The 72,089-nt window shown below is 34.4% G+C and overlaps 2 protein-coding genes and 1 pseudogene across 2 annotated transcripts; 2 read left to right on the top strand and 1 right to left on the bottom strand.

The window, feature by feature from the left end:
- Window positions 1-23,227: 23,227 nt before the first annotated feature.
- On the bottom strand, window positions 23,228-40,508 carry LOC139874570 (ent-kaurene synthase 1, chloroplastic-like; annotated as a pseudogene).
- A 2,244-nt stretch (window positions 40,509-42,752) lies between these two features.
- On the top strand, window positions 42,753-45,883 carry LOC139874569 (uncharacterized). Its single transcript, XM_071861982.1, has 5 exons — window positions 42,753-42,783; window positions 42,827-42,982; window positions 43,042-43,105; window positions 44,465-45,805; window positions 45,865-45,883. The coding sequence occupies exons 1-5, from the start codon at window positions 42,753-42,755 to the stop codon at window positions 45,881-45,883; spliced, it is 1,611 nt and encodes a 536-aa protein (XP_071718083.1).
- Window positions 45,884-46,951: 1,068 nt separating this feature from the next.
- On the top strand, window positions 46,952-47,794 carry LOC139874567 (uncharacterized). Its single transcript, XM_071861981.1, has one exon. The coding sequence runs from the start codon at window positions 46,952-46,954 to the stop codon at window positions 47,792-47,794; it is 843 nt and encodes a 280-aa protein (XP_071718082.1).
- The last annotated feature ends 24,295 nt before the right edge of the window (window positions 47,795-72,089 follow it).

The following is a 72,089-nucleotide window of genomic DNA, read 5'->3' as shown; positions in this document are numbered from 1 at the left end:
ATAATTTAATTAATGTTATATCAATATAAATACTAATATATTAGTTAGTATATTAAAATCATATTAGTATGTATTATTAGTTTACTTGTAAAATATTTTTATATAGGTATCATTCGTTTGTCAAAAATAATACTTATAATACTTATGTAGATGATAATAATGTAAACTATGTTAATAAAATCATAATCATAATAATAACATTTATTCTAATAATAATGTTAATGATAATTAGGATAGTTAATAATACTAGTAATAATGATAATAATAATAATAATAATAATAATAATAATAATAATAATAATAATAATAATAATAATAATAATAATAATAATAATAATAATAATAATAATAATAATAAAGAGTTTCAACCTTGAGGAAAAGCTCAAAAATAATACAACCGCCGGCACTCGAACCCGCAACCTCTTAGAATACTGATATGTGCAGCGGTGTGTACGAAATACTATTAAATTTTACAAGAAAATACTATTAAATACGATACAATTTTACACAAGATATTTATTTATTTAGAGAATGGATATACTTAAACATTGCTACAACACTTATAGGCAGTGTACCTAATCGTACAGTAGTGTAGTTTTTAGTAAGTCCGGTTCGTTCCACAGAGAAAATCTTTAAACAAAGCTTAACGCTATATTAGTTTACTTTTATAAAAATACAAATATATATATATAAGTAATATTATTATTATAAAGGGGGGTTTTTACCGTTTAATGACCGGTTTGTCGATTTTAAAACTTTAGTCGCAGTTAAAACCAAATGTAAAATATTAAAAATAAATACAAGACTTAAATTAAAGCGTAAAGTAAATAACGATAATGAAATTGCGAATAATAAAAGTGCGATAAAATAAACTTGCGATAATTAAAAAGTACGATAATTAAAAGTGCAATTAAATACAATAACAATAAAAATGCGATAATTAGAGGTGCAATTAAATATAAAATAAAGGAAATTAAATATGAAATAAAAGAATTATGCTTATTTAAACTTCCGTAATCATGATGTTTGACGTGTTGATTTTAGTTTTATGCCCATGGGTTAATTGTCCTTTGTCCTGGATTATTTAATATGTCCGTCTAGTTTTTGTCCATAACAGTCCATCAGTCATAAATATAAAGTGCGAGTGTCCTCGTCAAATTATCCTTATACCCGAAGTTAAATATTCCAACTAATTGGGGACTTAAACTGTAACAAGATTTTAATACTTTGTTTAATAATTACACCAGGATGTCGACTGAGTGTAACCTAAGGTTTTAATATTCTGTTATTAATTATACCAAGTGTCCTTGTACATAATTTCACCCCTGTTTTAATTATTCTAGTGGCTATTAATCCATTCCCGTGTCCGGTTAAATGAACGATTATTCGTACATATAAATACCCCGCCCATCGTGTCCGATTGAGTGTATATGGTAATTTATAGGGACGCCCAATTGTAAATCTTTATATTAACATTAACAAACTATCATTTAGTTAAACAAATATAAAGTCCATTAATAGCCCATAGTCTAATTTCCACAAGTGTCGTTCTTTTGTCCAAACTCCAATTATGGTACAAAGCCCAATTACCCAATTTTAGTAATTAGCCCAACATCATGATTACTTCGGATTAAATAAGCATAATAATAACTTAGCTACGAGACATTAAATTAAAAAGGTTGAACATAACTTACAATGATTAAAAATAGCGTAGCGTTACACGGACAGAATTTCGACTTACACCCTTACAACATTCGCTAACATACCCTTATTATTAGAATTATAATTAAAATTAAAATTAAAATATAAATTATAAATATTACGTATATAGATAGAGAGATGGATATATGAGTGTGAAAAATGATCAGAATTCGGTTGGCTTTATAGGGAATTGAGTTCAGGGATACTCCGCGACTCGCGGCATTTTTTGCCTTCAAACTCCGCGAGTCGCGGAGTTTGAAAATACAGCTCACTCCAAATTGGATCTTAGTCTGCCGACGGTTTTAAATATTAATATAATATATATATAATTTTTAAGAATTATTTATATATTATATTATATTCATGTGCATAGTTGACTTGTAATTTTTAGTCCGTTGCGTCGAGCGTTGAGAGTTGACTCTGGTCCCGGTTCCGGATTTTCGAATGTCCTTGCGTACAATTTAATATCTTGTACTTTGCGTTTTGAATCTTGTACTCTTGTAATTTCGAGACGTTTCTTATCAATAATTGGAACCTCTTTGATTGTATTTTGTACTTTTGAGCTTTTTGGTTGTTTGCGTCTTCAATTCGTCGAATCTGTCTTTTGTCTTCACCTTTTATTATTTAAACGAATATCACTTTTAAATAGAACAATTGCAACTAAAAGCTTGTCTTTCTTGAGGAATAATGCTATGAAATATATGTTCGTTTTTAGCATTATCAAATACCCATTAACACTCCTAACCCTTCCTCCACCCTACTCATTTCTGGATCAATTCACAAACCAGATTCATTTATCCCATAATTTCGTCTGGCTTCTCCTTTCCCTAAACTAATCTTACACGAAGTGATTCATCATCAGCCCACTTACATAACCGGGTCCTTGGCCAAATTAACATAAACAAGAAACATGGCCCCACCGTTATAAATTCTTCAGCCCAAAAGAAACAAAAACTAGAATAAGTCCAAGTATTAAATAATGGCCCAACCAAATCACAAGCCTAATTCTCAATTCAGTATCATGTTTTAATTAATTTGCTCGATGGGTTTTGTGAGTGTGGGGTCGTCTGGAAATAGGTACAACAAACAAATTATCATCTCAATCATGATAATCGTCATCATTTATCTTCTTTAACTCGCCACAGTATTACATCATTATCGTCATACTTCGGTATCATCTTCCACTGTTCATCTCCATCACCATTTCTTCGTGATTTTTATAAAAACAGGACCATTCTGCAGTAGTAGCAGCAACATTTATAATATTGTTTCGCTCGTTTTTATGGCAGTAAAGTAGCTGTAACAAGAATATATTGTATCGGTACAAAAAATAGATTATAGCAGCTAGTCTTCACGAGTTGGAGAAGAGAGAGGTGGTGGTGATAATCGACGGGTTCAAAGTGGTTGTTTGGGTTAAAGTGGGTTTCGATAGGGTATTGAGGAAAAGAATTAAAGGTGGGTCTTGTGGCTGTAGAGTTTGCGATGGTGAACAGAACATAATAGCAGTAGCATGGTAGCAGCAAGTGACATCGACTGTTTAGGTGACGGTTTGGTGATAGTGGTGTTGCCTGATAAAAACAGAAAAATAGAAATTGTTTGATATTGGATGGTGGTTTACGGTGACCTCAAGGTGGTTGCAGGTTATTGGTTCGATGATATTTGGTGATGGTTATTCAGCAAAACAGACGGTCGGATGCAGCTGCAACGAAATCATACATTAACAATAACAACTTCGATTAATAAGGAAATCTATGTGATCGAAAGAAAATAATAAACAGAAGCGGTAACCAACGAGCTACAGTAGTTTATAAGGATGGTGATGAAGATTGTAGGTGGTGGTTGAACACCACACATAAAATAACGAGTAGCAGGTATGGGTGGCTTGTGGTGGTGTTTTGGTTCGATCTGTAAACAGAAACATAGCAGGAATTGCAGCAGCCTTTCGAACGTTCTATGAAATGTCCCGTTCTTATTGATTAAAAACGTTCCATATTAATTGATTTCGTTGCGAGGTTTTGACCTCTATATGAGACGTTTTTCAAAGACTGCATTCATTTTTAAAACAAACCATAACCTTTATTTCATAAATAAAGGTTTAAAAAGCTTTACGTAGATTATCAAATAATGATAATCTAAAATATCCTGTTTACACACGACCATTACATAATGGTTTACAATACAAATATGTTACATCGAAATCAGTTTCTTGAATGCAGTTTTTACACAATATCATACAAACATGGACTCCAAATCTTGTCCTTATTTTAGTATGCAACAGCGGAAGCTCTTAATATTCACCTGAGAATAAACATGCTTTAAACGTCAACAAAAATGTTGGTGAGTTATAGGTTTAACCTATATATATCAAATCGTAATAATAGACCACAAGATTTCATATTTCAATACACATCCCATACATAGAGATAAAAATTCATTCATATGGTGAACACCTGGTAACCGACATTAACAAGATGCATATATAAGAATATCCCCATCATTCCGGGACATCCTTCGGATATGATATAAATTTCGAAGTACTAAAGCATCCGGTACTTTAGATGGGGTTTGTTAGGCCCAATAGATCTATCTTTAGGATTCGCGTCAATTAGGGTGTCTGTTCCCTAATTCTTAGATTACCATACTTAATAAAAAGGGGCATATTCGATTTCGATAATTTAACCATAGAATGTAGTTTCACGTACTTGTGTCTATTTTGTAAATCATTTATAAAACCTGCATGTATTCTCATCCCAAAAATATTAGATTTTAAAAGTGGGACTATAACTCACTTTCACAGATTTTTACTTCGTCGGGAAGTAAGACTTGGCCACTGGTTGATTCACGAACCTATAACAATATATACATATATATCAAAGTATGTTCAAAATATATTTACAACACTTTTAATATATTTTGATGTTTTAAGTTTATTAAGTTAGCTGTCCTCGTTAGTAACCTACAACTAGTTGTCCACAGTTAGATGTACAGAAATAAATCGATAAATATTATCTTGAATCAATCCACGACCCAGTGTATACGTATCTCAGTATTGATCACAACTCAAACTATATATAGTTTGGAATCAACCTCAACCCTGTATAGCTAACTCCAACATTCACATATAGAGTGTCTATGGTTGTTCCGAAATATATATAGATGTGTCGACATGATAGGTCGAAACATTGTATACGTGTCTATGGTATCTCAAGATTACATAATATACAATACAAGTTGATTAAGTTATGGTTGGAATAGATTTGTTACCAATTTTCACGTAGCTAAAATGAGAAAAATGACCCAATCTTGTTTTACCCATAACTTCTTCATTTTAAATCCGTTTTGAGTGAATCAAATTGCTATGGTTTCATATTGAACTCTATTTTATGAATCTAAATAGAAAAAGTATAGGTTTATAGTCGGAAAAATAAGTTACAAGTCGTTTTTGTAAAGGTAGTCATTTCAGTCGAAAGAACGACGTCTAAATGACCATTTTAGAAAACATACTTCCACTTTGAGTTTAACCATAATTTTTGGATATAGTTTCATGTTCATAATAAAAATCATTTTCTCAGAATAACAAATTTTAAATCAAAGTTTATCATAGTTTTTAATTAACTAACCCAAAACAGCCCGCGGTGTTACTACGACGGCGTAAATCCGGTTTTACGGTGTTTTTCGTGTTTCCAGGTTTTAAATCATTAAGTTAGCATATCATATAGATATAGAACATGTGTTTAGTTGATTTTAAAAGTCAAGTTAGAAGGATTAACTTTTGTTTGCGAACAAGTTTAGAATTAACTAAACTATGTTATAGTGATTACGAGTTTAAACCTTCGAATAAGATAGTTTTATATATATGAATCGAATGATGTTATGAACATCATTACTACCTCAAGTTTAGCAGGTAAACCTACTGGAAGTGACAAGAAATGATCTAGCTTCAAAGGATCTTGGATGGCTTGAAAGTTCTTGAAGTAGGATCATGACACAAAAACAAGTTCAAGTAAGATTTTTACTCGAATTAAGATAGTTTATAGTTATAGAAATTGAATCAAAGTTTGAATATGAATATTACCTTGAATAAGAAAGATAACCTACTGTATATAACAAAGGTTTCTTGATCTTAGATGATTACTTGGAATGGATTAGAAAGCTTGGAAGTAAATTAGTAAACTTGAAGGGATTTTTGAAGTGTTCTTGAAGTGTTCTTCCTATGATGATTATAGCTTGATTCTTGAAGTGATTTTTGATGAAGATGATGATTAACTACTGGAAAAATACGTTCATAATAGTGTGTGTGTGTGTGTGTTGAGAGAGAATTAGAAAGAGAATTGGAAGTGAAATGGAGTGAATGATGAGTGGTAATTGGTGAGTGGTGAGTGGGGTTAAAAGGAGTTCTAGTTAGTTGACTAGCTCATGGTAGAAGTTAAAATTGATTAGTCATACATGACATAATCAAGAGTGGAATCCCATGCTAGTTCCTATTGGTATATACCCATAGTAAGTACGTTTTGAAGCTGTGTATAATACGGGTAAGAATACGACTAGAATTCTTGATGAAAGAAAAGAATGGGAAAGTAACTGTAACCATTTTCGTTAAGTATGAGTGTTTTTGATATATGTCTTGAAGTCTTCCAAAAGTATTTTAATACATCTAAATACACTACATGTATATACATTTTAACTGAGTCGTTAAGTCATCGTTAGTCGTTACATGTAAGTGTTGTTTTGAAACCTTTAAGTTAACGATCTCAATTAATGTTGTTAACCCATTGTTTATTATATCTAATGAGATGTTAAATTATTATATTATCATGATATTATGATATATTAATATATCTTAATATGATATATATACATTTAAATGTCGTTACAACGATAATCGTTACATATATGTCTCGTTTCGAAATCCTTAAGTTGGTAGTCTTGTTTATATGTATATAACTCATTGTTAATATACTTATGGAGATACTTACTTATCATAATCTCATGTTAACCATATGTATATCCATATATATATATATATCATCATGTCATTTTTACAAGTTTTAACGTTCGTGAATCGCCGGTCAACTTGGGTGGTCAATTGTCTATATGAAACATATTTCAATTAATCAAGTCTTAACAAGTTTGATTTCTTAACATGTTGGAAACATTTAATCATGTAAATATCAATCTCAATTAATATATATAAACATGGAAAAGTTCGGGTCACTACAGTACCTACCCGTTAAATAAATTTCGTCCCGAAATTTTAAGCTGTTGAAGGTGTTGACGAATCTTCTGGAAATAGATGCGGGTATTTCTTCTTCATCTGATCTTCACGCTCCCAGGTGAACTCGGGTCCTCTACGAGCATTCCATCGAACCTTAACAATTGGTATCTTGTTTTGCTTAAGTCTTTTAACCTCACGATCCATTATTTCGACGGGTTCTTCGATGAATTAGAGTTTTTCGTTGATTTGGATTTCATCTAACGGAATAGTGAGATCTTATTTAGCAAAACATTTCTTCAAATTCGAGACGTGGAAAGTGTTATGTACAGCCGCGAGTTGTTGAGGTAACTCAAGTCGGTAAGCTACTGGTCCGACACGATCAATAATCTTGAATGGTCCAATATACCTTGGATTTAATTTCCCTCGTTTACCAAATCGAACAACGCCTTTCCAAGGTGCAACTTTAAGCATGACCATCTCTCCAATTTCAAATTCTATATCTTTTCTTTTAATGTCAGCGTAGCTCTTTTATCGACTTTGGGCGGTTTTCAACCGTTGTTGAATTTGGATGATCTTCTCGGTAGTTTCTTGTATAATCTCCGGACCCGTAATCTGTCTATCCCCCACTTCACTCCAACAAATCGGAGACCTGCACTTTCTACCATAAAGTGCTTCAAACGGCGCCATCTCAATGCTTGAATGGTAGCTGTTATTGTAGGAAAATTCTGCTAACGATAGATGTCGATCCCAACTGTTTCCGAAATCAATAACACATGCTCGTAGCATGTCTTCAAGCATTTGTATCGTCCTTTTGCTCTGCCCATCAGTTTGTGGATGATAGGCAGTACTCATGTCTAGACGAGTTCCTAATGCTTGCTGTAATGTCTGCCAGAATCTTGAAATAAATCTGCCATCCCTATCAGAGATAATAGAGATTGGTATTCCATGTCTGGAGACGACTTCCTTCAAATACAGTCGTGCTAACTTCTCCATCTTGTCATCTTCCCTTATTGGCAGGAAGTGTGCTGATTTGGTGAGACGATCAACTATTACCCAAATAGTATCAAAACCACTTGCAGTCCTTGGCAATTTAGTGATGAAATCCATGATAATGTTTTCCCATTTCCATTCCAGGATTACGGGTTGTTGAAGTAGACCTGATGGTTTCTGATGCTCAGCTTTGACCTTAGAACGCGTCAAACATTCTCCTACGTATTTAGCAATATCGGCTTTCATACCCGGCCACCAAAAATGTTTCTTGAGATCCTTGTACATCTTCCCCGTTCCAGGATGTATTGAGTATCTGGTTTTATGAGCTTCTCTAAGTACCATTTCTCTCATATCTCCAAATTTTGGTACCCAAATCCTTTCAGCCCTATACCGGGTTCCGTCTTCCCGAATATTAAGATGCTTCTCCGATCCTTTGGGTATTTCATCCTTTAAATTTCCCTTTTTTAAAACTCTTTGTTGCGCCTCCTTTATTTGAGTAGTAAGGTTATTATGAATCATTATATTCATAGATTTTACTCGAATGGGTTCTCTGTCCTTCCTGCTCAAGGCATCGGCTACCACATTTGCCTTCCCCGGGTGGTAACGAATCTCAAAGTCGTAATCATTCAATAATTCAATCCACCTACGCTGCCTCATATTCAGTTGTTTCTGATTAAATATGTGTTGAAGACTTTTGTGGTCGGTATATATAATACTTTTGACCCCATATAAGTAGTGCCTCCAAGTCTTTAATGCAAAAACAACCGCGCCTAATTCAAAATCATGCGTTGTATAATTTTGTTCGTGAATCTTCAATTGTCTAGGCGCATAAGCAATCACCTTCGTTCATTGCATTAATACACAACCGAGACCTTGCTTTGATGCGTCACAATAAATCACAAAATCATCATTCCCTTCAGGCAATGACAATATAGGTGCCGTAGTTAGCTTTTTCTTCAATAACTGAAACGCTTTCTCTTGTTCATCATTCCATTCAAATTTCTTCCCTTTATGCGTTAATGCAGTCAAGGGTTTTTCTATTCTGGAAAAGTCTTGGATGAACTTCTGTAGTAACCAGCTAGTCCTAAAAACTGGCATATGTGTTTCGGAGTTTTCGGAGTTTCCCACTTTTTAACAGTTTCTATCTTTGCCGGATCCACCTTAATACCTTTTTTGTTCACTATGTGACCGAGTAATTGAACTTCTTCCAACCAAAATGTACACTTTGAAAATTTAGCGTACAATTCTTCCTTCCTCAATACTTCTAACACCTTTCTCAAATGTTCACCGTGTTCTTGGTCATTCCTTGAGTAAATAAGTATGTCATCAATGAAAACAATGACAAACTTGTCAAGGTATGGTCCACACACTCGGTTCATAAGGTTCATGAACACAGCTGGTGCATTAGTTAAACCAAATGGCGTGACCATAAACTCGTAATGACCGTAACGTGTTCTGAAAGCAGTCTTTGGAATATCATCTTCTTTCACCCGCATTTGATGATACCCGGAACGTAAGTCAATCTTTGAATAAATAGACGAGCCTTGTAGTTGATCAAATAAGTCGTCGATTCTCGGTAGTGGGTAGCGGTTCTTGATGGTAAGTTTGTTCAACTCTCGGTAGTCGATACACAACTTGAATGTACCATCTTTCTTCTTGACAAACAAAACAGGAGCTCCCCACGGTGATGTGCTTGGTCGAATGAAACCATGCTCTAAAAGTTCTTGTAATTGGCTTTGCAGTTCTTTCATCTCGCTGGGTGCGAGTCTGTAAGGAGCACGAGCTATTGGTGCAGCTCCTGGTACAAGATCTATTTGAAATTCAACGGATCGATGTGGGGGTAATCCCGGTAATTCTTTTGGAAATACATCGGGAAATTCTTTTGCAATGGGAACATCATTGATGCTCTTTTCTTCAGTTTGTACTTTCTCGAGGTGTGCTAGAACAGCATAGCAACCTTTTCTTATTAGTTTTTGTGCCTTCAAATTACTAATAAGATGTAGCTTCGTGTTGCCCTTTTCTCCGTACACCATTAAGGGTTTTCCTTTTTCTCGTATAATGCGAATTGCATTTTTGTAACAAACGATCTCTGCTTTCACTTCTTTCAACCAGTCCATACCGATTATCACATCAAAACTCCCTAACTCTACTGGTATCAAGTCAATCTTAAATGTTTCGCTAACCAGTTTAATTTCTCGATTCCGACATATATTATCTGCTGAAATTAATTTACTATTTGCTAAATCGAGTAAAAATTTACTATCAAAGGCGTCAATGGACAACTTAATTTAGCACAAAAATCTCTACTCATATAGCTTCTATCCGCACCCGAATCAAATAAAACGTAAGCAGATTTATTGTCAATAAGAAACGTACCCGTAACAAGCTCCGGATCTTCCTGTGCCTCTGCCGCATTAATATTGAAAACTATTCCGCGGCCTTGTCCATTCGTGTTCTCCTGGTTCAGGCAATTTCTAATAATGTGGCCCGGTTTTCCACATTTATAACAAACTACATTGGCATAACTTGCTCCGACACTACTTGCTCCGCCATTACTCGTTCCGACACCATTTGTTCCTTTCGTTCTATTAACCCCTGGTCCGTAGACCTCACACTTCGCCGCGCTATGACCATTTCTTTTACACTTGTTGCAAAATTTGGTGCAGAACCCCGAGTGATACTTTTCACACATTTGGCATAGCTGCTTCTGATTGTTGTTGTTGTTGCGGTTATTATTGTTGTTGGGATGATTGTTGTAGTTGTTGTTGTTGTTGTTGTTGTTGTTGTTGGGCCGTTTGTTGTAGTTGCGATTGATGTTGCGATTGTTGGGATAATTGTTGCGATTATTGTTGTAATTGCTGTTGTTGTTGTATTGGTGATTCTTATCACCGTTTTCCTCCCACTTTCTTTTGACTTGCTTCCCATTGGCCTCTTCAGTAGTCTGTTCTTTAATTCTTTCTTCAATTTGGTTCACTAGTTTGTGAGCCATTCTACATGCCTATTGTATGGAGGCGGGCTCGTGTGAACTTATATCTTCTTGGATTCTTTCCCTTAATCCTTTCACAAACGTGTCGATCTTCACTTCCTCATCTTCGAATGCTCCCGGACACAATAGGCACAATTCTGTGAATCGTCTTTCGTACGTGGTAATATCAAATCCTTGGGTTCGTAACCCTCTAAGTTCTTTCTTGAGCTTATTGACCTCGGTTCTGGGACGTTACTTCTCGTTCATCAAGTGCTTGAATGCTGACCACGGTAGTGCGTACGCATCGTCTTGTCCCACTTGCTCTAGATAGGTATTCCACCATGTTAACGCAGAACCTGTGAAGGTATGCGTAGCGTACTTTACTTTGTCCTCTTCAGTACACTTACTTATGGCAAACACCGATTCGACCTTCTCGGTCCACCATTTCAATCCGATCGGTCCTTCGGTTCCATCAAATTCCAAAGGTTTGCAGGCAGTGAATTCTTTGTAGGTGCATCCTACACGATTTCCTGTACTGCTAGATCCAAGGTTATTGTTGGTATGTAGCGCAGCCTGTACTGCGGCTATGTTTGAAGCTAGAAAAGTACGGAATTCCTCTTCATTCATATTCACGGTGTGTCGAGTAGTCGGTGCCATTTCCTTCAAAATAGTCAAATGGAACAAGTTAATCATACAGAATATCAAGAGTAGTTAATAGTATTTTGTAGCATAATATGAACTCATTTATAAAAGCTTTTTCTTCATATTAGCGTTTTATAAGTTTAAATTCGGGTAGTACCTACCCGTTAAGTTCATACTTAGTAGCTAATATACAATTCAACTACTACAATTCTATATGAAAAACTGATTATAATAATATTTCGCGTTCAAACTTTTATACAATATTTTACAAACTTACAATACCGCTTATTTTACATAAAGCATGAAATATAGCACACAATAACTTTGATACAAGATAGTTGTGAAGATAATTCTAGCTAGTACACAAGTCGTTCAGCAAAGGCAATAAAGACACGTAATTCATACGTCCAGAAACAAGTCATGCATTCTGGTTTTACTAGGACTACTTCCCATCCTTGGTCTTGTGGAACATAACCGTTATGGCCATTGATAAGACAGCGTGTTGTAACGTCGTCAAAGGGACGAGGGTTACGTAATGTCCAACAGTCCCGTAACAATCTAACAGCCTCATTTCTTACCCCAATTACCGACTCCGTCACTTGTGGGAACGTTTTGTTTAATAGTTGTAGGCCGATGTTCTTGTTCTCACTTTGGTGAGAAGCGAACATTACTAATCCGTAAGCATAACATGCTTCTTTATGTTGCATGTTAGCCGCTTTTTCTAAATCACGAAGTCCAATATTCAGATATATTGAGTCAAAATAATTTCTTAACCCATTGCGTAAAATAGCATTTGGGTTCCCCGCAATATATGCGTCAAAGTAAACACATCGTAACTTATGGATTTCCCAATGTGATATCCCCCATCTTTCGAACGAAAGCCTTTTATAAACCAAGGCATTCTTGGAACATTCTTCGAATGTCTTGCAAACTGATCTCGCCTTAAATAGTTGTGCCGAAGAATTCTGACCGACTCTAGACAAGATTTCATCAATCATGTCTCCGGGTAGGTCTCTTAAAATATTGGGTTGTCTATCCATTTTGTGTTTTTATACTCTAAAATAGACAAGAGTTAGATTCATAAAAAAAATACTTATTAATACAAGCAATTTTTACATATATCATAAAGCATAAGCACACTATATTACATATATTACACCACACGAATACAACTATCTTATTCCGACTCGCTTGTTTCTTCTTCTTTGGTTTTGGTTCGTTTTGCCAAGTTTCTAGGGATATATGATGTTCCCCTAATACGAGCCGTCGTTTTCCACATTGGTTTAGAAAAACCTGGTGGTTTAGAGGTTCCCGGGTCATTGTTACAACTTAAGGACTTCGGGGGTTGACGATACATATAAAGTTCATCGGGGTTGGAATTAGATTTCTCTATTTTTATGCCCTTTCCCTTATTATTTTCTTTTGCCTTTTTAAATTCAGTTGGGGTAATTTCTATAACATCATCGGAATTCTCGTCAGAATCCGATTCATCGGAGAATTGGTAATCCTCCCAATATTTTGCTTCCTTAGCGGAAACACCATTGACCATAATTAACCTTGGTCGGTTGGTTGAGGATTTTCTTTTACTTAACCGTTTTATTATTTCCCCCACCGGTTCTAGTTCTTCATCCGGTTCCGATTCTTCTTCCGGTTCCGACTCTTCTTCCGGTTCCTCTTCGGGAACTTGTGAATCAGTCCACGAATCATTCCAATTTACATTTGACTCTTCATTATTATTAGGTGAGTCAATGGGACTTGTTCTAGAGGTAGACATCTATCACATAATATCAAACGTGTTAAGAGATTAATATATCACATAATATTCACATGTTAAAAATATATAGTTTCCAACAAAATTTGTTAAGCAATCATTTTTCAAGTAAACACGGTCGAAGTCCAGACTCACTAATGCATCCTAACAAACTCGATAAGACACACTAATGCAAAATTCTGGTTCTCTAAGACCAATGCTCGGATACCAACTGAAATGTCCCGTTCTTATTGATTAAAAACGTTCCATATTAATTGATTTCGTTGCGAGGTTTTGACCTCTATATGAGACGTTTTTCAAAGACTGCATTCATTTTTAAAACAAACCATAACCTTTATTTCATAAATAAAGGTTTAAAAAGCTTTACGTAGATTATCAAATAATGATAATCTAAAATATCCTGTTTACACACGACCATTACATAATGGTTTACAATACAAATATGTTACATCGAAATCAGTTTCTTGAATGCAGTTTTTACACAATATCATACAAACATGGACTCCAAATCTTGTCCTTATTTTAGTATGCAACAGCGAAAGCTCTTAATATTCACCTAAGAATAAACATGCTTTAAACGTCAACAAAAATGTTGGTGAGTTATAGGTTTAACCTATATATATCAAATCGTAACAATAGACCACAAGATTTCATATTTCAATACACATCCCATACATAGAGATAAAAATTCATTCATATGGTGAACACCTGGTAACCGACATTAACAAGATGCATATATAAGAATATCCCCATCATTCCGGGACATCCTTTGGATATGATATAAATTTCGAAGTACTAAAGCATCCGGTACTTTGGATGGGGTTTGTTAGGCCCAATAGATCTATCTTTAGGATTCGCGTCAATTAGGGTGTCTGTTCCCTAATTCTTAGATTATCAGACTTAATAAAAAGGGGCATATTCGATTTCGATAATTCAACCATAGAATGTAGTTTCACGTACTTGTGTCTATTTTGTAAATCATTTATAAAACCTGCATGTATTCTCATCCCAAAAATATTAGATTTTAAAAGTGGGACTATAACTCACTTTCACAGATTTTTACTTCGTCGGGAAGTAAGACTTGGCCACTGGTTGATTCACGAACCTATAACAATATATACATATATATCAAAGTATGTTCAAAATATATTTACAACACTTTTAATATATTTTGATGTTTTAAGTTTATTAAGTCAGCTGTCCTCGTTAGTAACCTACAACTAGTTGTCCATAGTTAGATGTACAAAAATAAATCGATAACTATTATCTTGAATCAATCCACGACCCAGTGTATACGTATCTCAGTATTGATCACAACTCAAACTATATATAGTTTGGAATCAACCTCAACCCTGTATAGCTAACTCCAACATTCACATATAGAGTGTCTATGGTTGTTCCGAAATATATATAGATGTGTCGACATGATAGGTCGAAACATTGTATACGTGTCTATGGTATCTCAAGATTACATAATATACAATACAAGTTGATTAAGTTATGGTTGGAATAGATTTGTTACCAATTTTCACGTAGCTAAAATGAGAAAAATTATCCAATCTTGTTTTACCCATAACTTCTTCATTTTAAATCCGTTTTGAGTGAATCAAATTGCTATGGTTTCATATTGAACTCTATTTTATGAATCTAAACAGAAAAAGTATAGGTTTATAGTCGGAAAAATAAGTTACAAGTCGTTTTTGTAAAGGTAGTCATTTCAGTCGAAAGAACGACGTCTAGATGACCATTTTAGAAAACATACTTCCACTTTGAGTTTAACCATAATTTTTGGATATAGTTTCATGTTCATAATAAAAATCATTTTCTCAGAATAACAACTTTTAAATCAAATTTTATCATAGTTTTTAATTAACTAACCCAAAACAGCCCGCGGTGTTACTACGACGGCGTAAATCCGGTTTTACGGTGTTTTTCGTGTTTCCAGGTTTTAAATCATTAAGTTAGCATATCTTATAGATATAGAACATGTGTTTAGTTGATTTTAAAAGTCAAGTTATAAGTATTAACTTTTGTTTGCGAACAAGTTTAGAATTAACTAAACTATGTTCTAGTGATTACGAGTTTAAACCTTCGAATAAGATAGTTTTATATATATGAATCGAATGATGTTATGAACATCATTACTACCTCAAGTTTAGTAGTTAAACCTACTGGAAGTGACAAAAAATGATCTAGCTTCAAAGGATCTTGGATGGCTTGAAAGTTCTTGAAGTAGGATCATGACACAAAAACAAGTTCAAGTAAGATTTTTACTCGAATTAAGATAGTTTATAGTTATAGAAATTGAATCAAAGTTTGAATATGAATATTACCTTGAATAAGAAAGATAACCTACTGTATATAACAAAGGTTTCTTGATCTTAGATGATTACTTGGAATGGATTAGAAAGCTTGGAAGTAAATTAGTAAACTTGAAGGGATTTTTGAAGTGTTCTTGAAGTGTTCTTCCTATGATGATTATAGCTTGATTCTTGAAGTGATTTTTGATGAAGATGATGATTAACTACTGGAAAAATACATTCATAATAGTGTGTGTGTGTGTTGAGATAGAATTAGAAAGAGAATTGGAAGTGAAATGGAGTGAATGATGAGTGGTAATTGGTGAGTGGTGAGTGGGGTTAAAAGGAGTTCTAGTTAGTTGACTAGCTCATGGTAGAAGTTAAAATTGATTAGTCATACATGACATAATCAAGAGTGGAATCTCATGCTAGTTCCTATTGGTATATACCCATAGTAAGTACGTTTTGAAGCTGTGTATAATACGGGTAAGAATACGACTAGAATTCTTGATGAAAGAAAAGAATGGGAAAGTAACTGTAACCATTTTCGTTAAGTATGAGTGTTTTTGATATATGTCTTGAAGTCTTCCAAAAGTATTTTAATACATCTAAATACACTACATGTATATACATTTTAACTGAGTCGTTAAGTCATCGTTAGTCGTTACATGTAAGTGTTGTTTTGAAACCTTTAAGTTAACGATCTCAATTAATGTTGTTAACTCATTGTTTATTATATCTAATGAGATGTTAAATTATTATATTATCATGATATTATGATATATTAATATATCTTAATATGATATATATACATTTAAATGTCGTTACAACGATAATCGTTACATATATGTCTCGTTTCGAAATCCTTAAGTTAGTAGTCTTGTTTATATGTATATAACTCATTGTTAATATACTTATGGAGATACTCACTTATCATAATCTCATGTTAACCATATGTATATCCATATATATATCATCATATCGTTTTTACAAGTTTAAACGTTCGTGAATCGCCGGTCAACTTGGGTGGTCAATTGTCTATATGAAACATATTTCAATTAATCAAGTCTTAACAAGTTTGATTGCTTAACATGTTGAAAACATTTAATCATGTAAATATCAATCTCAATTAATATATATAAACATGGAAAAGTTCGGGTCACTACATTCTAGTGGTTGTTTTGCGGTGATGAAAGGTGGTGATTATTCGGTTGTCAAGGGTGACTGTGGTGGTCGACGGGTGGTAGTCATATGGTGGGAATGTGTACGCTCACGATGATAGGAGAAGGAAACAAGTTTGTGTCATATCTTATGCATCATGTAATGTTATATATATATATATATATATATATATATATATATATATATATATATATATATATATATATATATATATATATATATATATATATATAACTATAAATATAGAATATAAATTATGAGTAAAACAACAACAGTAATAGTCACTTTAATAATCCAGACGGATTGAAATGAAACAAGTGGGATGATGTGTTTGATCAGCAACTCCCATATGTAATTATATATCAATAAAATATTAATATATTATAATAATAATTCATATAAGAATCTGAGAATGAAACTTGTGAAAACAGTTAGCAGCCATTCATTTGGCTTATACTGTCGACAGTTTATCCCGGATAGCTGTATCGTATTCATTGCTAAACAGTTGTCGTATAAAAGTGTTCCTAAAATTCCCAAACTTTTAGAATAAATATATTTAATTATTTCACTCATTAACTGTTTGAAACCTAATAAAAAAGATTCGATAATTATTTATTTTCTGTTCCAATTTATATGTACGGGGTACTAGTATTTAATCTTAAAAAGAAAAAAAAAATTTCATGAAGCCTAAAATCTTCGTAATCGATTTACAGTTCAACTTTCATTTTAAATCTTCATACATATGTACTATATCATTATGAACACTAAAGAAATGTCAACCGAGTGTTACAGACGTTTACAGAATAGGTCAAAAATCATATTTATTCAATATGCTCTTTATATATATAAGAACAGTTTTAAATAATAAATTTTTACTAAGTAAATATATTTATTAATTATATATTTTAAACAATTAAATTTAATATAACAAAATATATATACACAAGTAATATTTATATACCTACACATAATTATATATATACATATTTACAAACACTGGTTCGTGAATCATCGGGATTTGTCAAAGGGTAAATGAATACATGAACATAGTTCAAAATTTTTGAGACTTTAATGTTACAGACTTTGCTTATCGTGTTGAAATCATTTAAAGATTAAGTTTAAATTTGGTCGAAAATTTTCGGGTCATCACAATCTAGCAGGTACTTTTCACTTGTGTCTAAGTTTTAGTATAAGGGTTAATAACGAAATGTGGAAGCGAATTCTCTATGAGTGTTTCAAGTGTGTCTAGATTGATTGTTGCGTTTATGGTATAAGAGCGATCTATGATGATTTTCGTTCAAAGATAATTAAATTCGCTCCGCCATGATCCTTTCGTATTAGTTTTTCAATACGCACTTCAAGTTAGGTCAAATTTGTGAAATGTAACTACAAAACGCTGAAAACATGCGGAATACACAATTCTTTTGTTGGTGTGTGGTAAAAATATGAGAACCATATATACCATATGATGTCATTTTCACACTAGATGAAAACTGTTAGAATTGTAGTTGTTTTAGATTAGTTTAATGTGATAAAATAATGTATTTGTTTTAATTGATTAGTTGACTTGTTGTAAGCGAGGGGATGTTTTGAAGTATTGCAAGTTGAAGACTTAGATTTAGAAATGAAAGCCTTTTATTACTTGAGTCGTTGGTTTTTTTGTGTTACATCAAATGCAAGATCATATGCCTATTTATAGGCCTCAAATGTGGGTAAAAATATCTAGATTTTTTGATAGAATTTTCTAGATATTTTGTTAATGATATCTAGATATTTTTGTTAGAACTATCTAGATAATTTTGTTAATAATATCTAGATATTTTTGATATAAATATCTAGATAATTTTGTAGATAATTCTAGAATACTCTAGAAATACATTAACATTTTAACACCCCTCCTTAATGTATTTCGATGTTACTCCGAGCATGTTACGTAGGAACTCGAACTTGGGTCTTGGCAGTGCTTTAGTGAATATGTCTGCAATCTGCTCTTCGGTCTTGCAGTATTTTAATTCAATATCTTTCTTGGCGGAGACTTCTCGCAAAAAGTGATATTTGATATCAATGTGTTTTGTTCTACCATGGAACACTGGATTCTTTGCCATCGCGATTGCAGACTTGTTGTCGCAATATATCTTTGTAGCTTCGTCTTGTTTCTCACCCATATCTTCTAGTATTCTTCTTAGCCATATAGCTTGATTAGCTGAGTTTGCGGCTGCTACGTACTCGGCTTCGGCTGACGATTGTGCAACGGTTTCTTGTTTCTTTGATGTCCATGAGAAGACACCAGATCCAAGTGTGAATGCGTATCCTGAAGTACTTCTCATGTCATCCACTGATCCGGCCCAGTCACTGTCTGTGTATCCATGAAACTTCGAGTCTGTAGTCGGCTTGTACCATATTCCATAGTCCATCGTACCTTGCAAGTATCTTAATATTCTTTTAGAAGCTCCGTAATGTATTTGAGTAGGGTTTTTCATGTACCTGGATAGTAGACTCGTTGCGTACATGATATCTGGTCTTGTAGCTGTTAGATATAGTAGACTTCCAATGAGACTTCTGAATCTTGAAGCGTCTGCTTTCTCCGATCCATCTTCTTTTCTCATCTTCTCATTTGCAACTAGTGGCGTGGCTACGGTTTTACAACCGTATAGTTTAAACTTTTTCAGGAGATTTTCCGTGTATTTCTTTTGGCATATGAAGATGCCTTCATTTTCTTGACTGATTTCGATGCCAAGAAAATAACGCATTAATCCAAGGTCGCTCATCTCGAACGTTTTCATCATGTCTTCTTTAAACTCTTGTATCATTCTCTCATTGTTTCCCGTATATATAAGATCATCAACATACAAGGAAATAATGAGAGTGTCAGAGTTACCTTGGGTTTTGATGTAGAGTGTAGGCTCACTTTGACTCCTCCTGAATCCCGAACTTGTGAAGTAGCTATCAATGCGGCTATACCAAGCACGTGGTGCTTGTTTAAGTCCATATAGAGCTTTCTTTAGCTTCAGGACTTGGTCTTCTTTTCCTTTCTGAATGAACCCTTGTGGTTGCTCGACGTATATTTCTTCTTCGAGATATCCATTTAGAAGGCTGATTTTACATCTAGTTGGTAAATCTTCCACCTTCTTTGAGCTGCTAGCGCCACAAGTGCTCTTATAGTGTCTAGTCGAGCTACTGGTGCAAAAGTTTCGTTGTAGTCGACTCCTTGTTGTTGTGAGTAGCCTTTAGCTACTAGCCTTGCTTTGTGTTTTTGTATAGAACCGTCAGGGTTGAGCTTTGTTTTGTAAACCCATTTAACTCCAATGATTTCTTTATCTTCGGGATGGTCAACTAACTCCCATGTGTTGTTTTTCTCGATCATTCTGATTTCTTCGTTCATAGCAGCCACCCACTTTTCATCTTTAGCTGCAACTTCATAGCTTTCAGGTTCTATAGTTGTGAAGTTACATGCCTCGTATACCTCTGCTAACGCTTTGACTCTTCCAGGTGTGGACTCTGGGCTTGACTCGTCTTGCGCCAAAGGTAATCTTGTCGACGGAGAAGTTGGTGTAGTAGGACTTGTTTCTCCGGTACTTTCTTGTTGTTGAGAATGCTCCATTTGTAGTGGTTGTTGGGCTGGAGTTTCCATAGATATCCTTGGCAGATATGTTTGTTTTTGAACTTTGTCTTTCTCCCAATTCCAAGAAGCGTCTTCATCAAACTCCACGTCTCGGCTGATCACGATGTTATTAGTCTTCAGGTTATAGACTCGGTAGCCTTTAGACTGTGTGCTGTAGCCCAAGAATATTCCCTTCTCTGATTTTTCTTGGAGCTTGTGACGTTTCTCCTTTGGAATGTGGATGTAGCAAATACACCCAAATACTCGCAGATGTTTTGCTGATGGTTTCCTTCCACTCCATGCCTCAATTGGAGTCTTGTTTTGTATGGCTTTCGTTGGACATCGATTTAATATATATACAGCCGTGTATACAGCTTCAGCCCAGAAACTGTTTGGAAGGCCTTTTTCATGTATCATTGTTTTGGCCATTTCCATTACAGTTCTGTTTTTGCGTTCAGAGACGCCATTTTGTTCAGGGGCATAACCAACAGTAAGTTGGCGTTTAACTCCTTCGTCTTCACAGAATTTGTTAAACTGTGTAGAGGTGTATTCTTTTCCTCTATCACTCCTTAGCGTTTTTATATAATGGCCACTACTTTTTTCTACGAAGTTCTTGAACTTCTTGAATATCGTAAATACTTCTGATTTTTCACGCATGAAATAAACCCACGTCATTCTAGAATAATCATCGATGAAGAGAATAAAGTACCTGTTTTGATTAAGAGACGGGGTCCTCATTGGTCCACATACGTCAGTGTGTACCAACTCTAGTATACCTTTCGCTCTCCAAGCTTTGTCACGAGGGAAAGGTTTTCGATGTTGCTTGCCCATCATACAGCTTTCACACGTGTCAGTGATCTCTTCTATGTTAGGCAAGTCTCTCATCATATTCTTCTGTTGGAGGATTTTTAGTGCGTGAAAGTTAAAGTGGCCAAATCTTCGATGCCATAGCCATGATTCTTCAACTTGAACTTTCATGGCTGTGTCTTGGATATACTGCCAACGAAGCGGAAAGTTGCGGTTCTCCATTGGCACTTCGGCTATTAATTTATAGTTATTTTTCTTGTCACGAATAACACATGATTTGTCTTCGAAGAGTAAAGAGTATCCGTGCTCCATCATTTGTCCAACACTTAGCAAGTTACTTGCAAGGCTTGGTACTAAAAGAACGTCATTAACAGATCGAGTGGCATTATTAGTTTGAACAGTTATCGTACCTTTGCCTCTAGTGTCAACAAGCGCTCCATTCCCTAGTTTGACGCGGGACTTTACGGAGGTGTTGATACTATCAAATAACTTTTCATCTCCTGTCATGTGGTTGCTGCACCCACTGTCGATCAACCAAGTATCGTCCTTCTGTTTATTTGCGACATGGCAGGCATAGAATAGCTGATTTTTGTTCTCCGGTATATCTTCACTTTCTTCCGTGAAGTTAGCTCGATGATTTTGTTTTAAACGGCAATCTTTTTCAAGATGCCCAAATCTTTTGCAGTTACTGCATTGTGGCTTCCCTTTGTGAAAACAATCCTTCTCCAAGTGGTTTGTCCTTTTGCAAATACCACATGGAGGATAGGTTTTTCTTCTCGAATCGAACCCGGTTCTGGGTTTTTCTCCTCCTCTCGAATTTTCTTCAAGATTTCTTTTCCCCCCATTGTTTGATTTTTGAGACCGTAATTTGAGTTTAGACTGAAAGGCACTTTCAAGTGAGTTTTCACTACGCCGACTCAGTCTAGCCTCATATGCTTCAAGAGAGCCAATTAATTCTGGTACCGACAGAGTCTCGATGTCTTTTGACTCTTCGATAGCAGTAATGACATGATCATATTTTTCTGTCATACTGATAAGTATTTTTTCTACGATCCTCTTATCAGTTATGTTATCTCCATAGGCTCTCATTTGATTTACTATTTCTTTAATTCTAGAATAGTAATCTTTTACGGTCTCGGTTTCTTTCATATTTAAATTTTCAAAATCTCGTCTTAAAGTAAGTAGTTTGACGGATCTCACCTTGACATTTCCTTGAAATTCTTCCTGAAGGATCTTCCACGCCTCCTTAGCTGTCGTAGCTCCTATGATTCGTGGAAAGATAGACGGTGTCAAGGCTTGTTGAATGTAGCCTAGAGCGGCAGCATTTCTTACAACATTTTTATTGTATTTTTCTTGTTCTTCCGCGGATAGAGTTTCGTCGTCTTTTGGATTTGTAAACCCGACTTCGACAATATCCCACAAGCTTTGTGCTTGGAAATATGTCTTCATTCGGATACTCCAAAAATCGTAGTTATCACCATCAAAGATGGGGACGGGAATATTGTACGCACCAACGGTAGTCATGATGTATGCGAACGAACGCCCAATATGGCTCTGATACCACTTGTTAGAATTGTAGTTGTTTTAGATTAGTTTAATGTGATAAAATAATGTATTTGTTTTAATTGATTAGTTGACTTGTTGTAAGTGAGGGGATGTTTTGAAGTATTGCAAGTTGAAGACTTAGATTTAGAAATGAAAGCCTTTTATTACTTGAGTCGTTGGTTTTTTTGTGTTACATCAAATGCAAGATCATATGCCTATTTATAGGCCTCAAATGTGGGTAAAAATATCTAGATTTTTTGATAGAATTTTCTAGATATTTTGTTAATGATATCTAGATATTTTTGTTAGAACTATCTAGATAATTTTGTTAATAATATCTAGATATTTTTGATATAAATATCTAGATAATTTTGTAGATAATTCTAGAATACTCTAGAAATACATTAACATTTTAACAAAAACATACAAATCATACACAAACCACACTAGGTTTTTACTCATCATATAAATCATTGTTTTCCAAATATATACTCTTGCGAAGAGATGATTATAAGTCTTCTTCAGTTTCATTCATATGCACCAACCGGTGAGAAATTGGTTTATAAATGACTTCATTCAAGATATCATCAAGACCATTTCCAGAGAACTTGTCTTCTTCCCAGTACAAAAGGATTGCCACATTCCACATCTTCCATGTTGTGTCTTTGCAAGCTCTAGGAACAATGCTGCCTTTTTCTTTTAAAATTAATTTCATCAAATTTCTCTCGTGATCGTTGATCAACATCTTAATCTCCTCTACAGCCTCTTATTTATCAATCCCACTTGGAGCATAATTCTTGTACAATGACACAATATTCAATCGTCGTGCCACCATGTCTCTCTGCATTAACACAACAAATTGTTACTTAGTAACATGTCTTTAATTGGGTTAAGTAACTAAGCTCTTATAATAATGTGTACCCAACTACTCGGGCGTATATTGTCAGTAAGAAACTTGTTATTTGTTGTTATTGTATGTGGTTTGTGGCACCTTTAGTGGTATGTCATATGTATAGAATTTCATGTGACTTTCTTACAAGTTTTGAAGTCATGAGAATACACATACATATGTACATATGATTAATGATAATACAGAATATAATAAGTTTTTGATTTTTTACACAATATATACGTCTGAATATAAAGACCCTAATGTCCGACTTTAGTTAATTGCATTTTCATGCACATAACCCTTAAAATATAGATTTTGAGAACGACAACCCTTAGGGCTGTCGTTAGTGTGCTTAATTGAGTTATAAATAGCGATTTGTTTTGACTTTTGTAATGTGCTTATTCAAGTTTACAAGTTTTTTCTTTTGCACTTTAACGATAGTCCTTAATATTGTTGTTATAAAATCATTTAAAAAAATATTTAGAATCTCATTAAGTCGAAAATATTTACCTTGGTACTACTAATATCATTTATAAGGCGAGAGAGAGTGCTTAATAGCTCAACTAATTTGTGATATTCATCACTTTGAACAATCTCCTCTGATAATTTTGGTCCGAGAAAGTAAAAAGACGAGAGCATCGGTGGGACATTTGCAATTGATAGATAACCATTTTCAATGTATTCGTTCATCGTAGGCACCCAACCATCTCGTGCCCATATAGTTTCTTTTAACATACTATTCACCGTATCATACCACTGTATTATTATATAAACAAAAACATAATAAGTACCATTATATTGTAATGTTAACCGTCATAGGATAGTGACATGAGGAGGACTATACAACGTTTTAAAAAACAAATGTGAAATTTCATCTATTATGGATTTCACATGAGTTTGGGCTGTAAAAGGTCTTTTTTTTAAAACAGTACGGGAACACCCAGGAAGACTTAATCACCCACACGTTCATCCCCTGCAGTTGCATAACCCGCCCCCAACTGCTGCCAAGAGAGGAAACTCGACCTAATCCGAGGGCATGGGCGGTAAAACACCCATTCCCCACTGCCCTCGCAATGCGATGTACGGAAGGCACCCTTGGTTGGAATTCAAGGGTAAATGAGCAACCTTGTGTGCAATGCTGCATTTCACTGAATTCGAACTCCTAACCTCTCGCTAAGAGAAGCGGGTCACTACCACATGAGCTACAACACAAAAAAGGTTGGGTTGTAAAAGGTCTTGACATATGGTATTAGAAGTCTTACAGCTTTAATAACATGACTTGTTACATCTCGTTCTTGACATTTATAAGCCTGGTCTCTAGTTTCATTGATAATGTCTTTCATGGCTACAAGAATAATTCGGACATCCTCTGAACATGAATCGATGTCAACATTTAAATTCCATCTGCGCGCAGTTGACAATAAAAATCCTCAGCACCTTTTTAGAATAAACAGGTAAAAGTTAGCCAAAAGATAATTAATTAATATACTTTTCAACAGCACTCGTTAGGTACACCAATTCATCCATTGACCCTTTAACATCAAAAAGGTCATCAATCACTGTAAGAAGGATGCTACTTTTGGCCCATGAAATACGAGCATCCGATAGTTCAGGAGAGGAAAACATTAAAAGAGAAGGAAGTAACAAATGGCTGTCTTCTGCCTAGCAAAATTGAGCTTGTTCAAACTATTTTTTTCTTCCCATCTGTCGAGAAATCGTGATATATTTTGAATCAAAACATATACTACGTATCTATCAAGAAGAAGAGATTCAAAATTTGGTTTTTCAAAAAAAAAAAAAAAAAAGATTCAAAAGCAATGACAATAAAATCATACCTCTCAAGACCTTTTAGTTCTTCGCGATAGATTAATTGACACTCATTATAATCTTTCACTGCGAACCTTATGTAATCCTCATTGCTAATGTTTGATGAACTAGCATTAACAGAGTACTTTAATTAATCATAATTATAATTATAATGTAGTTGTCAAATTTAAAAATTCTAACTTTTTGTTATTACAGTTAGAACCTAACCGATAGGTAGTTTTCAAAGTTCTTGCATCGTCTACAATATACTGTTCTATATTTTGCCTTGTGGAAATGTGTTCAACATCAAAATTGAAGTAGAACCTTTGAGCCTTTTCAATCTGCTTTATGAACAATTCAATTTTATTTACATCAAGGACGATTAAATGGATAACATTAATAATATACTAAAATTGAATACCTCTTTGAGAATATATTCATACAGGTTGTTAGAAGCATCGATTAATTTCTTTGTAAAAAAATCAGCTAAAGCCAATGGGGCTTTGCCTCATTGGTCACCATGTTAACATGGTGTTCGAGGAGACCAGGGTTCGAGTCTCGGGGGGGGGGATTTTCGTGAATTAACTTCGTGAGCTAACCACTAACATTGCCTTTAAAAAATCAGCTAACGTCAAGTTTGCATTTCCTAATAAACATTCTTGTTCATATTTGATCTGCGATGCCTTGTACGCTACATGAGATTCATCCCCTTCTAATGCGAATCCAGTCAAGTTATCTACACCATAAACCTTAAATTCAACATTTTTATAAATGATAGACTCAATTATCGAAAATGTCATAACCTTAAATTTCAAAAAATACCTGGGGATACTTTATAACCGTTTTTCCTTAATACCCTAAAGGCTAGAGCACAAGTGCCGACATCCATGAATATCTTTTCGTCACGTTGTAGCCAACATCTAATTTTGTGGCAATGTTATTATTCAGAGTATAAAGTTCAATCAATAGTTTTTAACAATGCAACAAGATATTGAGTTGGTAAAGCAGATGAGTTGCATTATATCATAGTTGTTTTATAACAACTAATAATGCATGTGATAAAACCATAATGAACAATCTACCTGTATGTTTCATCTAAAACACTTTGGATTTCCACGTTGAAATGTCGTGCGACGCCCAATCTTTCAAGTGTGTCAACCATGGAAAGCCGGATATATAAATCTAGAGGATAAGCTGTCGGAACTGAAAAATCGACACACAAATTAATTCGCTAATTAGCAACATATAAGGACTTTAAGGGAATCTGTCCCACATACATTCATTACAACAAAAATGTTCATTTGTGACAATCTTTTAGTGACGAATTATTATTTGGTCACTAGTAACGCTATTTAGTTACTATTTAAAAAGTTGTCATTAAATTTTGGTCACTACACGATATTAGTGACTAAACAAATGGTCCCTATATTGACCAGTTTTATTGTTAATATATTGTGACAGATCTACAGTGACTAGAAGTGACAAACCTATTTTGGTCACTAACTTGACTTAGTGACCAATTTAGTGTTATTAGTGACGAATAGATCTTGTCACAAAAGCGCTAAAACTTCCATAGTTAACACAATTTAGTGTTATTAGTGATTTGAGAAAAGAAGTGAGGATCCTTCTAAGCTTAAAGCCGTGACTAACTAATAACTTCCATAGTTAACACGAAGATATCCAGCTAGTCCATTATTTTAGCTTTACAAACGTTTGAAGGACGTATGTACTCACCCGCTTATAAATAGTTAAATGTAGGTATGAGAAAAGATCATGTACCTGAATTTCCAAACTTGTCCAAGACTGAAGCTAAATAATCAAGACAATCTGCATCTTTATGACGAATAATAGCGGCCGCTGTTGCTGAGGGTGAGTTTAAGATAGAACCATTTTTCATCTTATATTTCATAATTGTGTTCCAGTCATACGAGTTATTGAGTCCTTCTGAAATATAAGCCAAGTACACTTCTCTATGTCCCAAAGCACATCTAAGTGTTGAACATAGAAAGATTTTACAATAAATCAGATAGCTTACGGTTAAGTGTCATGAAATATAAGTTTGGGATATTCATTTTATCTACTAATTACTAAATGAAATAGCTAGTGTAGATAGGACTTAGGAGATTAAGAACGTGTACACAGTTAACAGGAGAGAGATTTAAAAATGAGATAATGTAAATAACATGTACTAATTAATTACAACAACAACAACAAAATTCAATATCACATAAGTAGGATATAGGGAGGTAGCCTTTCAAAAAAAAGGATATAGGGAGGTAAGATGTAGACAATTATTCCGCTATCCTAGAATATAGAGATCTCATTTCTCCATCTAGAGTGAAGCACCCTATTAGTAGAGAAAGTCTCCCTCTCAATGTTCTATGGATAGGGAGATTGTTTTCAAATGGACCTCTGGCCAAAAAGTAGGTTAGAAAATAAAAAAGAAGTGTGAGACGCCATGAAAATTGTAGAATCAAATTTTCATGAATTTTAAACCCGCCAAAAGTTCAATTTAGGCTCAAAACGACAATTAAGTCGTCAATAATTCAATGCTTGTTGTTGACTCGATTAATAGAGCCATATCATGCACTAATTAATTATCCTATAATATTGAGTTTTAAATTTGTGTACTAGCTAAGGCGTCTTCGGGTATGGGCAAGATAGGCAACCGCCCAGAGCCCACAAATTTTGAAGTGCCCAAAAATTTGAATATATATATATATATATATATATATATATATATATATATATATATATATATATATATATATATATATATATATGGGCAGGATCAATGGGAAGTAACCAATCGGGGGGAAGCAAAAAAAAAAAATTTCGTTTTTTTTGGATTTTTTTCCCGGCATCAAGATCACACGAAAATATGAACATTTAGAAAAGACACTTCGTGATGAATGTTATTATTTAGGCGGAAAAACGATCGACAAAAATAACATTCAAGATAATATTGTTCGTGAAGAATGTGAACGTTTTTTTCATGTTTTGTGAAGTAAAATTTAGCCCGATTTAGAGTTTAGGGTTTAGGGATTAGGGTTTGGTGTTTTGGGTTTATTCCATAAACCCAAAACACCAAACCCTAAACCCTAAATTCTAAACCGTTCGTGTTAAAAACTCAATCTAAATCCTAAATCTAAACCCTAAACCTTAAATTTCTAAACCCTATAAACCCTAATATCTAAAACCTCAACATACGCTCGAAAAACACGATAATTGTTATATATATATATATATATATATATATATATATATATATATATATATATATATATATATATATATATATATATATATATATATATATATATATATATATATATATGTAACGACCCGGAAATTTCCGACCAAATTTAAACCCTAATCTCTATATGATTCCGACACGATAAGCAAAAACCCCATTGTTGAGTCTAGAAAGTCTGAAATCTTTATTTGGATAATCAGTACCCTTTGACTATGTCCGACGATTCACGAACCTTATGGCTATTCATTATTATTAGATGTACATAATTAATAATTTATAATATTAATACATGAGATTACAAGTTGAAAGTTAATTATTGTATCAACACCAAGAATTGTTGTTACTACATTCATTATTATTACTGGTAATATTAATATCAGGATTATTAACATTATTATTATTATCAATGATACAGTTATAAATACTATCATAAGAATGATTTAAATTATAAATTGGTTGTAATTTAAAAGTTATTATTAGTATTGTTATAGTTATTATTATCATTATAAAGATAATACAATTATTATTGTTATAACTAATATTATTATTATTTTTTTTCTCATTAAAAATTATTATTGATATTATAAATATTAATATAAAAATAACAAAATTTATTACTATTATCATTAGTAATATCAATTATAACATTGTTATTATTAATAATAATTATTATTATTATTGTTAAGATTAATATTATTATTATATAATTATTATTATTAATATATTATTAATATTAATTATATACAACTATATATAGAATTTAATTATAAAAACATAAATTTATAAAAAGAAATACAGATATATATATATATATATAAGGAAATCAGTATTATTATTTTTGTTATTATTAATATTGTTTGATATTTTTATAAATAATAATATTACTATATTTATTATATATATATATATATATATATATATATATATATATATATATATATATATATATATATATATATATATATATATATATATATATATATATATATATATATATATATATATATATATAAATCACTTTCAACCTTCTAAATTTTGTCTCAAAGTTGAATAACAAATCGAATAATATCTTTGAATCCCAACAAAACCCGTTAGCTGTATTTTTCTGTTTAATAATTTTATGAATTCCTTTTATTCCTTGTGATAATACTGTCGATCCCTACCTGTCTATAAAACCAGTGAATTAACTTAACATTGTGGAAGAAGTCTTTCAGTTACTTAAATCCTTTATCAATTAAAATTACAACAGATTTTATTTGAGTGAATTAAACAAGAAAAACTAAAAACCAAAACCATCGGTCCCTGTTTTGAACTCCTTTTGCTCAAACCACAATTTTTAATGAATTTGCAGAATGTAACAATGCAAACATGTTAGGATTTAGTCGTTTTAACTATCTGCAAGGTATGAAAATCCAGATTTCCATATTGAATTTGAATTTCAAAAGTCGAAGATAAGTTTAAAAAGTCAAGGAATCCGTTCATCGTTAAATTCGAAATCAGTGGTATGTTTTAAGTTTAATTATAGTTACAGAAAGTTTATAAGATGGATTCCTAACCTATTTCAAGTTATAGCCATGTTCTAAAACACACTAAAAATCGAGTTTAGATTTGGAGTTCAAAACCGTAAGTAATTATGGCTGTACATCGTTTTTTTTTGTTTTTTTGATTTAAGTGATTCAAACTGTAAATGGGGATCATTACTGTTTTAATTGAAAGTTTTAATTCAAACAAACAAATAGTGGTTAGTGAGGATTTGATCTCTGATTGATTTTGAGTTTGTGAAGAAGATGAATATGAACACAAACAATACGGGTTATAATTAAACGCTGGGCATAATAAATCAGATATGGGGCAACGGCCCAATGGTTAGGACCCTTAACTATGAGCGGGAGGTCTCGGGTTCGAGTCCCGTCGCGGGCGGCTTATTTTTTTTACAAAGGTATTAATGGATGTTTTAATTATTATTATCATTAATATTAATATTTCTTTTATTTATTAATACAAAATGTTATCACTAGGTATTATTAAGTTTGAAATTAGAATCAAAACTAATATTTTTATTGTAAAAATAATACAACTTATATATTAGAATCATTAGTATGATTCTTAAAATGTTTAATAAAATTTTTCATAAAAATCATATTTAAATTATTATCCTTAATAAAAATTTTCATTTTTATTATTTACGTTACTATTATTGCTATCATTATTATTAATATTCTTAATCTGTGTTATTATAAGTGTTAATTTTACAAACGAAAGATAGTTATATGAAAAATATATTTAATACAAAACCTAGCTATAATAATATTGTTATTTATTTGAAATATATAAATTGCCATATATAAGATATTAATACAAAAATTATATCGCTAATAATAATATATAAATTGTTCGATTACGATTTTATATATTAATAAATATACAAATAATATAGGTTCGTGAATCGAAGGCCAAACTTATACGTATTCAAAGATGTTATATGTATTTTTACTACAAAATACATTAGGTGAGTGTATAGTTCCCTTTTAAACTCTAAATATTTTGGACTGAGAATACATGCGTTGTTTTTATAAATGATTTACGTTATGGACACAAGTGATCAAAAATAAATTCTACGTTGAGTTGTACCATGGCATATCTCTTTATACTTGGTAGCTAATATTTACGTGAGGAGCGTAAACGCGAATCCTGTTGATAGATCTATCGGGCCTGACAACCCCAACCGGGCTGGACGACCAGTTTTAAACGGTTGCACAGTACTTCGTTTCGTTACTACACTTGGTACGGTGTAGGGTTTATTTAAGAATATGCTGCTGTGATTTAAATGTTAAGTATGGTTACCAAGTGCTCAACGACTTTTCCATACACTTGCGAGTGTATTATGTATGTATATGAAATCTTGTGGTCCATAGTTATTACGCTGCTAGCATCAAACCTATATATCTCACCAACTTTATGTTGACGTTTTAAAGCATGTTATTCTCAGGTACAAATTAAGTCTTCCGCTGTGCATTAACCCATATTAAAGATATTATTTGGAGTCGATCATCGCAATGGGACCAACTGTCGAAGACTTCATCCGGGTGGATTAGGACCGGTCCTTTCAGTTGGTATCAGAGCGTTGGTCTTAGCGAACCAGGTCTGCATTAGTGTGTCTAACTAGTAAGTTGTTAGGATATCTGCCTGTCAAAAGTTTTGCTTATCATTTCTAGTCGGAAAACATCTGCTTATCATCCTTAGGAAATTGCCTGCCTATTATCCTCAAGTCTAGACACGTCCTACTGCATTTAGTGCATCGATAGTGTATAGACAAGATTCATATCTTAGCGTATCTGATAATTCATATCTTAGCATATCTGTAGACTTGCCTGACATATGCCGTAAATTCCTCTGTAGTCTACGAAATCTTTAGGATTACATATAGATATTCTATATAGTTAGAATATCATCCGATATCCGAAAATCATTTCACATCGAAGATCTCTTCCATCCACCAAATTGCCCTTTTCAACCTGAAGCGCTTACCGGCGAACCTGTTCGAGAAACCATTTTCTCTCCCCTTTTTCCGAGTATCTCATCACGATTACATACTATCCCATATTTCGAATTTTATTCATTCGCTCGCTCCAACCGTCAATCATTCCGTAGTACTAGAAGAAGTTAACGAACTACGCGCTCGTGTGACGACTTTGGAGAACCTGGTGCGAAGGTTACGAACACCAGCAGCAGCACCAGCAGCATAATCAGTACCACCATCATCGACGTCGACAGTACCCTTATCATCCCTAAACCATAACCGCGCCGTAACTCTCAACATCACAATCTGTACCTCGAATATCAACATTACACGCCTCAATATCACCATCTGTACTTCGAGTATGAACTTCGTTCTACACATCGATCTACATCGATTATCTTCGCTTTACGTATTATTCTACCTCATTTTTCCTCGTTCGACATGGTGATTATGTAATTTCTAAAGTTTTAGAGATTATGTAATCTAGTACTAACGATAAATCAAATGAGTTTTTGACTCATTAAATCCATAATTACATCTGACGAAATTATATATGCAAGTATATTTTCATAAAGATTGTAAAAAAAAAAAAATTCTTTCGTACAAACTATTAATGATGAAAAATATTTTAACGGGTAGGTAGTACTCGAGGAATATTTAGATTTCACATTAACCAGTTACACTGTACATTCTTCGAATCTGATTCAACGGTCATTTACTATCCTATTTACAGCTACCGATATACGTATCCGTTCACCACAGAACAATCATTTTCATTCAAATTACATATTTGAATTTTGACCTATCAGAATCCAACAAGTGGCATAATGAAGAAAACATTGGACAAATAAAAATTGTTAGAAACAAACGAACTAATTAATTGAAATATTGTTAAGATTCCACGCTAACTGTTCCTAGCTAACTGTTCCCAGCTAACTGTTAATTCCGTATTACATTTTATTTATTGTCATTTAATTTCTGTTATTTACTTTTACGCACTTTAAATAACGGGACACGTATACAAGGTTTCGACCTATCATATCGACCCATCTATATATATATTTCGGAACAACCATAGACACTCTATATGTGAATGTTGGAGTTGGCTATACAGGGTCGGAGTTGATTCCAAAATATATATATACTTTGAGTTGTGATCGACACTGAGACCGGTACACGGGTCACGATATGTATTAATTATGTATATTAAATTATATATGAATATGTTGAACTGTTGAACTACTGGACCATTGGACAATCAGACTAATAGACTGCTAACTATGGACAAGTAAATGAGTTAAAATGATGATTATAACATATGAAACTAAACAATTCTTCAAGCTTGCCACTTGATTTCATTCTAAACCTCATTTGTACCTCGACAATTACAATTCGCGTTCAAACCTTTCATAATTCTTGAAAACATTTCGATCGAGAGAATGAACCAACCGCACCTCATCTCTGGAAGAAAAGATTCTTGCATATAGTTATGCACTCAAAAACTCTCGGAGACTGAGTCAACGTTTAACACGCAGCAGTGTTAATTTCTTTAGTATTATTATTACCCAAAATAACTTTGCAATCCTTTTCCAAATTAGCCAATTTTGTCACAGCTCCAGCAAGTTAACCTCGACTTCTCAGAAAGGTTAGTCTTGATATATATATATACGTTATTCTTTCGTCGTCGTTACCGGAGAACCTTTTATATTCCACCACATCACCATCAGCGTTTAATCATCTAAAAATACAATTCTCCTGAAACCACCTCAGTTTGATAACCGATGACCCAGATCCGTTAACTTTGAAAAGGATGACAAAGCAGCATGTAGTAAATGGTCTTAATGGCCAAAAGTAAAGAATAGAGTGTTGGGAACGCTCGATAGAAAATTTGGTACTGAAAAACGGATTGAGCAAACCGTGAAGGAAACAAAGAACAAATACAAGGACTGAACCTGCCTTCAAAGAATCCAAATGATTCAGTACCTGCTAAAACCGTTAGTAAGAACTCTACTCCTTATTCTAAACCTTTCCAGATGATATTCTTCATCATCATCTTATCTTAGATATTATAAGATATCTTCGCATCTTCCGTTATACATATCCTCCATATTTCCAGAGATATTTTCACAACCATTCTTATCTGAGATCATTTATCTCTCCGTGATATCTGCGTTACAACATAAAAGAAACTGTGTCAGTTTCTAAATTCTGAAACCTCCAAGTATAAAATAGGAATGTTCTGAAGCAGTGTTGGGAACTGATGCCTGAATTAGTATAATATAATGAAACTTGATCAACTTCATTACATTACAGTAAGTCATGTTGAGTTTCTAATGGAATGTGATGATTCACAGTACCATCATCATGTGCCATGTTACACGGCTCTTACATTCTATCCAATTTCCAAACATATTAGGAACATATCATCTTGATAGTTCTATCTTTTCCAGGATATTCTGGAAATTTAACAAATCAAAATCGTGCCATTACCATTTTTATCTTAGAGCATTAGCTATGTTCATTCTGAATCTCATACTTACGAATCTCGGACCATTGTTCGCTTGACTCGAGGACGGGAAAATTAATAACACTATAATCCCAAGAAAATAGTGGAAGTAAATAAGATCTTCCGGTGGTAGATGAAAAAGAAAAAATGACAGAAGTGAAGATTAAAAGTATATCAAGAATCAGAATGGGATGGAGCATATTGACGAATGTCTTAAAGTAGGAATTAAGGGGAAAAAGTAGAAGATGTGAGTTGTGAAAAATAAGGAAACGAAGGGGGTAGATTTATAGTGAAATATCCGGCAGAGAAATCAAACAGATTGCTGCATTAAATCAAAGAAGATCCTGATTTTCTAAATCGCCGAAACACCAAATCTTATTACGTAAGATTTTCTTTAAATCCCTTAAATTCCGGAAATTTATCCTAACCACGTCATCGATTGAAATGAATATATTTATCTACTCATTTCACTCGTGCGAATCATTTTATCTATATCTCTAAATAATAATAAAACTCCATTATTACCTCATATTCATCACGAAAACATTCCTATTGTTAGCCATGACGACCTCTATCAAATTTCGGGGACGAAATTTCTTTAACGGGTGGGTACTGTAACGACCCGGAAATTTCCGACCAAATTTAAACCCTAATCTCTATATGATTCTGACACGATAAGCAAAAACCCCATTGTTGAGTCTAGAAAGTCTGAAATCTTTATTTGGATAATCAGTACCCTTTGACTATGCCCGACGATTCACGAACCTTATGGCTATTCATTATTATTAGATGTACATAATTAATAATTTATAATATTAATACATGAGATTACAAGTTGAAAGTTAATTATTGTATCAACACCAAGAATTGTTGTTACTACATTCATTATTATTACTGGTAATATTAATATCAGGATTATTAACATTATTATTATTATCAATGATACAGTTATAAATACTATCATAAGAATGATTTAAATTATAAATTGGTTGTAATTTAAAAGTTATTATTAGTATTGTTATAGTTATTATTATCATTATAAAGATAATACAATTATTATTGTTATAACTAATAATATTATTATTTTTTTTCTCATTAAAAATTATTATTGATATTATAAATATTAATATAAAAATAACAAAATTTATTACTATTATCATTAGTAATATCAATTATAACATTGTTATTATTAATAATAATTATTATTATTATTGTTAAGATTAATATTATTATTATATAATTATTATTATTAATATATTATTAATATTAATTATATACAACTATATATAGAATTTAATTATAAAAACATAAATTTATAAAAAGAAATACAGATATATATATATATAAGGAAATCAGTATTATTATTTTTGTTATTATTAATATTGTTTGATATTTTTATAAATAATAATATTACTATATTTATTATATATATTTATATATAAAAATCACTTTCAACCTTCTAAAGTTTGTCTCAAAGTTGAATAACAAATCGAATAATATCTTTGAATCCCAACAAAACCCGTTAGCTGTATTTTTCTGTTTAATAATTTTATGAATTCCTTTTATTCCTTGTGATAATACTGTCGATCCCTACCTGTCTATAAAACCAGTGAATTAACTTAACATTGTGGAAGAAGTCTTTCAGTTACTTAAATCCTTTATCAATTAAAATTACAACAGATTTTATTTGAGTGAATTAAACAAGAAAAACTAAAAACCAAAACCATCGGTCCCTGTTTTGAACTCCTTTTGCTCAAACCACAATTTTTAATGAATTTGCAGAATGTAACAATGCAAACATGTTAGGATTTAGTCGTTTTAACTATCTGCAAGGTATGAAAATCCAGATTTCCATATTGAATTTGAATTTCAAAAGTCAAAGATAAGTTTAAAAAGTCAAGGAATCCGTTCATCGTTAAATTCGAAATCAGTGGTATGTTTTAAGTTTAATTATAGTTACAGAAAGTTTATAAGATGGATTCCTAACCTATTTCAAGTTATAGCCATGTTCTAAAACACACTAAAAATCGAGTTTAGATTTGGAGTTCAAAACCGTAAGTAATTATGGCTGTACATCGTTTTTTTTTGTTTTTTTTTTGATTTAAGTGATTCAAACTGTAAATGGGGATCATTACTGTTTTAATTGAAAGTTTTAATTCAAACAAACAAATAGTGGTTAGTGAGGATTTGATCTCTGATTGATTTTGAGTTTGTGAAGAAGATGAATATGAACACAAACAATACGGGTTATAATTAAACGCTGGGCATAATAAATCAGATATGGGGCAACGGCCCAATGGTTAGGACCCTTAACTATGAGCGGGAGGTCTCGGGTTCGAGTCCCGTCGCGGGCGGCTTATTTTTTTTACAAAGGTATTAATGGATGTTTTAATTATTATTATCATTAATATTAATATTTCTTTTATTTATTAATACAAAATGTTATCACTAGGTATTATTAAGTTTGAAATTAGAATCAAAACTAATATTTTTATTGTAAAAATAATACAACTTATATATTAGAATCATTAGTATGATTCTTAAAATGTTTAATAAAATTTTTCATAAAAATCATATTTAAATTATTATCCTTAATAAAAATTTTCATTTTTATTATTTACGTTACTATTATTGCTATCATTATTATTAATATTCTTAATCTGTGTTATTATAAGTGTTAATTTTACAAACGAAAGATAGTTATATGAAAAATATATTTAATACAAAACCTAGCTATAATAATATTGTTATTTATTTGAAATATATAAATTGCCATATATAAGATATTAATACAAAAATTATATCGCTAATAATAATATATAAATTGTTCGATTACGATTTTATATATTAATAAATATACAAATAATATAGGTTCGTGAATCGAAGGCCAAACTTATACGTATTCAAAGATGTTATATGTATTTTTACTACAAAATACATTAGGTGAGTGTATAGTTCCCTTTTAAACTCTAAATATTTTGGGCTGAGAATACATGCGCTGTTTTTATAAATGATTTACGTTATGGACACAAGTGATCAAAAATAAATTCTACGTTGAGTTGTACCATGGCATATCTCTTTATACTTGGTAGCTAATATTTACGTGAGGAGCGTAAACGCGAATCCTGTTGATAGATCTATCGGGCCTGACAACCCCAACCGGGCTGGACGACCAGTTTTAAACGGTTGCACAGTACTTCGTTTCGTTACTACACTTGGTACGGTGTAGGGTTTATTTAAGAATATGCTGCTGTGATTTAAATGTTAAGTATGGTTACCAAGTGCTCAACGACTTTTCCATACACTTGCGAGTGTATTATGTATGTATATGAAATCTTGTGGTCCATAGTTATTACACTGCTAGCATCAAACCTATATATCTCACCAACTTTATGTTGACGTTTTAAAGCATGTTATTCTCAGGTACAAATTAAGTCTTCCGCTGTGCATTAACCCATATTAAAGATATTATTTGGAGTCGATCATCGCAATGGGACCAACTGTCGAAGACTTCGTCCGGGTGGATTAGGACCGGTCCTTTCAATATATATATATATATATATATATATATATATATATATATATATATATATATATATATATATATATATATATATATAGTGGTAGGATCAAGGGGGAAGTAACCAATCGGGGGGAAGCGGGGGAAGCAAAAAAAAAATTCGTTATTTGAAAAAACTTTATTCACGAGCATTATAGATTGGATGAAAATATGAACATTTAATAAAGACACTTTGTGATAAATATTTTTATTTTGGCGAAAAAATGCTCGAAGAAGAAATATATAACAATTATCGTGTTTTTCGAGCGTATGTTGAGGTTTTAGATATTAGAGATTAGATATTAGGGTTTAGATATTAGGGTTTAGAAATTTAGGGTTTAGGGTTTAGATTTAGGGTTTAGATTTAGGATTTAGATTGAGTTTTTAACACGAACGGTTTAGAGTTTATGGTTTAGGGTTTAGGGTTTGGTGTTTTGGATTTATGGAATAAACCCAAAATACCAAACCCTAAACCCTAAACTCTAAATCGGGCTAAATTTTACTTCACAAAACATGGAAAAAAAACGTTCACATTCTTCACGAACAATATTATCTTGAATGTTATTTTTGTCGATCATTTTCCCGCCTAAATAATAACATTCATCACGAAGTGTCTTTTCTAAATGTTCATATTTTCGTGTGATCTTGATGCCGGAAAAAAAATCAAAAAAAAAAAACCAAAAAAAAAAATTGCTTCCCCCCGCTTGGTTACTTCCCCATTGATCCTGCCCCTATATATATATTCTTAAGATATTCAATTAAATAAAATAAATAACTGTTACATGGCAAATATTTGAGAACAAAACACTTTAGTACTCATGTCTTTAAAACAATTTTCGTATTGATAAGTTTAAGTAATATCTTTTTATCTTTATTAAAAATTTATGTGTATAGAGGCCTATATTTATTTTCACCTTGAGCCTTCTAAATGATCGAGACGATCATGTGTACTAGTGTTGATTATATGAGATGGGATATATAAGATGCTAGCTATTAATAACATGTAGTTAAGGATAAAGTTATTAAAACACAACCATCCCAAGGTAATCTAGTGGTTGGGGCCCCTGACATTCTTGTTTCGGGGTCGAATCTTGGGGTGGCGAGGGATGGTTGAAAACAGCTAGAGAGTATTTCTGATGTGCTGCGTACACTAGAGTATGATGTCGGATTACTTGCTCTTTCCAAGTAACACGAACAAAGAAAACCATACAACTTTTTATTAAATCACATATATACCTGCTCAACTCCGAGTCTCTTACATGTTGCATAACATTCAGTTGTTCTTGTTTCAAAGGGAGATTTAAGTTCAAGTTTTTTGCGTACTCGAGCATACCAGGAAATATGATGTCAAAACCAATTGGAGGTGGTTGATTTTTATCGGTAGCAAAATCAATATTCGACTCGATAAAAGATAGACCTGCATAAAGAGTTCCCCTTCATACATATACAGCAGTATCATATTGCTAGTAAGAAAGTGAAAGCGCAATTAACAGCCGTGTAAGTACATACCCTTGTTGATTTGATCTTCCCCAACATTCCACCGTTTTAATGCAATAATACTTGCTAATGTCGAAGATAGTGCATCTTTAAGTAGTATTGGAGAATTGGTGTGAACAAGACCCCATGAGCCATCATCAAGCTGATTGTCCTTTAACCAGTTTAAACACTCAGGGAAACAAGGGGACTTGGGTGCGTATGGCGAAGGGACCATGGCTACTCACGCTGTGTCGTATGATGAAACAGAAAGTTCCACATTGTTAAACAATTTTTTGATTCGTTCTTTGGTCATTTGAAAGTTCTGTAAAAATATATATATCCTTTAATTAATACTATCAACATATAACATATTATTGGCATATGATCGCGAAAGTGATGATGCCGACAACTTGCATTTAAAGAAGAAAAAAAAACATATAACATATTGTTATTGTTTGAAATACATCCACAAAGAAATGAACATTTAAAGTAATAATACCAGAAAATTAGGATTTTCTTGTTTAGAATATGAAGATGCTGCCCAAACAATAAATATGAACACATGAGAACAATTGATACAATATCTCTGTATTCATATATTTTTTAAACATTATTTATCTTACTTCTGATGCAGTATCTTCGTCGCTCGGTCTTTCGTTTACCTGCGTGAAAGGTTGGCAAGTTGTGTCGCTCAATGCAACAACCAACTAACCACAAATGGTGTGTTGTTAACGACGAAGGTAGTCCCATGACCAAAGAAGATGTGTGCGCCATTTTTGTGGAAGTTACTTCCTAGTTGGTTGCTTTTATGTATGCGAGTAAGCATTTACTAAAAAATGTTTGTATACATTAAACACCATTTTATTAATCAGAAGCGTGAATTATATGCCACCACAAAAAACAATAATTGTGCAATGTTTTATCAATTGAAAATTCAACGTGTAAATGTCATACTAACAAAAGTAGATATAACACGATTACACGGCACATATTTTATATTTCTTTCCTTGATATGGTAATCTTAATAATTAATGATAGTTTAAACTAGTAGGATTGGCAATTCAACGTGTAAATGTCATACTAACAAAAGTAGATATAACACGATTACACGGCACATATTTTATATTTCTTTCCTTGATATGGTAATCTTAATAATTAATGATATTTTAAACAAGTAGGATTGGCATGCGCGATGCGGCGAAGCTTTTCGGGTTGCATATTTATATTTAGCGTAGCGTTATGTATTTACATGATTAAAAACGCGTTGTTGCGAGTGTGTTTGGATACACGTGGTTAGTACCTAGTATACCTAATGGCCGGCGCGTTTTTAATGCCGTGAAAATCGCATAAAAATGGGGGACGGAACCATCGATATGATGTAGTTAGGTTGGGTTGTTTTATTGTACGTGTGTGTGTGTGTGTGTGTGTATATATATATGTGTGTGTGTGTGTGTGTGTGTGAAAGATAGTACGAAATATTTAGCGTTTTTTTAAAAATCGTCTGTTTCGCGTATAGTTAGTTACATTGTGTTTGTAAAATTATTTCGAGTTAAACGGTGACGTCGGGGAAATTTAACTCGCGGTGAGCGGGAAGATACGGCCCGCTAAAAATTTGGGTGGAGTTTGTTTAAGCTTTTTTAATAAGATAATATTTTACATTATACCTTGTTTGGGGGTGGAATTGTATGTTGGTTGAGTTTTTGGGGGGTGAAGTGTATTTTTGTTTTTATTTTTTTTTTTGTCGTTTTGGATGTTTTTTGGGCACCAAACGACTAAAACATCGGTGCTTTTTAGTATTATAAGGATAATGGATTCACCAGTGAAGTTTTTCTATTCAGGGTATTAAGAAAGCGGAGTATTAACAAACACGGTCTAACCTGAATTATTCCGTGATCATTTTTGATCCTTTCTTTAGCCGCTATAAAATGTGTTGTTGATGAAGTTTGAACTTGATCGAGACCTCTTGTTAGAATGTCAGAACTCCAATAACTACGGGTATACAGGTGTCAGAAGAATGTTATAACTCAAATAACGACAGGTAGATAGGTGTCAGGCTCCAATTAGTATATGGTTTCTGTATAAGCTTTTTAAGGGAGAACTTAAAGATAATCATGGGGAGTTTACATCTTACCATGAAGTCAACTAAGAGTTCATCTCGTTTGTCATCTATAAATTTTGAAAAACTCTCTCCACTTTATCTTTTGACTTGGTTTTTTTTGCCACCTAACTTGTTTTGCATTTCTTCTCTTCTTCGACGAACTCAACAAGTTTCTTCAATTTAATTCCTTTTTTCTTATACTAAGCTCCAACAAGAACGCGGGTCATAGACCCCCAATCGTCTTCTTCCTTGGTTGCCCTAATTTTGTTCAACCGCCACCTCATCTCTTCTAGATCTGAAGCTTGTGCGGTTTTATAGCCTCTTCACGGACCTCCTCTCCGACCACCGGCATCTCGCCGGTGGTTCGGCCTTACCGCTTTCTGTTTAATAAGGTACATCGCTCTTTCCCCTTTTTTGACAATGGTTATGGCCCTTTAGTCATCTCCGGCCTCACTTACGGTGTCCAGGCGGGGAATCTGTGTGTTCTTCATACGGGTTCTGGGTGCTTTTTGTATTTTTTGGGGTGTTTGTTGGGTTGTTGTTGTTTCTGTGGGGTTTGTGTTGGTCTCTTAGTCGTTTACTTTGTTCCTTCCCTCCGTTTTCTTCTCTTATGTGGTTGTAGGCGACGAGTTTCGACAGAACTCTACATCCCTGTTAGTCGAAATTAGGGTTGGTTTGGGTGCGGGGTCGATTTGGGTGGTTGCAAGTGTGCATGTTTTTGTGTTGAAATCTGACAGTTTTCGGTGGATGGGCTACTGTCGGCGGCTACCGGAGGTGGGTAGTAGCTCTTGGCGGCTTTGGATGGCTGTTGTGGTTTGTTCATGTTTTTCGTAGTTGCGGGTGGTGGTGTATTAAAGTTGGCGGTTGCTTTTTGTTTCCATTTGTGGTTGTCGACTGCCGGTGGTCTTCGGTGACCTAAGATGGAGCAGGTGGTGGTTGAAGCTGACCGAGGTATGATGTCTATTTGTAACTAGAGATTTATCAATGTCCTTAGAAAATTTGGCGGAGATGACTGGTTCCTTTATGGTTTGGTTCTGCATTTGGTTCAGATTTGATGCGGCTGTTTCGGTTCATTCATTCCATTTTTCCCGTCGTCGGGTCTTTAGTGGGCTTGATGTTGTTTCCGGCGTTGTCGACATTGTTGACTTCGGTAAATAGACCTCGGGTTAGGTGTTCTTGGGTTGCCCGGTGAATGGTTTGAATTGGCAGTTTCTGTGGATGAAGATGCGGGGTTGGATTCGGGACCGGGTTTATGTGTTTGTATTAGGTTTAGGTAAGGTGATTGTCGTTGTTGTTTGACATTTCATTTGTAATTCATATTGTGCTCATTCTGTATCTAATGTTTTCGTTCAGTGTATTTAGAACCAATAGAGTGAGTGTCATGGAGTTTGGTTGTCTGTTTGACCAAGTACTCTAGTTTACAGATTGTTATGATCTGCTTATTGTATCTCCACCGGAACCTCGGTTCTATTATATATATATATATATATAACTTTATTATAAAGCGCGTGACAATAATCTTACGTGTCATATTCTCAATTAATCTCAATTAAATAATCTTACGTGTCATCTTCTTAATTAATATGAATTAAATAAAAATAATTTCCTAAATTAAAGGCAAGTAATTTTCTTAATATAAATTATAGTAAACCACTTATAACATTCTGGAGAAATTATTTATTTGAATCACAGATTGATAATTAGCCACTTATCTCGGTTAATTTAATTGTTTGATATTGATAAATCATGGTCTTGTATTATACTCCGTAGTACCGACTGCCATTAAAATTATAAATTACATATGTGAAAATAATTTAGAGTGTTGTTTATCTAATTATATTAAATATTAATAATAAATTGAATTTGTGGAATATTTAATTTTCCATTCAAAACACATAAAATAAGTAAAATCGTAAACCTTTTAAATCAACGAGATCCGGATCGGCCTGCGCGATGTGTCGGGACCTTTCGAGTTGCATACTCATATTTAAAGTAGCGTTGAGTATCTGTGTATGAAAGATAACTCAAAATATTTAACGTTTTTTTAAAAGGCGTCCGTTTTGCATATAATCAGTTGTGTTCGTAAAATTATTTCGAGTTGAACGGTGATGGCAGAAAAATTTAACTACGTTTCATATTTTTACAACTTTCATCCAACAGACGGGCTCATAAAAAGAAACTTTCAGTGTATTTATTTGCAACAAGTTTCACCATAATACTTCTTTCTGCTTTTGTTATATATTCAATAGTTGCGAAAGCATATTTTAAAAAAACGTCCAACGGACGGGCTAATCAAATAATAATTTCACACATCCCTCCACCTTTATTTTCATCGTTCCATTTCATTACAAAATTTATAATCATATAATAATAATAGTTTCACCACCTGGTTTTTCGAAGGCTATTCCAGAAAAGTCAAAAAATAATTCTGTTGCTTTAGTTAATTGTTGTACTTCCTCACTATTTTCAAATCCTTTGATCAGAGATATGGCTGACAAACAATGTTTTATGGATCAAGATAATTTACTAGATATTGGGGCAATGCTTGGTTATGACTTGACAAACTGCTCGAAATTTGTGGGACGAGATCGTGATGTTTTTGGTTTCCAATGAAGATTATGTCCTTAAATAGTTGTGGGTCAAAAGTGTACGCGAAACGTAAATGGATTCGTGATCTGTGTATTTCATCTAACATTCAATTTCTTGGTCTTCAAGAGTCTAAAATGATGAGGTTACAGTTGTTTCGTTTAAAGTCGATGTGGGGTAACAGTCAATTCGATTATGCCATTTCTTTGTCTCGAGGTTTCTCGGGAGGTATCATCTCTATGTGGGATCCTAACGTATTTGTTAAAGATCAGATTTGGTGTGAAATTCACCTTGTTATAGTTAAAGGTCGCTGGATTAAAGAAGACATGGTTGTTTATATGATGAATGTTTATGCACCTCAAAACGTTCATGACAAACTTGTTCTTTGGAATAAAATTTCTGATTTTATGGCTAATAATGTTAGGGATTACATTCTTTTTGGTGATTGGAATGCGGTTCGTTTGGCTAATGAAAGAAGTGGAACGGAGTATTGTGCCACAGATGCTTTTAATTTTAATAACTTTATTAATAACAATGTTCTCCATGAGGTTCCTCTCGGAGGTTTACAATTCACGTGGCGCATTAAAGCGGGTAATAAACTAAGTAAACTCGATAGATTTTTTGTTACTAACAACGTGTTGATGTGTGTTGACCATTTAAAAGGTGTGGTGCTTCCTCGCGGGTTTTCGGATCATTCGCCCATTTTACTTTTTCATGATAAAGTGGACTATGGACCTACGTATTTTAAAGTTTTCGATTCTTGGTTCGAAAGAGCAGGTTTTGATGATACGGTGCGCAAAGAATGGGCTGAGATTAATGCTAATAATGACCAGCATGTCACTATCAAGCTGAGGTTACTTAAATCTAAGCTTAAAGACTGGATTTCACTATCCAGGAAGATTGATTCGGTCCGCTTAAAAGAAGTTGTGGAAAAATTAAATGGGCTTGACGTGTTAATTGATGTGGGCTCGGCTACAGAATCGCAGGTTAATGATCGAAATGTTCTATTCCAGGAACGTGAAGTATTGTCCAAGCTTGAATCTCTTGATTTATTACAAAAGTCTGGCATAAAATGGGATGTTGAGGGAGATGAGAATTCGAAGTTTTTTCACTATTCTGTTAATCACAAACGCAAACAACATTTAATTCAAGGTTTAATGATTGATGGGTCTTGGGTAGTTGATGCGATGGTGGTCAAGAATAAATTTTTCGATTATTATCTTAATAAGTTTGATGAGGTGAAATCAGGTGCTTCTTTTAACCAAGTTAAGCCTAGAGTTACTCTTACGTCAGATGATAATGTTTTTCTTGAACGTGATTTCGATGAGATTGAAATTAAAAATGCGGTTTGGGCTTGTGGTAGTTCAAAGGCTCTGGGACCAGATGGGTATTCCTTTAAATTCATTAAACTTTTTTGGGATATATTGGGGGCTGATTTTTGTACAGACGTCCTCAGTTTTTTTGAGTCGGCCACTATGCCACATGGGGCAAACTCCGCTTTTTTTTACTTTGATTCCTAAGGTAAAGAATCATGTTCTTGTTACTGATTTTCGGCCAATTTCATTGATTGGTGCTTTCTACAAGATCATCACTAAACTTCTTACAAATCGCCTAGCCAACATTATTGATAAGATTATTTCTCCGACGCAATCGGCTTTCATATCGGGTAGACAGATCCTTGATGGTCCGATGATGTTGAGTGAAATCATTGCGAGGTTTGAGAAAACTAATCGTAAGATGCTTCTCTTTAAAGTTGATTTCCAAAAAGCTTATGATTCGGTTAATTGGGATTACTTGTTGTTCTTGTTAAATTCTTTGGGATTTGGTTCTCGAAGGTGCGGGTGGATCTTGGGCTGTCTTAAGTCGGCTAGAACTTCAGTTCTTGTTAATGGAAGTCCTACTCGAGAGTTTTCGTTAAAAAGGGGGTTACGTCAAGCTGATCCTTTTAGTCCGTTCCTATTTATTATCGTGATGGAGGGTTTACATTTGGCTTTTAACCAAGCTAAGGAGGCAAATTATATTCGGGGCATTAATCTTGGTTCAAACGATCTTAAGCTCTCTCATTTTTTTTATGCAGACGATGTTATTATTATGTCCGAATGGAGAAGACTGGAATTAGGTAATATTCTTCGTATCCTTGAAGTTTTTTATCTAGTTTCGGGTCTCAAAATTAATGTTTCGAAGTCCCACGTTTTTGGTGTTGGTGTCAACCCTGTCATTGTTAACTTGGTGGCGGCGAGATTCGGTTGTAGGTCGGGGTCATTTCCTACTAAATATTTAGGGATTCCAATTAGATTGAACATGAAAAGGGTGTCGAGTTGGGATGATCTCATGCGGAAATTTAATAATTGGCTCGCTACATGGAAGGCGGGTTTATTGTCTTCGGGTGGTAGACTTACTCTTCTAAAGTCGGTTATGGGGAGTCTTGGGATCTATTTTTATGTCTCTTTTTAAATGCCCGGAAACGGTTATAAAAAATCTTGAAGTTATTCGTACCAGATTCTTTTGGGGTAGCAATAACTCAGAGAGAAAAATGGCATGGATTAAATGGGATCAAGTTCTCAATTCGTTTTCTCGAGGTGGGTTGAACATTGGTAGTTTGAAGGCTTTCAATTTAGCCTTAATTATCAAATGGCAGTGGCGTTATCTTTCATCTCCGGACGATATGTGGGTCAAAGTTATTAAGGCCATACATGGTAACTACTTCGATTGCACTATTGGTTCTAGTCCATGGTGTTCTATTGTCCATGCGTGTCAAAAAGTTGTAACTGACAGTGTTCTTTCTCAAAATTATATTCATTTGGAGGTTGGAAACGGAAGAAATGTGAGTTTCTGGCATGACTCGTGGTGCGGTTCTTCTCCGTTAGTGTCCCGGTTTAACGGGTTGTACTATCTTGACATTAACAGACTCGACTCAGTGGCAGATAAGTGGGTAGAAGGAGAATGGAGATGGGTTTGGTCAAGAGAAGAAATTGGTAGCAGAAACTTGACTTCATTGTGGAACTTGTTACAAGAATTACAGAACGTTAATGTCTCGAACCGCGAGGATTGTTGGAAGTGCTCTCTTAATGGAGATGGTTTATTCACGGTAAAAGATACGAGAGAGCACATTGATAGATCGATTCTGTATTCTCATCATGTTCCTACGTCATGGGTAAAGACTCTACCAAAGAAAGTGAATGTTTTTTGGTGGCGTTTCAAGTTAGATGCTCTTCCGTTACGTTGGAACTTATCCACAAAAGGTATTATGTTGGATTCACAGAATTGCCCGGTTTGTGACACTGACGTAGAACGGTTAAAACATCTTTTTTTAGTGTACGGTTGCAACCGACATTTGGAGGTTGGTTCGTATTTGGCTAGATTGTGGGCTACCTAGCTTCTCTTGTTGGTTGGATGTTGAAAATTGGATCGAAGACGCAAAGATGACGACTTCTACTAAGCTCCGGATTTCTTCTATCGTTGTTACTCTCTTGTGGGCTATTTGGAGGTATCGGAACGGTGTAGTTTTTAATGATAGTGTAACTCGTAAATGTAATTTATTTGATGTTATTAAACTTTTTTCCTTTCGTTGGCTTAAAAACCGAGGTCATGAAGTTTCAAATTGGAACTCGTGGCTTCAAAGGCCGTTGTAACCTTCTCTCTTAGCGCCTTGCTAGGGAGCGTTTTCTTTTCTTATTTATATATCGTTTATTGCCGTAAAAAAAAGATTTTTACACACTCTTTACATACCGATATGAACTGCAAATTACATTTTTGCAAGGTTTTTTATACACTCGTACAACGTACGGGCTCAAAAACCTAGTATATATATATATATATATATATATATATATATATATATATATATATATATATATATATATATATATGAAAAAAAAAAAAAAAAGTAAACTAAGACACGTGTGTTACTAGAGACATATTTAATGTTACTTTCCTTAATACGTTAAAATCTATATAATACTTGGATATTTATTTAAAAAAACGATATTTTGACCTGCATAAATCTGACATCCCAAATTTCAAAAGATGAAATTTTCAATAACATGAAATGATAATAATCTAATATGATAAGTTTGTGTTTGTACATGTAATATATGCTCAACACTCAAGCACATACATGTATTATAAATCCTATAAAACATAGGCAAGAAAGATACATGACAAATGTTGTTAAATTTGTGTCTTGAGTGTTACTTGTTGCTACTAAAACTATGATGGTACCACAATAGACTTCAAAACTTTCTACAAATATGATTACATGAAGTCTATGTCCTTGAGTATAATGGATCGCATTTCATATGTATTTGTATCTCTTGCTATTTTTCTTAGCCAGGTACCGATATATGAGAAGTTATGTGTAAGATATAATGTGATTGCCTCTCATTGATGCCTCAACGTGTACATATATACAGAAGATACATAACCCAATATGGGAAGGATATATTCTATACAAATATAATATATGACAACTAATATATGACTATGCTATTATTTGATAGCTAGTATATGATACCCCTGCAGTCAAAATGGGAGGACTACGAATGTTGAGTTTGTCTTTGAAATCATCGAAAAGTATGTGTGGTAGTCCCTTTGTAAATATTTTCGCTACCTCGTATCTCTATGGAACATGTAGAACTCGTATCAGGCCTCAAGCAACCTTCTCGTGTACGAAGTGAATGTCCATTTCGACGTGCTTTGTTCTTTGATGTTGAACTGGATTTCTCGCAAGATAAATTGTGTTGGCATTGTCACAATAAACAATTGTTGCTTTTTGAAGTGAACAATGAAGTTCAAGTAATAAATTCCTTAACCAAAATGTTTCAGAAACTACCTTAGCTATCTCTCGGTATTCTGCTTTGGTACATGATCGGGAGAGAGTCGTTTCTCTTTTAAATGACCGAGAAAGTAAATTATCTCCGAGATATACACAATAACCTGATGTGGATCGTCTCGTATCGGGGCACCCTCACCAGTCCGCATCCGTGTAAGAGATCAGATGTGTGAGTATGATTTATATAAATGCAGACTGTGACTGATAGTTCCAGAAAGATATCGAAGTATTCTCTTAAGAGCATGCATGTGAGCGTCCGTAGGGGCATGCATATGAAGGCATATTTGTTGGACCGCGTAGGCGATGTCGGGACGAGTAAACGTAAGGTATTGTAATGCACCAGCTAAGTTGCGATACAAGGCTGGATCCGAGAAAGGAAACTGGTGGAGGAGCTTATTTAGAGTCTGTGTCGAGTGGTGTATTCACAACCTTGCAATTCTGCATACATGCTCTTTCCAATATGTCTGATGCATATTTTCCTTATGAAAGGAACATGCCCTGAGTCTTACGTTTCACAGTTATGCCAAGAAAATAATTTAAAGGCTTCAATGCTTTCATGGCGAACTCAGTATCAAGAAGATTCATGAGCTGGTGGCGAAGTGTATCTGTTGACGTGGTGAGGATGATATCATCCACGTACGAAAGTAGGTAGGTTGTCTCGTTGCCACGCTTATAAATGAAGAGGGAGTGATCGCATTTGCTGTGTTGAAAACCCAAGGTAGCTGCATAACCTGAAAATCGTTAGTACCAAGATCGGGGAGCTTTTTTTAAATCACAAAGGGATTTTCGAAGCAAACACACATGATCTGGAAACTGAGTACTACGGAAACCCATCGGTTGATGCATAAATAAGGTTTCTTTAAGGTGACCGTGTAGGAATGCATTTTTAACATCTAACTGATGTATGGGCCATGCCTTTGACAATGAGATACTTGGAATTGCCCGAGTGGTTAGGAATTGCCACTCTTGCTACTTGTAGTCATAGAGTGGCGAGATGTGGACTGATATGTGTTGTTAGGAAGTTTAGATGAAGGAATAGTAGGAATGGGAATCTGTCTTGGTGGACGATTACGTGAGCAAGTGATAAGGAGTGGATAATTGGATTTGAGATTTGGAATAGTGGTAGAGTTGAAAGTGGACTGTGACGAATTACTGGGATCCAGTGAGTTAGGGCGTGAAGTAGTGGGTTTAGAAGAGTTGGATGAGCTAGGAGAAATGGCGGATGCTGGAGTATCAGATTGTGGAATTTATTGGGCTTGATGATCTACTATAGTACTAGGCTTTGAAACTGATGGGCTTAGGTATATCATCTGATGTAGTAATATAGGATGCAAAGAGGAGTCGAGGATGTCATATGTTTTTGTTTCAGTAGGTGTGATAGCTGACTTAGAAGAAGTGAAAGATATTCATCAAAAATAACATGGTGTGATATAATAATTGTCTTAGTTGATAAGTTATAACACTTGTACCCCAATGGTTGGAAGGGTACCTCAAGAAAACGCAAGGCGAGGAGCGAGGTTGAAGCTTATGAATGGTGGTGGAAGGCATTATTAGAGGATAACGTAAACAATCAAAGACGCGAAGGTGATCATAAGTTGGGAGACGATGATAGAAAGCTTGAGCGGAGAAATGTGTGAAAGTGTTTTTAGAAGAAGAATGTTGAGTAAGTAACTCTCCATTCGTAACTTGGTGCTAAATTTGTTTGGAACTGACGAGTGAGATAACAGGGTGCGTAGGATGTTGTTTATAGTGCGTATTTTTCTCTCGACTGCCATTTTGGGAAGATGTGCGAGGACAAGAAAATTGAAATGTCATGCCTTGTTGAGAACAAAATTTTTTAAAAGAGTTGTTTGTGTATTCCGTTTCATTATCGCATTGGACACACTTTATTTTTCGTTGGGTTTAGGCTACCAAATGGTCATATATTTTTTTGTCCCAATGTAGGCCATATACTCAAAAAATACTATTGTGGGTTATATACTTTAAGAGAATGTGTTAATATCAACCAATAAAACTTGTTAACTTGCTGTTAAGAAGAACACGATTAACACAATTTTTCAAAGTGAAATTTGATAAAATATATCCTCAAAATTGATTAAAACACGATCCTTGAGCAGCGATAAACAAAGTTTGTAAAGATTCTGGATCCAAAACATCAACAAAATCGAGTTATGAGCATTTGTTTTCGAAAAATCATTACTAAAATCGACCGAATTCTCATATTTGGTTATGTGTTTGTGAAATCCATCAATGGGTTTATGTTTAGAATGATCTACTGCAGCCAACTACAAATTTTGATGAGTTTTGGTCAAGTTTTGAGGTGTTTTCGATTTTCACCACCATCAGCCGTCATGGACCACCATAGCTTCTGTCGAATTTTGTTGATGAAGATGAAGATGACCGGTTTAGCAGGTAACCAGTCACCTTTTGTTTACATTATCACACTTTTCCAAAGTACATAACCTATAATAGTATTTTTCTGGGTATATAGTCTACATTGGGAACAAAAAAGTATATGACCATTTGGTAGCCTAAACCCTTTTTCGTTCAAATTGTGTAGTAATATGGTTGTGTAGAAAATTTTAAATATGGAGAAAACTTGAGATTTGGCATCCAATGAAAAAGTCCACAAAAATTGGTTTTGTCATCCAAGAATAATACTCGTATGTAATACCGGTGAGGCGGTGACCACCCGAGCTAACAATCGGGGATGTCCAAATGTCACTATGAATAACATCAAAAGAAAGAATAGTGGAATGAACAGAATCATAAAACGATAATTTATTGTGCTTGCCAACAAAGCAAGATTGACAAATACTAGAAAGTTTAGATTTATCACACACAAGATGTGATTTATTACTAACAGAATTCAAAATAGATATTCCAGGGTGGCCTAATATGCGGTCCCATAAATGGGGGGAAAGATCGGCAAAAGCAATTGGTGATGTGAAATGTTGAGAGGATGGAGAGGTGAGCGGGTAAAGGTCCCCTATGCTATTACTTCGCATGAGAGGTATTCGCGTCAGGAAGTCCTTCACATCAAAACTGAATTAATGGATCAAATTCAATGGAAAAAGAATTATCAGTAATAAGTTTACGGACAGAAAGAAACTTTTTAATAAGAGAAAGAACATTTAGTGTTATGTTAGACTAGATATAAACCCGTGAATATTATGCTTTATTCATTCAATATTTATAGAATACATAAAACCCTAATAACCTATAAACCCTAACGGACCCAAGCCCACATATTAAACTTGGGTCTAACCTATTATCTAACACTTTAAGGGTTTAATTTGCAACTTCTTCAGGAGTATAAAACGTAAAATTATTATTTTATTAAAAAACTTCAATAAGCTCCACTTAAATTTTAAACGGACCATACCCCGCTCGCCGCGAGTTAAATTTCTCCGACAAAACCGTTCAACTCGAAATATTTTTAAGAGCATAATGCAACTAACTATACGCGAAACGGTCATTATTTTAAAAACGCTAAATATTTTGGACTATCTTTCATATATATATATATATATATATATAGCTACAGTGAAAATGACTTTGCTACAGTAAATACTATTGCTACAGTAAACACTATTTGCTACAGTAAACACTATTTGCTACAGTGAAAATTATGTTGGCAAACTAGCAAACAAAAGCATTTATGAGCTGGAAACCCACCCCATGCGATCGCGTGGGATATGGGCATGGAAGCCATGCGATCGCATGGCAGCCCAAATCTGGCCAACACTATAAAAGCTCGATCGTTCTGATTTTTGATGCATTCTATCCATCTCTCTCACACTCTTATATTTATATTTATTATTATTATTATTATTATTATTATTATTATTATTATTATTATTAAGATTAATATTATTATTAATCTTATCATTACTATCAGTAGTATAATAATTATTAGTATTATACATAAAATACTACGACGAGGTTATGTCCAAATGATTTCAAAGTGATTTTTCGAGCGGGAAAGAGCTAAGAAAATTATGAGTTATAGCTAAGGAGGTGATGGGTATTATTCGGGGGTATTGTTCGCGAGTCAAACCTAGTGTTTATCATCTCCGTTGCGTCTACTTACTTTCCTACAATATTGAATCACAATATTGATACGTGAGCATTCATATCTTATCTTTTATATATTAATAGTGTATCAATGTCTAGTGCTCGAGTATATATGTTTATACATGCTTGTATGCTTTAATTTTGTCGTTAGATAGTTTATGATGAATCACGAATTTGATACATATGCTACTGATATAAAGTATATGATATGCATGTTTTTGGGAAGCTGGCGAAAAATTATTAACTTTTCATTTAGAAATCGCGTGATTTCGATGAACGGATTAAAAGATATGGTCAACTGAATTATGGTTAACGTTAATTGAAATTGTGTTTGAAACTGTAAATTAATATTTAAACAACTTGTCTATGAGATTGATAAATTGGATTTTTAGATATTACTAATCGAGTAAATGAATTTCTATATAAGGCACGTTTTGTTTTGTTGATCAATTGTCAAAGTTGACTGTATTATCATGTTTTAAAAGCTTTATAAACACTATAATCTAATTTTACAAGTATTGGAAAAACTATGTGAAATAATAAAATATGTTCGATTGTCATGATAATTCAAATATAATATAGCTCCTGAAGTAAATAATATTTTGATTTTGATAAACTATAAATTCGTTCAATTATCAAGACTTATATTATGTTAATAAACATGTATAGATTAAAAGATCATATTGGGTCAGGTTGACTTTTGAGATGACTTTTGTTAACTTTTGCATGTCGGTCTCGAGCATTAGGATTGTGATACACTATGACCTGATGTAACGACCCTGGATTTTTCAACGTTATTTATTAATAATTGTTATTATTAATACTTGTGATTTAACGAATGTATGTTATTACATTCACTTGTTACCATGATTGATCATACTTGACTTTAAATGCCCGAAACGTCTTTGTGGCACGCGTACATTACACGAATAATATTTTCAGATATTATTTACATTCATGATTAAGTTTTATTAATCATTTTAATTAACTAAGGTTACTAGTTAATTACTTGGGCCTTTATTAGTGTTAATGGACTTTTACTTGGATTAATTTGTTAATTAATACATACTTGGGCTTTATGATTGAACATGAATTTAATTAGCCCACCCTACTTCTTATATGGACTTAATTAGCCCATCATCACATGCAAGTATCATACTTGGAACTTAACTAGTTAGTTAACTTGCATAGAATCTAGTTACTACATAATCCCCATGAAACCACCCCATTTAACCAACCTTTTTAAGCCTTACATGCTAGTAACCATTGAACTATCCCTTCCCCCCATTTGTTGGGCAGGCCGTCGGCCTAGATGGTGTATATGGGTGGTTTTGTTTCAAATTTTGATCACATATTGCTAGCATTTTGCTCTCTTTTTCTCACACAGAAAACACCTCAAACTTGCAACTTACTTTCTCTCCTTTTTCTCTCTTTTCTTGTAAGTATTATGAGCAACTTCTTCCTCTTTTCTCTTTTGTAAAACCGAACCAAACAACCCTTAATTATCATCATCATTTGTTGTTTGATACTTGTTCATGGTTGTTACTTTATTACTTGTATTTGTTAGTTGTAGTTGTTACTTTGTTTGTTACTTACTTACATGTTACAAGAATCAAACTCTTTAGTTTGATTCTCCATATTATCTTGTATTTACAAGAACAAACAAGAACATAAGCTTTCTAGTTATGTTCTACACTTGTTGTTTTAAAAAGATTTAAGTTCATGTGTTGTGAAGGCATACTTGTAATTCATGTTAGTAAACTTTAAAGTTTACTTTCTTAAGGATCAAACTTTGGTTTGAATCTTTAAAGTATGAACAACCCATGAACTAGTTACTTGTTTACTTAGCTTGTTTCTTTATTTTATGCACTTTAATTTCATGTTTGTTGGTTTTAATGGTCAAGTGTTACAAGTTAACTTTGATCTCATACTTTCTTGAACTAAAATTAACTTTAAAAGTTCAAGAACATGTAAGTAAGATTTCTTTATTTATAACTTGGTACACTTATGTTAGATCTAGACTTTTGGGTCTAGGATCTTCAAGATCTAACTAAGAACTATGTTCTACAACTTAAGATCCTGATTTTATAAGTTTACTTTCAAGTTTGTAGCTTATTATTAGGTTTAAAGTTCATGTATGTGTTGGATCTAAGACTTTGATGTAACTTTGGTTCATCAAACTTCATATAACTCTTAAGTGAGTTATGCTACATGTCTTAGACCTACACTTGTGTCATAATAGTCAAAACTTGGTTAATATTGCTTTTATATTTCATGTATGTGTTAAATCTAAGACTTTGATGTAACTTTGGTTCATCAAAACACCTGCAACACTTAAATGAGTTGTGCTTCATGTCTTAGACTTACACTTAGGTTATGATGGTCGAACCTTGGTGAAAATGATGCAAACACATCAACGAGTTGTACACTTGAAGCTATATGCATCAAGGATGAGAACCATGATAAGCATCGAACACCAAGAACCACTGGAACCTACTGACCCTACTGTTTTACTATTTCTGTGTCTGACCCGTACAACCTGGGCTGCTGTAACCTTGATTTTCAGTTATCTCTGTTCAAGTAGATAACTTTTCATTTAGGACTCGTCTTAATCCGAGTTACGGTTTAGGATTTATGGCCCTCCGATCGTCACTATGTCCATTTAATGTTGTGCTGAAAATTCTGACCTACTCGCACTTAGACCGTCACCACGGTCAAAATAAGACGAGTTTGCTTCTGTAATTTTTACCACAACTAAAGGACTCATATACGGAGCCATGGCCACTGGTCTCACCTTATTTCAGTAGGTATAGAGTCCGTGGTGACTGACCGAACTCAGCCTTTGTATTAAACTCTTTTCATGAACGAAACTTACTTTACACCTTTTGTTTGATGATGAATGATGATGACCCTTAAGACCTTATTTACATACTTTTAAACCTTTTGGGACGATTTACTGACCTAGTACTATTTGACATAGGTTGAGGACTTTCCGGACCTACACACTTGCTTATTTCCCGAGTCATACTTTACCGCTACTTTATCATTGTGAGTTATAGCATTCCCTTTTTACTTTAACTATTTTAGGAACTGAGAATACATGTGCATTTTATGTTTTACATACTAGGCACGAGTACTTAAACTTATATATGTGTGGGTTATACAACGGCATAAACATTCCCTTTAGCTCGGTAACGTTTAGTCATTGGTTTTTGAACCGGTGAACGCGAATCTTAGATATGGATCCATAGGGTTTGACATCCCCACTCGGGCTAGTCGCGCTAGCATTTAACGAGTGTTTAATACTTCGTAAACATACGCACTTGCCAAGTGTACTTTCAGGGGGTATAAACGTTAAGTTAGTTACCAAGTGCCCACGGTTAACATATACTTTATCATACTGTTTTGAAACGCTCTTTGTAGCACTGAAATCTCGTGGCCTACCTTACATACTGTTATACTTAAACTATAGCTCACCAACCTTTGTGTTGACGTTTTTAAGCATGTTTTTCTCAGGTGCTTAAGGTTTTCTTCCGCTGTGTACTAGTCTTGCCGTAGACACCCGCTGCTCTAGTGTTATCACCGCATGAACTGTTTATCTTGCATTCAAACTTTAATACATTTGAAACTATGTTTTGTAACGACCTAAGGGTCACATACATTTATTCATGCTTGCTATTCGTAGAAGCATACTGTTGGTGTAAAACATTTGATGTCGATTATGACGTCATCTTTCTATCGTGAATGCAACTTCTTTTATTACATCATATAGTACTTAACCTTGTAATGATCCCGTTGTTGATGATTCGTACACGATGGTTTTGTACGGGGCATCACACCTGACCTAGCTTGTTAGACATGTATTGACCAACATATGTTCTCTAGGTTGAGATCTACAGTTATTTTGCATTCCGAGTTTCGGTCACATTTCGGTAAATGACCTTATGTGCTGCTAAGGTGAGTTTATAGATCCCTTTTTAATTGCTTTTGCAATCTATATTTTTGGGCTGAGAATACATGCACTTTATTTTAAACGCAATGGATACAAGTACATACTAAATTCTACACTGAGTTTGAACCAAAAATTCCTTAGCTTTGGTAACTAGTAACTGCCAGTTATAAGAACTGGTGGGCGCGAGTAGTTGTATATGGATCCATAAGGCTTGACATCCTCGTCTGTTCCAGGTATAGAAACCCTAGCCTGAACTATAAAAAACAGACGTATACTATTTGAGTTTAGTACACGTTGGATTGCGTGTATTGTACATGTTGGTTGCATGTGTGTTAAAACAGAGGTACTTATTATAACGTTAAAGTTTAGTTACCAGGGTGCTCAATCTTGTAGAATATTTTGATAAACGTTTCTGGATGAAACAACTGAAATCTTGTGATCCACCTTTATATACAGATTATGCGCAACATTAAAACTATGAACTCACCAACCTTTGTGTTGACACTTTTAAGCATGTTTATTCTCAGGTTCTTAGAAGTCTTCCGCTGTTTGCTTATACGTTATACAAGCTATGTGCATGGAGTCATACACGCTTTATTCGAGAAAACTTTGCATTCACAAAATCATCACCATGTATCTTATTTGACTGTATTGTCAACAGATGCATTGTTAGAAACTATTATATACGATGATTGTCTATACGTAGAAATCATCAGACGTCGAAAACCTTGGATTTATATATTCATATATGGTGTACCTTTTCAAAAGAATGCAATGTTTACAAAACGTATCATATAGAGGTCAAAACCTCACTATGAAATCAATGAATGATGTATTCGTCCAAATGAATTTGGACGGGTCATCACACCATCTTACTAGTTTAAGAAAAATTTAGCCATGAATGAAATGTTTGTATATTATTGATAATCGTTCACTCGCTACATTTCACGTTTATTTTGTTGTATTTGATTTCGGGTCCTTCATTTTTTGATAAAAGTTACGATTTTAATTTAATAGTATTATTATTTTAGCCAAAAAATAAAAAAAATTAACCAATTTAAAATACAAGATGTTTATGCTTGTAATTAGTTTATGTTTAGAGAATTACTAAAAAAAATAATAGTTATAATTAAATTACGAAATTTTAGTTAAATATTATTATTATTTATTATCTACTATTAAAGATAGATTTATGTTAAAATTCCAAATAAATATGCGACACTTTGTAGTGATGTCCAATTCACGATAACACAATCACCCAAATTTTCAGATAGAATAAAGTATTTTCAGATAATTTAAGATATACAAAGTTTGAGAAAAATGACGCTTTTTTTTTTTTTTTAATATACAAAAAATTATTTGACACACTAGCTCGTGGTAGTTAATGCGAGGTTTAAACTAACTTCCTTTTTTCTTAAGCTAAAGCTAGTAATATTGTTGGTAAGAAGTATATTTAAAAGTTTATAAAGAAATAAGCTCTGAAAATAAGCTCATTGAAGTAACTTATAACCATAAAATACTAACTCATGACACAGGTAGTCATTTTATACGGATGCCTGATTTCTAAATAGGTCATTTAATTTCCGTTGTGTTTTTAAAAAAAAAACAGGGTGTTACACAAATATTTGAAAACTACGGAGTATTACCTAATCATCATCAAAAGAAATAAATATTAATTTAAACAATTACATAAAATTCAATTAAATGCTTACGTATAATTTACGGTCTTGTGGTTGATATAGTTTGAGGTAATGACTAATGAGTCTTCTTTTGGTTAATTTCTGAGTTAATTTGTTTAAAGTCATTAATTATATTAGGAGTTATTGGTTGCAATTGTGGAAAAAAGACTATTAATAGTAATTAAGTCGATTTTGGGCATCCTGAGTGGATGATATATGCATCTTTATTTATTTAGTTTATTTTTAAATAATTATGAAGATAAGTTTTCGTTTTTTGCAAAAATAATAATTATAATAATAACATGATAATAAAGGTTACTTTTTGACACAATACCTAACTCGTATATCATAAAAAATTCTTACACTACTAGACATATTTTATGATGTTTTAGAGAACAACAATTTAATAGAAAACAAAGTACATATTGATCAAGTTTATTTCATCTTTTTTTTTTTTTTTTTTTTGAAAGGCAGATAGATTATAAACCAGCAAACCAGTACAAAGAGGAGGCATGGAATGGCCAAAAAAGCACAAACCATCCTGATGGAGTTTAGACAGATACACGACTGGTTGCGAAGCATGCAACCGCAATATTTACATACACAAGATTTTAACTATATAGCCGGACAAACAATTAACAAAGATAAACACTAGGGTTGTTCAACCAAGTTAACCACTCGAATTTGCGCCCACTTGCTCTATGAGAGATCCAATCGAAAGATTTGACTTGAATTTCGTTGACCGCAACCGGAGAATTCCAACCTTTACCACGAAAGACCACGTTGTTTCGGTTTGACCATATTAGATAAGAACACACCCACTCGACCGCTTGCCAGACTTTTTTTTGCCATGAATAGACATTTGGCTAGGGCCATTCCCACGGAGAATTTCGTTTATGCTTAGATTAGACATAGGACCAAACCCCCACCATGAGAATACCCGATTCCAAATGTCCATTACTTTGCTACAGAAAATTAACGAGTGCTCGACGGTCTCAAGATCCTCATCACACAACGGGCAACGAACGGTGTTAAGGTCCACGCCTCTTTTATCAAGCTCAATCCTAACGGGAATCCTTTTTTGGGTTGCTCGCCACACAAATAATTCAATTTTCTTAGGAACATAATTATTACGCAAAGTTTCAGGAGCATGATGATTACCCGAATAGAATTGCTCAGTGATAATCGAGGTAAGACGTTTAACCGAAAAATAACCGTCATGAGCTAAAGACCAGTTCCAACTATCCCTGCTATTTCGGTCAAATTTATAACCTGCGATAATTCTTGAAAGTTCAGTGAGATCACCTATAGCCCGGCCTGTCGGAGAACGAATCCAATCCCAGCTAAATGACGGCCCTGCATCAGTCAATTGTACTCTATCACAAACCATCGCATTCTTCGAACACTCCACCCTGTACAACCTGGAAAAAACTTCGCGAAATTTTCCTTTTCCTGACCAATTCACGTCCCAGAAATAAGTTGAAGATCCATCACCCACTCGCTTGAAGAAAGAGTCCCGAAACGGAATGTCCATCTCGCTAAGTTCACAACCTGTCAATAAAATATTACGCCACACGCTTGGTTTCAAGGATCGAATTGCTTCAATCCCCAATTCCAAGCCGCCGCACGGACCATAAATGCTACGAATAATATTACCCCAAAGTGATTCGGTTTCGGTAAGGAACCTCCACCACCACTTTCCCAAAAGAGCCAAATTTTTGTGTTTTAGGAACCCAATATTTAAACCCCCCAAAGCATAAGGTGCAACAACATTATCCCACTTAACCCACGAGATTTTAAGACTCATATCCGACCCGCCCCAAAAGAACGCTCTCCTTACACTCTCAAGTATATTTAAAACACATTGCGGAGTACGAAAGAGAGAGAAGTAGTACAAGGGAAGGCTATTAAGGACCAATTTGATAAGCACAATTCTTCCACCACTTGACAACATTCTCATTTTCCAACTCGAAAGCCTCGCTTTTATTTTATCGATAACCGGGTTCCAATTCTTTGATCTTGACATTTTCCCACCAATTGGCAACCCAAGGTAGGTAAACGGGAATGAGCCAACTTTACACCCTAACCGATTAGCAACCCAATTAGCTTCATCAACACTAATACCAATTCCATATAGACAACTTTTATGGAAGTTAACTTTCAACCCCGAAGCCAACTCGAAACATTTGAGGAGATTATGTAAACTATGCACGTTCGCACAACTCCATTCACCGAGGAAGATTGTGTCATCCGCGTATTGCAAGTGAGATAGATGAACCTTATCATTCCCTATTTCAACCCCTTTAAAAAGCCCTTTCTCGGTTGCCGCTTTTGTTAGGATATTTAGGCCTTCCGCGGCTAAGATGAAGAGGAAAGGTGACAGCGGATCACCTTGGCGAACTCCCCTTTCAAGAGAGAATTCGTTTGTGGGAGACCCGTTCACCAAGAGATGGTAGCAGACTTCAAACACGAATGTATCCAGCTTCTCCATTTGGACCCAAAACCCATGCACTTCATGACTTCCAAGAGAAATTCCCAGTTAAGACAATCGAACGCCTTCTCGAAGTCAACCGTGAATAGGATGCTTTTGGATTTTTTGCTCTTAGAAAATCGATACTCTCGTTAACAACTAAAGCACCGTCCAAAATATATCTACCTTTTAAGAAAGCGCTTTGTTCCGGTCCAATGAGACTTGGGACTACTTTTCTTAACCTGTTAGAGAGCATTTTAGCGATTATCTTATAATAACTACCAATCAAGCTGATAGGGCTGTAATCACCGAGGTTAAGAGGATCAGACTTCTTAGGAATTAAGGTAACAAAGGACTCGTTGCAACCTCTCGAAAATTCCCCTTTTTCCCAGAACCACCGTATGGCATCAATGAGATCACACCTAATCAAATCCCAATATTTTTTGAAGAATCACATGTTGAACCCGTCGGGCCCCGGAGCTTTCGTGCTTCCACAATCGAAAACAGCAGCTTTAGTTTCTATTTCATCAAATAAAGCTTCTAGCTCGGCACTATTATCGGGTGACAGACACGGGTAATTTAGGTCCTCCATACTTGGCCTCAGTGACATTGGTTCTTCAAAGGCTTTTTGAAGTGCTTGAATATTTCTTCCTTAATAGCCATAGGTGAGTCGTTCCACACCCCATTGATAGATAGCCCTCTGATGTTGCGTTTGTTATTGTCTCTACGAATGATGTTGTGGAAGTATTTTGTATTCTCATCACCGTCAACGATCCACTTAATGCGTGATTTTTGCCTAAGCATACTTGTTTTAAGTCTCTCCTTTTCTATCCACTTTTTTCTTGAATCTCTCCACAGTAGCTGCTCATTTTCATCGAGATTGCAAGTTGAAACAACCCAACCCGTATTTTCATACGATAATTTTTTTTTATAATACACATTTACGAGCCAATTAAATATGTAAACCATTCCACAATTCCATTTAAACGTACATCAATTTAAATGTTTACAAAAGGCACAAAGGCCATTAATTAAGTTCAATACAAGTTTGACCCACTACAACGATAGTTTATAATCCAAACGACACTCGAGCATGGTTTGGGGCTAAACTACCCAAAACGGCAGGCCAATTTCAAAAGCTATCCCAAAAGCACGCCCTGTCAACATAAACGGGAGACCACTAATTCAACCGTATGCCCTTACCCTTGACCAAGCCGGAACCTATAAAATGGTAAACAACGAGAGGGTAAGCAAGGCTTAGTGAGTGCAACAATTATACATACATATATATAACCTACTTACTTGCAAACACTCACCAAATCCGCATACATACTAGTTACATAATTAGCATACCTTTCACATGTATAACGCTAAGTACCACGATTACAAGGCTAGTATAATAATAGCATATAACACAACAATACAATATGCTAAAACATAAGTATAACGATGATGTTCACAACATCCATAGTACTCAAGATCCCAAGGCTAGCCCAACGAATGGTATCGTCAACATCGAACTTAAATCCCATTCGCCTACATTAATGTGGTATTGACAACACCGAACTTTAAACCCACATATGAGGTATCGTCAACAACGAACTTTAAACCCTCGTCAACGTCACTAAATAATCGTATGGCATCGTCAACATCGAACTTTAATTCCATACGTATGAGGTATCATCAACAATGAACTTTAAACCCTCATCAACAACAATATACTCTAGGGTATGGTATTGTCAACAACGAACTTTAACCCATACCTCACAAGTAAATAAATTATATACATGCATATATAATTATTCCACTCACCTTATCGTCTTCGGTGAATTAGGAAGTAAGCTCGCAAACTTCAAAGTAAAGCACCTATTACATTATGCATATAATTAACACACCATCAAGTTGAATTAAATGTCAACTTCTAACACCCGAGCATTTAATGGCCCGAGCATTAAATGACTCATCTACACCAACCACCCAAAATTGGTCAAGACTCATTATAATCACTAAAGCTAGTGAATTAAAGTCCATTACTCTTCAACTAGCACAACCTAGGGTATTTCTCACCCATTTTACCCAAATTAGGTCAACTTTGACTCATGTGACCCATCTAACACTTAAACACATAATTTTGGTCAAACATGACCCATTTAACATCTCTTTCAACTTTGAACAAGTGTTTTAATGCTTACAACACCTTTGACACTTACAAACCTCATTACATTAGACCAAAACCCTAGATTATGATAATTAGGGTTTCCTTTCAACAATCTAACCCAAGATCTACCCATTTATCCCTCAAATGGGTCATACAAACCCCACATGAACCAAACCCTAGCTTAAACAAAATAAAACTCAAAACATAGAGTTAAGACTTACCAATACAATCACAACGTAGCTAGAGACGTAGGGAGCAACTTTAAAACTTGGATTCGAGTAAGATTTGGTCTCTTTCTTCTCCGAGTGAGCTTTCTCTCACTAAACCCTAACTCTCTCTCTCTCTCTCTCCATTGAATGTGGTGTAGGTGAAGATGTGTTAAATGATTTAGGATAACTCATTTATCAGTTTTCTAGATCTAAAACCGTCCACAAGTGAAAAGACTTAAACACCCCCAAAGATGCCATTTAAATTGGGTCAAATTTGTCAAACAGCGACATCTGTCGCGTTTCGCGACAACCTGTCGCGTAACGCGACGCCCAAACGTGACAAACCACAACAGAACGCGATAACCTTGACAGAACTGGGTTTCTGAATCTGTCGCGTTTCAGCCTACTTTGTCGCGTATCGCGACGCACCAGGACGCGATGAAACCCATTCAGACGCGACAGAAGACCTGATCAAACCATTTTCCATTATTTTCACACATTAAACTAAAATAAACGATCATAGATGCAATAATAAAGGTACCCGAGGTTAATTACGCACCTTAAGTCATATTCGAGGAAAACGGGATGTTACAACTCTCCCCCACTTGAATCGGAGCGCGTCCTCGCGTTCCAAGCCGCATGACAAGAGGGTAGGTAAACCATGTGATGACCCGGAAATTTTTGACTTATTTAAACCAATTCTCTATACGATTTATTATTTTAACACGTTAAACAAAGTCTGTTAGATTGAGTCTCAAAATTTTAGAACTGTTACATATATACAATTACCTTTGACTACTCTCGACGATTCATGAACAATTATATGTATGTATATATATATGTACAAGTAAAAACGACTTTCCTACAGTAAAACCCTATTTGCTACAGTAAAAATTACTTTGCTACAGTAAAACACAATTTGCTACAGTAAAACACTATTTGCTACAGTGAAACCGTATTTTGCTACAGTGCTACAGTAAAACACTATTTGCTACAGTAAAACACTATTTGCTACAGTACACTATTTGCTACAGTAAACACTATTTGATGTCGACGAACTAGCAAACAAAAACAGAAAAGGCGGCCATGCGATCGCATGGCAAAAACACTGAAAACTCATGCGATTGCATGAGCTACAGTAAATCGAAAAGTAATATAAATACGCAGTTTGTTCGACGAAGTTTATTACATTTCTCTCTTAATATTTATATTTATATTATAATTATAATTTTAAATTTAAGTTTAATAATAATAAGGTATATACGAGGGTGTTTTAATTCGGGTTTCAAACCGCTTTAAGCTAAGGAAATATTAGGTATTATTCGGGGTATTGTTCTTGAATCCAAGGCTAACCATACAGTCATCTACCATCATTACGTCTACGTAATTTGCCTACAATATTGAATCGCAATATTGAACTGTGAGTTTATAGTCTCCCTTTTTAAATACTTTAAATATTTTTGGGCTGAGAATATATGCAATTTATTTTAAACGCGATAAGACACAAGTACATACTAAATTCTACACTGAGTTAAACCGAAAATCCCTTAGCTTTGGTAACTAGTAGCTGCCAGTACATAGGATATGGACTGGTGGGCGCGAATAATTGTATATGGATCCATAGGGCTTGACATCCCCGTCCGAGCTAGAGCGCTAGCCTTTTAACGGACGTATGTTATTTGAGTTTAAGACACGTTGGTTTGCGTGTATTAAAACGAATGGGGTAATTATCACTATAGCGTTAAGTTTAGTTACCAGGGTGCTCTGTTACGTAGAATCTATTGATAAACTTTTGATGAAATCTTGTGGTCTATCTTTATATATGTTTATGACTCGAGCAATTAAACCTATAACTCACCAACATTCGTGTTGACTTTTTAGCATGTTTTATTCTCAGGTCCTTAGAATGCTTCTGCTGTGATGTGCTTGTTGCCTGCATGGAGTCTCTCATGCTTTGTACAAAGTTTATTGCATTCAAAATAAAACTGCGTTGTGTAATAAATAATTGGACTGTGATGTCAACCTGTAAATTAAAGACTTATGTATTTCGGGGTTTTGCTTATACCTAAGCACTTGCCCACATGTTTATAACTTTCTATGTTTAGAAAGTCACTTATTTTAATGAATGCAATATTTTATCAAAACGTATCATATAGAGGTCAAAACCTCACTGTGGAATCAATGATTAACGTGCCGCGTCAATAGCGATTTTGACGGGTCGTTACAGTTGGTATCCGAGCTTGAGGTCATAGGGAACCAGAAATTACATTAGTGTGTTTAACTGGTAATTGTTAGGATGCATTAGTGAGTCTGGACTATGACCATATTTGTTTTTACTGATTTTTGCTTATCATTTGGTCAAAAACATTATATGTAATATATTTATATGCTAACGTAATTGTTGTTTCAATTATGTGATAGATGACTTCTTCTAATCCTATCATTTTGTACGACTCGGAATCGGACACTGAATCTATTCTATCCACAACTGAAAAGGGCGTTCCAATACCTATTAAAGAAGAAATTGTGTTAGCCGGGGAATCTCAACTCCCGGTAAACCCAGAGGAGGTTCCAGCTCCACCCAGCTTTAGTTTTCCGGAGCCACAGTATCGTTGACATGGACCCATGATCCCTGGAGTAAACGAGGATCGTCCATTTCTAAACAAATATGGACATTGGTCCAGATATACCGCCGACGGGCGGGTTGTGCCGATTACGCCTGGCAGATTTCGGTTCATGACCACCGGTACATATTCTTGTAGTTCGTCATCATATTCTCCTACACATGACTCAGACAGTTCGTCATCAGACGAGATCAGTAAGGAGGAGGATTTCGCTAATGAAATAAAAGAGATCACTAAGGAGAAATTCCAACTTGCGATGGATAATAAAAACAACCACAATAATAAAATGTCCTTAATTATTAAAAAGGAACATGACCATTCGATTCGTAACCACCCTTATTGTATTAAACCCACTGAGGCAACGGGTACCTCAAAACCCCAACTAAAAATAAAATACACTGCCAGAATGTCTGTCGGACCATGTGCACACAAATAATTGGCAGAGAGAACCAAATGGGAAGAAGTTTCTGATAGTTCTGAATAAACGACCTCGCAACCATAAATCTTCCATACGCTATTCTATTGCTTATGTGTGCTACTCTATCTTGTTATGTAAAATAAGCATATGTAAAATATCAGTATTGTATGGTATTGTATTATTTTGGTTTATTAATAATAAATGCATGGAATGATTATTTGTATTATTACTACTTCTTATTATTATTATTATTACATAATAATGTAGTAACTCGCTATAATTTTTCATAGTGGAATATTATTAGGATTTTAGTAGTTAATTCCTTGTACTAGCTATTATGAATGAACTTTACGGGTAGGTAATACCCTAGAAATAATTATAAAAAGCTAATAAGAAGAAAAGGCTTTTATAATAATCAGTTCATATTATTAATATGCTACGATTAACTATTGACAACTCATTTTACCTATAATATTCTATATGATTAAATTATATCTGTTGTGTTTATTGAAGAAACATGTCTCAAATGTCGGATGCTGAGTTTGAGCAACTAGTCGAGAAACGTGTGAATGAAAGAATTGCTGCAGCCGAGGCAGCAAAAGCAACAGCCGAAACAGCAGCCAAAGCAGCAGCCGTAAACACAAACTCACGAAACGGATGCTCATACAAAACTTTTCAAGGATGCAAACCACAGACGTTTAGTGGAACCGAGGGACCAGTCGGTCTAACCCGATGGTTTGAAAAGATGGAGTCCGTTTTCAAAATCAGTAATTGTGCGAACGGAGACAAGTCAAAGTATGCTTCGTGTACGTTGCAAGACGGTGCACTTACTTGGTGGAACAATTATGCTAAAGCAGAAGGAATAGATACGGCATATGATATCTCTTGGAAAGAACTGAAAAAGATGCTAATCGAGGAGTACTGTCCTCGAAACGAGATCAGAAAAATGGAATCTGAGTTACGTAATCTGAAGGTTATCGGCGCGAATCTCAATAACTATGAAAAGCGTTTCATGGAACTAGCCTTGTTGTGTCCCGAATTGGTGCCAAACGAGAAACGAAAGATAGAAATGTATATTGACGGTTTATCGATCAATATCAAAGGAAATGTTACATCGTCCAAACCGAATACGATGCAGGAAGCCATGACAATGGCACACCAACTCATGGACCAGATCACAGAGAGTTCGATTAAGGCACCAATTACCGAAGTCAAGACAACTGAAGGAAAGAGGAAATGGGAAGACTATAAGGGCAAAAGTACTCACCTGAAGAAACAAGAAACTTTTAAAGGTAAACAAGATGGGGCAACTGCAAGTCCTAACTATAAGGGACCTCATCCGTTCTGCAAAAGGTGTTACACACATCATGCAGGCTATTGCCAAGTGGTCTGTGATAAGTGCAATAAGAAAGGACATGTGGCAAAAGATTGTTATGCCACCGTTTCTGAAGTAAAGACAAAATTGACCGATGTCAAGAAATGTTATGGATGCGGGAAGTCTGGTCACTTTATAAATCAATGCCCTGATAAGGAGAAGAACAAAGAACCCGCACGAGGGAGGGCATTTAATGTTAGTGCCAGTAAAGCACGTGAGGATCCTAATCTTGTCACGGGTACGTTTACCGTTAATAATCAACTAGCTTCTATTATGTTTGATACGGGTGCTGATAGAAGTTATATGTGTAAAGACTTTAGTTTTAAACTAAAATGTGCATCATTACCTCTAGACGATAAATATACTATTGAATTAGCTAATGGTAAACTGATAAAAGCCGATAAAATTTGCCATGGTTGCGAAATGAATCTCGCTGGTGAAACCTTCAAAATCGATTTGATACCCGTAGAATTAGGAAGTTTTGACGTAATCGTTGGCATGGACTGGATGTCCAAAACAAGAGCAGAAGTTGTTTGCGCTGAGAAAGCAATCCGCATCCCTCGTAAGGATGAAACGTCATTAATGATTTATGGGGAGAAGAGCAACTCAAAGCTGAACTTTATCAGCTGTATGAAGGCCCAGAAACTTATAAGAAAAGGTTGTTATGCTATTCTGGCACATGTAAAGAAGATCGATACTGAAGAAAGAAGCATTAATGACATGCCGATTGTAAGAGAATATCCCGGAGTATTTCCAGAAGAATTACCGGGGCTACCTCCACACAGATGTGTAGAATTCCAGATTGATCTCATACCAGGAGCTGCACCTGTAGCCCGATCTCCATATAGACTTGCACCTTCAGAAATGTAAGAATTACAAGACCAGTTGCAAGAATTATCGGACCGTGGATTTATTCGTCCTAGTTTTTCACCTTGAGGTGCTCCTATTCTGTTAGTCAAGAAGAAGGATGGATCTATGAGAATGTGCATAGATTACAGAGAATTAAACAAATTAACGATCAAGAATCGGTACCCATTACCGAGGATTGATGATTTGTTTGATCAATTGCAAGGATCAAGTGTTTATTCTAAGATTGATCTACGCTCCGGATATCATCAACTGAGAGTGAAGGAAGAAGATGTTCCTAAAACCGCGTTCAGAACCCGTTACGGTCACTATGAGTTTCTAGTCATGCCTTTTGGATTAACTAATGCTCCAGCAGTATTCATGGATCTAATGAATCGCATCTGTAGACCGTATTTAGACAAATTTGTCATTGTTTTTATCGACGACATATTGATTTACTCGAAGAACAAGGAAGAACATGAGCAACACTTAAGACTGGTACTAGAGATACTCAAGAAAGAAGAATTGTACGCAAAATTTTCGAAGTGTGATTTCTGGTTACAAGAAGTACAATTTTTGGGCCATGTTGTCAGTAAACATGGAATTAAAGTTGACCCCGCCAAGATCGAAGCCATTAGTAAATGGGAAACCCCGAAGACTCCAACACAAATTCGCCAATTCTTAGGTCTTGCTGGTTACTACCGAAGATTCATTCAAGATTTCTCTAGAATCGCCAAACCCTTAACTGCATTGACTCAAAAGGGAAAGAAGTATGATTGGTCCACAGAACAGGAATCCTCATTCCAGTTATTAAAGAAGAAATTAACGTCTGCACCCATTTTGTCATTACCGGAAGGAAATGATGATTTCGTGATCTATTGTGATGCTTCACGCCAAGGTTTAGGATGTGTATTAATGCAACGCACAAAAGTCATCGCATATGCCTCACGACAACTAAAAATTCATGAAAAGAACTATGCGACGCACGATTTAGAACTTGGAGCAGTAGTTTTTGCACTCAAAATATGGAGACACTATCTATATGGCACCAAGTGTACAGTGTACACCGACCATAAAAGTCTTCGGCATATTTTTGATCAAAAACAACTCAATATGAGGCAACGTCGCTGGGTAGAGTTGTTAAACGATTACGATTGTGAAATCCGTTACCACCCCGGAAAGGCTAATGTTGTAGCTGATGCCCTAAGTCGAAAAGAAAGAGTAAAACCTCTTAGGGTCCGAGCTTTGAATATTACAATTCGTACTGATCTCACAAAGCAAATTCAAGCAGCACAGTTAGAAGCTTTAAAAGAAGAAAACAAAAAAGGTGAAATGAGCAAAGGGTTAGAAAAACAACTTGAAGAAAAAGCCGATGGAACCCTGTATTTTGCTGGTAGGATATGGGTACCAAAACATGGTAACCTAAGGCAACTAGTACTGGATGAAGCACACAAAACGAGGTACTCAATTCACCCAGGAAACGGAAAAATGTACCACGATCTCAAGAAGTTTTATTGGTGGCCTAATATGAAAACAGAAATTGCTACTTATGTAAGCAAATGTTTAACATGTGCAAAGGTCAAAGCTGAGCACCAAAAGCCGTCAGGATTACTGCAACAACCAGAAATTCCGCAGTGGAAATGGGAAAGAATAACCATGGATTTCATTACGAAATTGCCAAGGACTGCAAGTAGTCATGATACTATTTGGGTGATAGTTGATCGTCTAACTAAATCATCTCCCTTTCTACCAATAAAGGAGACAGACAGTATGGAGAAATTAGCACGCCTATATTTGAAGGAAGTAGTTTCCAGGCATGGTGTACCCATCTCTATCATATCTGATCGCGACACCCGATTCACATCACGTTTTTGGCAATCATTACAAAAAGCATTGGGAACTCGATTAGATATGAGCACCGCTTATCACCCACAGACAGATGGTCAAAGTGAAAGAACAATACAAACATTGGAAGACATGTTACGGGCATGAGTGATTGACTTTGGAACCAGTTGGGATCGACACTTACCGTTGGCAGAATTTTCATACAATAACAGCTATCATACGAGCATCAACGCAGCACCATTTGAAGCACTTTACGGTAGAAAGTGCAGATCTCCTATCTGTTGGAGTGAAGTAGGAGAAAGACAACTTACTGGACCAGAAATTATTCACGAAACCACCGAAAAGATCATTCAAATACAACAGCGATTGAAAACGGCCATGAGTCGCCAAAAGAGTTATGCTGATGTAAGAAGAAAACCGCTAGAATTTCAAGTGGGCGACAAAGTCAAACAATTAAAACAAAGCAAAATACCGATAGTTAGAGTTCGTTGGAACGCAAGACGAGGACCCGAGTTTACTTGGGAACGTGAAGATCAAATGAAGCAAAAGTATCCACATTTGTTCACTGATATCGCTCATGAAACAGGTACTACTCAAAATTTCGGGACGAAATTTTCTTTAACGGGGAGGTACTGTGATGACCCGAAAATTTTTGACTTATTTAAACCAATTCTCTATACGATTTATTATTTTAACACGTTAAACAAAGTCTTTTAGATTGAGTCTCAAAATTTTAGAACTGTTACATATATACAATTACCTTTGACTACTCTCGACGATTAATGAACAATTATATGTATGTATATATATATGTACAAGTAAAAACGACTTTCCTACAGTAAAACCCTATTTGCTACAGTAAAAATTACTTTGCTACAGTAAACACTATTTGATGTCGACGAACTAGCAAACAAAAACAGAAAAGGCGGCCATGCGATCGCATGGCAAAAACACTGAAAACTCATGCAATCGCATGAGCTACAGTAAATCGAAAAGTAATATAAATACGCAGTTTGTTCGACGAAGTTTATTACATTTCTCTCTTAATATTTATATTTATATTATAATTATAATTTTAAATTTAAGTTTAATAATAATAAGGTATATACGAGGGTGTTTTAATTCGGGTTTCAAACCGCTTTAAGCTAAGGAAATATTAGGTATTATTCGGGGTATTGTTCTTGAAT

Source organism: Rutidosis leptorrhynchoides, chromosome 11 (genome assembly GCF_046630445.1).
Source record: "Rutidosis leptorrhynchoides isolate AG116_Rl617_1_P2 chromosome 11, CSIRO_AGI_Rlap_v1, whole genome shotgun sequence".
NCBI lineage: Eukaryota > Viridiplantae > Streptophyta > Magnoliopsida > Asterales > Asteraceae > Rutidosis > Rutidosis leptorrhynchoides.
This window is presented reverse-complemented; position numbering and strand designations above follow the sequence as displayed.

Excerpts from the sequence above, each read along its gene's own strand:
- LOC139874569 (XM_071861982.1), top strand. The coding sequence starts at position 42,753 with ATGGAGCAGGTGGTGGTTGAAGCTGACCGAG. Across the intron at positions 42,784-42,826 it reads GGTGGTTGAAGCTGACCGAG|AAAATTTGGCGGAGATGACT; the intron begins GTATGATGTCTA and ends CAATGTCCTTAG. Across the intron at positions 42,983-43,041 it reads TGTCGACATTGTTGACTTCG|TTTCTGTGGATGAAGATGCG; the intron begins GTAAATAGACCT and ends TTGAATTGGCAG.
- LOC139874567 (XM_071861981.1), top strand. The coding sequence starts at position 46,952 with ATGGCATGGATTAAATGGGATCAAGTTCTCAATTCGTTTTCTCGAGGT.